General features: G+C 44.0%; 1 protein-coding gene across 1 annotated transcript; it reads right to left on the bottom strand.

The window, feature by feature from the left end:
• Positions 1-47678: 47678 nt before the first annotated feature.
• LOC103635265 (methylesterase 7) lies at positions 47679-49221 on the bottom strand. Its single transcript, XM_008657758.4, has 3 exons — positions 48634-49221; positions 48394-48507; positions 47679-48170 (listed from the first exon to the last, which is right to left on the bottom strand). The coding sequence occupies exons 1-3, from the start codon at positions 49021-49023 to the stop codon at positions 47889-47891; spliced, it is 786 nt and encodes a 261-aa protein (XP_008655980.1). The 5' UTR covers positions 49024-49221; the 3' UTR covers positions 47679-47888.
• Positions 49222-72089: the final 22868 nt, after the last annotated feature.

The following is a 72089-nucleotide window of genomic DNA, read 5'->3' as shown; positions in this document are numbered from 1 at the left end:
TTTCTTTCCTTCAAGCCGAAGGTACATTTGTAATTTATCTTTGTTTACACAAGTGATACAAATAAAAATAGATTAATAATAATGTTTATGGAAATTATATTACTTTCTGTATTTTGTTTGAATGTTCTCCATTTTTTATCATGATCATAAATGTACGCCCTTCATGACCTTCGTCCTAAATTCGTTATATCCGAAAGGAAATAATGATTTGAAGGACGAAGGGCTTTTGATATTTAACATTTTATGTTGCCTTGTTCTTGATTCATAGCATTTGAGAACAAGTCTCCAACAGCCCTCTTACAGAAGGTTGGCCGCGCGGGGGAAAGGACGGGACAGGCGCTCGCGTGAGGCCGCTCGCTCCCACCCGCGTGGACGCTTGTAACCCCCTACTGCAAGCGCACCCGACCTGGGCGCGGGACAAACACGAAGGCCGCGGGATTTCCACCTCTCACGCCCATCTCCCTCCGGCTGCCTCCCCCTTCGCGCTCCGTCTCGCGCCGACCCATCTGGGCTGGGGCACGCGGCGACAATTTACTCGTCGGTCCAGGGACCCCCCCGGTCTCGAAACGCCGACAAGTTGTGATTCGGTATGGCTTGTTGTCATATGGTGATCTCCATCTCCAATAATTTGTCCATCATGATGATCTCCATCTCCATGATATAGGTATGCTATCCTTCAGGTGATGAGTCCTCGTCACACCCGGTTTTAGAAGGTAAACCGAATGCGAACCATGTACGTGCCAGGATCATAAATTCACGCACACAGCACATACATAAATGACTCATCATAGCACAATGCTTCGAATTACAATAAAGAGTAAGTAATAATATTAAAGACTAGAATCATTTACATAATATGAATCAAAGTACACTGAATCGAAACATAGCCAACGTAAACAAACCCACCACAGGCAGTTGACTGGGGAGGTCGCTAGCCTAATCCTCAAACTCGTCGAAGTCCTAGAACTCCTGGAGATACGCCTCGACACCTTCTTCTTTACCTGAGCATAGATTGCAACAAAGGCAACCTGGTGTTTTGTGAAAGCAAGGGTGAGTACACATCAATGTACTCAGCAAATGTCCTGTTTGGCTGAAGTGGACTAGCTTTATGTGGGGTTAAGGTCAAGCAGTTGCTTTTAGTTGGTTAGGTAATTATTACTAGTAGATAGCCATGTTTTAACATTAACCCAAAAGTACTCCTTCCAAACAGAAAGAATACCTGAAATCATAATCATAATAGAAACTAACATTATCCTCATCATCACCTGTAAACAAAACATCTCTAATCAATCTGTCTCTAATCAATGGAGCTCCCTTGGCCGCTCATAACCGCGAGCACGGCTGATATATCAGTTTCATAACACTCTACAGAGGTTGCACACTTTACCCATGAGTCGTGATTTCCGTTCTGCCCGGAGATCATGACTCTCCATTGATCACTACCAAGGTGACCTAGCAGGGTCTCACTACGTGGCTTTTCCCTAGGGTCCCCACTATGTGAATGTTGGAAATGACCATCACATAGAGACCATCTGGCGTACCAAATCTACACCTCCACCCTCAGGGAAAGCCATGGGACGATGCCCGTACCAAAATCCCTGAGCGAGATTATAGGAGCCATAACAGATGCCTCTGTTCCCTAATGACCAAAACCAGCACCCAACATAAGACTTCCCTAATTACTTAGCCAAGGGCGTCCCATACCACCCTCATGGTTGCACTGTTTTCTCGGGCGGTCATCCAACGAACCAGTCCTTACGGAGAGGCACTCGAGAAACCGCTCGAGTCCCCTTAAAGTATCACCAGTCTAACATCATAATCATAATGACAACATTGTATCATAAGTGTTCACATCATGTTCATTGATTAAAGTAAAGCAATAGCATGAAGCTAACCATAGTAACCCAAAAGGTAATCAAGGACAAGGTAAATACAAAGCTAGTCAATCCTTAGGTTGATCATGGTATGCGGGTTGATGAATTATAAAGTAAATGGGACATAATAGGTCAGAGGACACTTGCCTTCACCAAACAGATGCTCAGGATCTTTAACCTCGTATTACTCGAAGAGCTTGATCTCTGGACCAGTGGTTCACCAAATCTTAATCGTCGATACCTCGAAGCTCAGGAACAGATCGTAATCTATTCGTGACGGACAACGAATACAAATAGGCACAAACAAATATATACATGCATAAGAACATTACACCATACAAGATAAAATATTATCAAAACGAGCAGTATAAAATAGAGAGCGCTTCTACGGTTACGCAGGGATAAGAAACGTGACGGTCGAAGATACGGTCGAGAAGTTATAACGTTTATGCTACACAAGTAATAGTCAGGACATTTAATTCGACATTATCAAATATAAGTTATATCTAATATTTAGTTCGATTAATATACTACACTAACCAATATCAAATAAATAACTAATATAATTAGCACGAGAGATTCTAAGCGAGGCGAGTTTACGATGCGCGAAACAGCATGACAGCGTGCGAACAACACGTGGACACGCGAGAAAAACCAAATAGGTGACGCGTTTGTACTAAACAAATATTAAATAAATAAAAAGTAGTTAACTTGATATTTGTCGTGTCAATGTTTATTATAAGAGCGCAAGTTGAATACTACACATTAAATCTAATCGGGAAATAAATATTAGTTGAGCAAACCTTAAGTTAATTATCTAAAACATGTGACCTGATGAAGTAACGTTATTAGCATGAGAGTTTATAAGCGAAAACAATTTATTATCATGCTCGGACACCGCGCGACACACGTGATCGACACGCGAGATACGCGCGTCACGCGAACCAGACGTGCGAACAACGCACGGCGATGCGCACGATCCACACAAGTGACACGTGAAGACAACGTGTGGAGACGCGCGCAAAACAACAGGCGCGATCCAGCACACCATCGTGCACGGAATAGCATGTGCGACATATAAGAAATATCTAAATAGATGACGCGCATACACTAAGCGAGTATTAATGTAAAATATTTGAGTTGGCATTAATCAAATTAACGAGTATTTGTAAAGCACAAGTTAGAACTATAAATTAGTTTTAATTGAAAAGTCGTTCTTTAATCACTATAGAATGAACAAATAATTAATTACTTAAGACCTGTGACATACCAAAATAACGTGACTAATACAAAATTGATGCTGTTACAAGTTGTGACGGGTTTACGTCGCAATTTATATTGAATAAATAGCATTTCCCGAATTTAAACTGTGTGGCGCGATTCTATTGGTCAAAGCGAAGCCACACGACGGGCCGCATTGATCTCAGCCACAACTGGTCAAAGTGAGTGGGATCAAATGTGGCTAGCATCTCCTTCCTCTGTTCTCTATGGGGCTCGTCCACGCAGGGAAGGAAAGAAGGCACAACACGGCGGCTAGGGAAACTGCCCAAGCAGCCTGCTACCGACAGGAGAGAAGGAGAGAGGGGAGAAGGAGAGAGAGGGGCTGGGTGAGGGTGTTGGGAGCCGTTGCCATGGGGCGAACCTAGGCGGTTGCGCGCTGGGCTGGCCACGAGCCGCGGGCCGCGCTGGCTGTGTGCCACGCCAGGCCGCGCGCCATGGCCTCCTGGCCGCGCTGTAGGGCCCGAGGTCGGCCGTGATTTGGGCAGCGGTGGAGCGAGGGAAGAAGAAGTCAGGGCTAGACGCGGGCTACCACGCCCTGATGCGGAGTGCACGCACCATGGACGGTGCAGGGAACCTCTTGCCGTTGGTCGAGAACAGGGGAAGGGAAGTCGCGCCTGGGGACGCTGCGCCATGGCCCGAGATCGTGCGAGGGGCTTCGGCGAGGTGAGGGCATAAGGCTACGGGGGGGATTTGGCTGGATGGATCCGTCAGTGATGGGCTTCAAGACAGGCGTCCGTGGGAGGGGATTTGTTGGGGAAAAATGGCTGCTGCACACCGCCGGAAGGAGAAGGGAGAAGAGGAGAAGGCTTACCTGCGTCGCCAGGAACCGAAGGTGCATGCTCGTCTGATCTGGGTCTCGGGAAATTGGAGGCGGATTAGCGATGGGAAACAAGAGGAGGGATGTCTGCGTACCTAGTAACCGCTGCCCTGCATGATTTGGACATGGGGAAGACATGAGGTTATGTGACTGAAAGGGAATTAGGCTTACACCTTTTTCCTAATTGATTTTAGTGGTTGAATTGCCCAACACAAATAAATGAACTAACTAGTTTGCTCCAGTCTATAAGTTCTACAGGTGCCAAAGGTTGACAACAAGCCAATAAAAAGACCAAGAAAGGGTTCAAACAAAGAGAGCAAAAGACATCCCAAAAGGCACCCTGGTCTGGCGCACCGGAGTGTCCGGTGCACCAGGGCACTCGACGCCAAACTTGCCACCTTTGGGAAATTGGGAGGCCGCTTCACTATAATTCACTGGAATGTCCGGTGAAGCACCGGGCAGTGTCCGGTGTCACACCGGACTGTCTGTTGTGCCAGCGGAGCAACGGCTACTCCCGCGCAACGGTTGACTACAACGCATTTAATGCGCGCCTGCGTGCGCAGAGGACAGAGCACGCGCAGTTGGTGCACCGGACAGTCTACAGGACCTGTCCGGTGCACCACCGGACAGCCCAGAGGCCCCACAAGTCAGAACTCCAACGGTCTGCTGACGTGGCTGGCGCACTGGACAGTGTCCGGTGGCCCACCGGACTATCCGGTGCGCCATGCGAAAGCAGTCTTCCAACGACCATATTTTGGTGGTTGGGGCTATAAATACCCCAACCACCCCACATTCAATGGCATCCAAGTTTTCCACCTTCAACACATTACAAGAGCTATAGCATTCAATTCTAGACACTCCAAAGAGATCAAATCCTCTCCCAAGTCCGGAATCACTCCAAATCAAATAGTGACTAGAGAGAGCGACATTTGTGTTCATTTGAGCTCTTGCGCTTGGATCGCTTCTTTTCTTTCTCATTCTTCTTGTGATCAAACTCAATTGTAACCAAGGCAAGAGACACCAATTGTGTGGTGGTCCTTGCGGGAACTTTGTGTTCCGTTTTATTGAGAAGAGAAGCTCACTCAGTCTAAGTGACCGTTTGAGAGAGGGAAAGGGTTGAAAGAGACCCGGTCTTTGTGACCATCTCAACGGGGAGTAGGTTTACAAGAACCGAACCTCGGTAAAACAAATCCTTGTGTCTCGCTCTTTATTTGCCCACGATTTGTTTTTCACCCTCTCTCTCGGACTCGTTCTTATTTCTAATGCTAACCAGGCTTGTAGTTGTGCTTAAGTTTATAAATTTCAGATTCGCCCTATTCACCCCCTTCTAGGCGACTTTCAATTGGTATCAGAGCACGGTGCTTCATTAGAGCCTAATCGCTCGAAGTGATGTCGGGAGCATCCGCGAAGAGGGAGTTCAGGACTGGCGAGAAGCCCGCCACAAGCTATGGGAAGGCTCCATCTGGGGAGTCCACCAACAAGGTGAAGGGATCCCCTTCACACAACAAGTCGCGTCGGAGCGGTGATAAGAAGAAGAAGATGAGGAAGGTGGTCTACTACGAGACCGACTCTTCGTCGCCATCCACCTCCGGCTCCGACACGCCGTCCGTAACATCTAAGCGCCATGAGCGCAAGAAGTTTAGTAAGATTCCCCTACGCTGCCCTCGCATTTCTAAGCGTACTCCATTACTTTTCGTCCCATTAGGCAAACCACCTATGTTTGATGGTGAAGATTATAATATGTGGAGTGATAAAATGAGGTATCATCTAACCTCACTCCACACTAGCATTTGAGATGTTGTTGAGATTGGAGTACAGGTACCATCGCCGGGGGATGAAGACTATGATTCGGACGAGGTCGCCCAAATCCGGCACTTCAACTCCCAAGCCACCACTATACTCCTCGCCTCTCTAAGTTGAGAGGAGTATAACAAGGTGCAAGGACTAAAGAGCACAAAGGAGATTTGGGACGTACTCAAGACCGCGCATGAAGGAGATGAGGTGACCAAAATCACCAAGCGGGAGACGATCGAGGGGGAGCTCGGTCGCTTCCGGCTTCGCCAAGGGGAGGAGCCACAAGACATGTACAACCGCCTGAAAACCTTGGTGAACCAAGTGCGCAACCTTGGGAGCACAAAATGGGATGACCATGAAATGGTCAAGGTTATTCTAAGATCCCTCATTTTTCTTAATCCTACGCAAGTACAATTAATTCGAGGAAATCCTAGATATACACTAATGACTCCCGAGGAAGTAATAGGGAATTTTGTGAGCTTTGAGTTGATGATCAAAGGCTCAAAGAAAATCATCGAGCTAGATGGCCCCTCCGCGCCCGAAGCGCAACCGATTGCATTCAAGGCAACGGAGGAGAAAAAGGAGGAGTCTACATCAAGTAGACAACCCATCGATGCCTCTAAGCTCGACAACGAGGAGATGGCGCTCATCATCAAGAGTTTCCGCCAAATCCTCAAGCAAAGGAGGGGGAAGGATTACAAGCCCCGCTCCAAGAAAGTGTGCTACAAATGTGGTAAGCCCGGTCATTTTATTGCAAAATGTCCACTATCTAGTGACAGTGACAGGGGCGACGACAAGAAGGGCAAGAGGAGAGAAAAGAAAAAGTACTACAAGAAGAAGGGCGGCGATGCCCATGTGTGTCGTGAATGGGACTCCGATGAGAGCTCCTCTGACTCCTCCTCTGACGAGGACGCCGCCAACATCGCCGTCACCAAGGGACTCCTCTTCCCCAACGTCGGCCACAAGTGCCTCATGGCAAAGGACGACAAAAATAAGAAGGTGAAATCTAAATCCTCCACTAAATATGCATCCTCTAGTGATGAAGATAATGCTAGTGATGAGGAGGACAATTTGCGCATCCTTTTTGCCATCCTAAACATGCAACAAAAAGAAAAATTAAATGAACTAATTAGTGCTATTCATGAGAAGGATGAACTCTTGGACTCCCAAGAGGACTTCCTAATTAAGGAAAATAAGAAGCATGTTAAGGTTAAGAATGCTTATGCTCTAGAAGTAGAAAAATGTGAACAATTATCTAGTGAGCTAAGCACGTGCCATGATATTATTGACAACCTTAGAAATGAGAATGCTAGTTTAATTGCTAAGGTTGATTCAAATATTTGTGATACTTCAATTTCCAATCTTAGAGATGATAATGTTGAATTACTTGCCAAGATTGAAATTTCCAATCTTAAATGTGAACAATAATATTTTACGTGCTAAGATTGTTGAACTCAATTCTTGCAAACCCTCTACATCTACCATTGAGCATGTTACTATTTGCACTAGATGTAGAGATATTAACATTGATGCTATTCATGATCATATGGCTTTAATTAAACAACAAAATGATCATATAGCAAAATTAGATGCTAAAATTGCCGAGCATGACATAGAAAATGAAAATTTTAAATTTGCTAGAAGCATGCTCTATAGTGGGAGACGCCCTAGCATAAAGGATGGCATTGGCTTCCAAAAAAGGGACAATGTCAAACTTAATGCCCCTCCTAAAAGATTGTCTAACTTTGTAAAGGGCAAGGCTCCCATGCCTCAGGATAACGAGGGCTACATTTTGTACCCTGCCGGTTATCCCGAGAGCAAAATTAGGAGAATTCATTCTAGGAAGTCTCACTCTGGCCCTAATCATGCTTTTATGTATAAGGGTGAGACATCTAGCTCTAGGCAATCAACCCGTGCAAAATTGCCTAAGAAGAAAACTCCTACTGCATCAAATGATCATAACATTTCATTTAAAAACTTTTGATGCATCTTATGTGCTAACCAACAAATCAGGCAAGGTAGTTGCCAAGTATGTTGGGGACAAACACAAGGGCACCAAGACTTGTGTTTGGGTACCCAAAGTTCTTATATCTAATGTCAAAGGACCCAAAACCGTTTGGGTACCTAAAACCAAGAACTAAATTTGTTTTGTAGGTTTATGCATCCGGGGGCTCAAGTTGGATCATCGATAGCGGGTGCACAAACCACATGACAGGGGAGAAGAAGATGTTCTCCTCCTATGAGAAAAACCAAGATCCCCAACGAGCTATCACATTCGGGGATGGAAATCAAGGTTTGGTCAAAGGATTGGGTAAAATTGCTATATCTCCTGACCATTCCATTTCCAATGTTTTTCTTGTAGATTCTTTAGATTACAAGTTGCTTTCAGTTTCGCAATTATGTAAAATGGGTTACAACTGTCTTTTTACAGATACAGGTGTTACTGTCTTTAGAAGAAGTGATGATTCAATAGCATTTAAGGGAGTGTTAGAGGGTCAGCTATACTTAGTAGATTTCGATAAAGCTGAACTCGACACTTGCTTAATTGCTAAGACTAACATGGGCTGGCTCTGGCATCGCCGACTAGCACATGTTGGAATGAAGAATCTTCACAAGCTTCTAAAGGGAGAACACATTTTGGGACTAACAGATGTTCATTTTGAGAAAGACAGGATTTGTAGCGCATGTCAGGCAGGGAAGCAAGTTGGTGTTCATCATCCACACAAGAACATCATGACGACCGACAGGCCACTCGAGCTCCTACACATGGACCTATTCGGCCCGATTGCTTACATAAGCATCGGCGGGAGTAAGTACTGTCTAGTTATTGTGGATGACTATTCTCACTTCACTTGGGTGTTCTTTTTGCAGGAAAAATCTCATACCCAAGAGACCCTAAAGGGATTCCTGAGACAGGCTCACAACGAGTTCGGCTTAAGGATCAAGAAAATAAGAAGCGACAACGGGACGGAGTTCAAGAATTCTCAAATTGAAGGCTTCCTTGAGGAGGAGGGCATCAAGCATGAGTTCTCTTCTCCCTACACACCACAACAAAATGGTGTAGTGGAGAGGAAGAATAGAACTCTATTGGACATGGCGAGAACCATGCTTGATGTGTACAAGACTTCGGATCGGTTTTGGGCCGAGGCAGTCAACACCGCTTGCTACGCCATCAACCGGTTATATCTACACCGAATCCTCAAGAAGACATCATACGAACTCCTAACCGGTAAAAAGCCCAATGTTTCATATTTTAAAGTCTTTGGTAGCAAATGCTTTATTCTTGTTAAAAGATGTAGAAAATCAAAATTTGCTCCTAAGGCTATAGAAGGCTTTTTACTAGGATATGATTCAAACACAAGGGCATATAGAGTCTTTAACAAGTCCTCTGGACAAGTTGAAGTTTCTTGTGACATTGTGTTTGATGAGACTAACGGCTCTCAAGTAGAGCAAGTTGATCTTGATGAGATAGGTGATGAAGAGGCTCCGTGCGACGCGCTAAGGAACATGTCCATTGGGGATGTGTGTCCTAAGGAATCCAAAGAGCCACCACATGCACAAGATCAACCGTCTTCCTCCACACAAGCATCTCCACCAACTCAAGATGAGGATAAGGCTCGAGATGATGAAGGAGAAGATCAAGAAGTTGAGCCACCTCAAGAGGAGAACAATGATCAAGGGGGAGATGCCCATGATAAAGATGAGGAAGATGAACAAGTTCCAAGGCCGCCACACCCAAGAGTCCACCAAGCAATCCAACGAGATCACCCCGTGAACACCATCCTCGGCGATATTCAAAAGGGGGTAACTACTCGATCTCGTGTTGCTTATTTTTGTGAACATTACTCTTTTGTTTCCTCTATTGAGCCACACAGGGTAGAGGAAGCACTTCAAGATTCAGATTGGGTGGTGGCGATGCAAGAGGAGCTCAACAATTTCACTAGGAATGAGGTATGGCATTTAGTTCCACGTCCTAACCAAAATGTTGTAGGAACCAAGTGGGTCTTCCGCAACAAGCAAGATGAGCATGGTGTGGTGACAAGGAACAAAGCCCGACTTGTGGCCAAGGGATATTCACAAGTCGAAGGTTTGGATTTCGGTGAAACCTATGCACCCGTAGCTAGGCTAGAATCAATTCACATTTTACTTGCCTATGCTACTTACCATGGCTTCAAGCTTTATCAAATGGACGTGAAAAGTGCCTTCCTCAACGGACCAATCAAGGAAGAGGTCTATGTTGAGCAACCTCCCGGCTTTGAAGATAGTGAGTATCCTAATCACGTATATAAACTCTCTAAGGCGCTTTATGGGCTCAAGCAAGCCCCAAGAGCATGGTATGAATGCCTAAGAGATTTTCTTATCACTAATGGCTTCAAAGTCGGAAAGGCCGATCCTACCTTATTTACTAAAACTCTTGACAATGATTTGTTTGTATGCCAAATTTATGTTGATGATATTATATTTGGGTCTACTAACGAATCTACATGTGAGGAATTTAGTAGGATCATGACACAGAAATTTGAGATGTCTATGATGGGGGAGTTGAAGTACTTCTTGGGATTTCAAGTGAAGCAACTCCAAGAGGGCACCTTCATTAGCCAAACAAAGTATATTCAAGACATTATAACCAAGTTTGGGATGAAGGATGCCAAGCCCATCAAGACACCCATGGGAACCAATGGGCATCTCGACCTCGACACAAAAGGTAAATCCGTAGATCAAAAGGTATACCGGTCGATGATAGGTTCTTTACTCTATTTATGTGCATCTCGACCGGACATTATGCTTTCCGTATGCATGTGTGCAAGATTCCAAGCCGACCCTAAGGAAGCTCACCTTACGGCCATAAAACGAATCTTGAGATATTTTGTCTATACTCCTAAGTTTAGGCTTTGGTACCCTTGGGTATCCACATTTGATTTAATTGGTTATTCGGATGCCGATTGGGCGGGGTGTAAAATTAATAGAAAGAGCACATCGGGGACTTGCCAGTTCTTGGGAAGGTCCATGGTGTCTTGGGCTTCAAAGAAGCAAAATTCCGTAGCTCTTTCTACCGCCGAAGCCGAGTATATTGTCGCAGGCCATTGTTGCACGCAATTGCTTTGGATGAGGCAAACCCTTAGGGACTATGGTTACAAATTAACCAAAGTTCCTCTTCTATGTGATAATGAGAGTGTAATCCGCATGGCGGATAATCCCGTTGAGCATAGCCGCACTAAACACATAGCCATTCGGTATCATTTCTTAAGGGATCACCAACAAAAGGGAGATATCGAGATTGCATATATTAACACTAAGGAACAATTAGCCGATATCTTTACCAAGCCACTAGATGAACAAACTTTTAACAAACTTAGGCATGAGCTAAATATCCTTGATTCAAGGAATTTCTTTTGATGTTTTGCACACATAGCTCATGAATATACCTTTGATCATGTCTCTTTTATATGCTATGACTAATGTGTTTTTCAAGTGTATTTTAAACCAAGTCATAGATTGAAAGGGAATAAGAGTCTTCGGCGAAGACAAAGGCTTCCACTCCACTCCATCGAATCACTCATCCTTCGCCGTCGCTCCGAGCCTCTCTCTCCAACTTTGGTATAATCTTCACTCATATTGTATTCACCAAAGGGGGAGAAAGTAGTCAAAGGGCTTATATTTCACTCAAGTATCCGTTTTTGGCGATTCATGCCAAAGGGGGAGAAAGTATTAGCCCAAAGCAAAAGGACCGCACCACCACCCATTTTCAAAAGGTTTTAAATTGATGAATTTTTCAATTGGTATCTTATTACATTCAAAAGGGGGAGAAAGTAGCATTTTCAAAATTCGTATCTTAAAACCCTCTTGAACATTAAGAGGAGGATTTTATTGAGGGGGATTTTTGTTTAAGTCAAAGGAAAAGCATTTGAAACAGGGAAAAAAATTCAAATCTTGAAAATGCTTCTCAAAATCTTACTCATTTACCTTTGACTATTTGCAAAAGGACTTTGAAAAGAATTTACAAAAGAATTTGCAAAAACAAAACATGTGGTGCAACCATGGTCCAAAATGGTGAAAATAAAGAAACAATCCATGCATATCTTATGAAAATATTTATTGGCTCAATTCTAAGTAACCTTTGCACTTACAATTATGCAAACTAGTTCAATTATGCACTTCTATATTTGCTTTGGTTTGTGTTGGCATCAATCACCAAAAAGGGGGAGATTGAAAGGGAATTAGGCTTACACATTTTTCCTAATTGATTTTGGAGGTTGAATTGCCCAACACAAATAAATGAACTAACTAGTTTGCTCCAGTCTATAAGTTCTACAGGTGCCAAAGGTTCACAACAAGCCAATAAAAAGACCAAGAAAGGGTTCAAACAAAGAGAGCAAAAGACATCCCAAAAGGCACCCTGGTCTGGCGCACCGGACTGTCCGGTGTGCCACCGGACTGTGTCCGGTGCACCAGGGCACTCGACGCCAAACTTGCCACCTTTGGGAAATTGGGAGGCCGCTTCGCTATAATTCACCGGACTGTCAGGTGAAGCACCGGACAGTGTCCGGTGTCATACCGGACTGTCCGGTGTGCCAGCGGAGCAACGGCTACTCGCGTGCAACGGTCGACTGCAACGCATTTAATGTGTGCCTGCGCGCGCAGAGGACAGAGCACGCGCAGTTGGCGCACCAGACAGTCTACAGGACCTATCCGGTGCACCACCGGACAGCCCGGAGGCCCCACAAGTCAGAACTCCAACGGTCGAACCCCAACGGTCTGCTGACGTGGCTGGCGCACCGGACAGTGTCCGGTGGCGCACCGGACTGTCCGGTGCGCCATGCGACAGCAGTCTTCCAACGGCCATATTTTGGTGGTTGGGGCTATAAATACCCCAACCACCCCACATTCAATGGCATCCAAGTTTTCCACCTTCAACACATTACAAGAGCTATAGCATTCAATTCTAGACACTCCAAAGAGATCAAATCCTCTCCCAAGTCCGGAATCACTCCAAATCAAATAGTGACTAGAGAGAGCGACATTTGTGTTCATTTGAGCTCTTGCGCTTGGATCGCTTCTTTTCTTTCTCATTCTTCTTGTGATCAAACTCAATTGTAACCAAGGCAAGAGACACCAATTGTGTGGTGGTCCTTGCGGGAACTTTGTGTTCCGTTTGATTGAGAAGAGAAGCTCACTCGGTCTAAGTGACCGTTTGAGAGAGGGAAAGGGTTGAAAGAGACCCGGTATTTGTGACCACCTCAACGGGGAGTAGGTTTGCAAGAACCGAACCTCGTTAAACAAATCCTTGTGTCTCACTCTTTATTTGCCCGTGATTTGTTTTTCACCCTCTCTCTCGGACTCGTTCTTATTTCTAACGCTAACCCGGCTTGTAGTTGTGCTTAAGTTTATAAATTTCAGATTCGCCTTATTCACCCCCCCTCTAGGCGACTTTCAGTGACGGCGGGGTGGATTTATATAAAAAGAGCGAGCGTGGGTGATGGTTGCCGAATTCGTCGTCAATTGCGTTGCGACCGAACGAAAGAGGCGGTTGCGAACACGATGATGATACACACGAGCAGAACGACGTTTGCGAGGAAAGACATTTTAATGATCCCATGAAAAGGACACGAGATCTAGAATGGGCTCGGCGAGAGGAACATATATATATATATATATATATATTATCGAGCTTCCACGATTTTGTTGTTTTCGCAAATACTAAATTTTAGGTATTAAATTAATATTAGAAAAACTAAAAATTCATATTTTAATACTCGAAGAAATGTTTCGAAGATTCCTGAAAGTCTTCGGAAACAAGATCAAGATAATTCGATATAGTTTGAAAAACCTTTACACTCTTAAACACTATGCAACGACTTGAATGCAACAATCAAAGCTTCTCTAGGATTTTATTTTACTACGCCAAAAACTCATATATATATATATATATGTATATATAATAAAATAACTCTCCATTATTTAGAAAAAGAGAAGAAAAGCAGGTAAAGAAGAGGGTAACACCTGAATTTGGTGGATGTTAGGAAAGAAAATTTATACCCCCAAATTCAGGGTGTTACAAATCTAACCCCCTTAACAGAATCTCGCCCCCGAGATTCAAGAAGAGGCTAGCAAGAACAACAAGGTTGGTTCATAGGTTGTCCACGGCTTTCTTGAGTTGAGTTTGACTCTGCAAGCTTAACTTGTGGACCGGTTGCCTTGACCTTGAGATGCTCGAGACCAATTGATATAATTCTTGAGGATCCCTTGGACCTACGAGTTAGGACCCACACACGCTTTCGCTGCGCCACTTTGATCTTGTTGGTTGATGTTGATCACATTATCTTCATTGGGGTTAGCGGCTAACCCCCTTAACAGGAGCATTGATACACACTTGGTGAAGATGTTGTCAACTTTGATCTTGACTGATTAAGAGAGGTTCGAGGATGCCAACCGGGCAGGTGCAGGAGGGAAGGGTATAGATAGAAAAGGTAAGCATAGAGGGATTAAAGAGAGAAAAGGGAGAGCACCCAACTACCTAACTCTATGACAATCACCTAGTAAACTAATGCCATTGCAGACCAAGGGCCACAACACATCAATACTCATTTCAAAGAAGCCAATCAGTCATAGCACAAAGACAAACATCATGGCCACACCACAATAAACATCTTGTTGCTACACGTTAATGTTAACTAGATGGTGGTCTTTCCTTTCAAAGGGGAAACTACTCTAAGGACATAGAAAGGCAAGGGGAATAATAAGACATGCAGAATAGGGGCATGAGCATAATAAAGGATGGAGCTAAAGTAAGGATTGTAACCGACAGGGAGAGAATGCAACCAAAGTCAGGGTAGGTGAACCACCATTCTCAAATCGTGATGGGAAAGATGATATTTCAAAAAGGGTAGGCATAGGATAAGCGTCATGGAAGGATCTAGATATTAGGACGGTAAGGGTGATATCAAGCAAAAGCTAAGACTTGCAACGCGACAGAGGAAGAGGGAACGAACAAGAGCGGGATGGGTAAGGCATCCCTCTTGAATTGAAACGGGAGGGTGTGACACCCCAGTGTCACCTAGGGTTTCTCTCAGTGCCAACCTAAGAATTAACATTTCATGTGAACCAAATTGAGCATGAGCATCAAATTAACTTAAGAATAAAAGATCTACTAAGTGTATATCTAAAGGATCATGTTTCAAACAAATAAGATTTTTCAAAAGAGCAAAATGTTGAAACCCTAATACCAACCCTAATTGAGCTCTTTAAGTAGAATTGAAGAAAAGGGGCAAAAGGCTATGAAAAATATAAAATCATGGTTTAGGCCAAATATAAACATTGAAGTATATTAAATAAGCAACAATTAATATTATGAAAGCTTGTCCAAAATAGTTTAATAAAAACTCTAAAACAAGCTTCTCAAGTGAGGGTTCAATGGGGGTTTCTAAAATTCAGAATTCTGAATTTCAGCCCTTGAGCTAAAGACCGAGCGTGTTCACCTTGATCCCTAGCACAAATCCTAATGACCCCATTGACAAAATTATGCCTAACAAATCCCTATGTCACATGCCAGAAGATGGCATTGGGACGCGAGCCCTAGACACGACAAAACCTAGGATTTTCCTTGGGCTCGGGCAGGGAGACAGACCAGATTTCAGGGCTCCAAATCTTTGAAACCAGTAGGCAAAATCCTATGACCCCCACACAAGATCGGTAGCTTATAGGGAGGAGAAGAGGTTTTTTGCACTGACCAAGGCAAGAGCAGGCTTGGATGAATGACCACACGCGCCAGAACTTGGGTAGAATGAATGCGCACACGTGTTTGACCCTGGTCGGCACGCCGGCGTTCGCCCAACCCCCGCACGCGCTCGCCCCAGCGTTCGATCAAGTCCGCCGCGCGCCATCGCCCTCGACCGTGCCCGCCCGCGCCTTTAAAGCCTTCCTGGGCGTGCCTCACCACACCCCGTGCTCACCTTCGCCGGCCAGACGCCCCTCCTTAGCTCCGGCGAGCTCTCTTCCGCCCGCCATTGCCACCCGAGCCTCGACCACCGTGGCCAGCCCACTCCAGTTACTTCTAAACCGCGCTAGCCGCTCGGTTAGCTTCGCCAATAGCTTGTGAAGCTTTCCCAGCCCTCGGACCCGATAGAACTTCACCGGAGAACCAAGATCGTCCTCGCTGGACTTCGGCCGCCCGCCTGCGCGCATAGACCGAGCAATCCGGTGAGCCGTTCTTCAATTCCTCGCGCACACACTCTCCTTGATTCCTGGTGAAGCTCTCTGACCCATTGGATTGGTCAATTGTGCCCTGGATAGGCCGGACTCCTCGCCGCCGACGAGCTCCCCCGCCTACGCACGTGGACCGGCCGACTCCGACCATCCCCGACGGCGACCCGCACATCGCCGTGACCCTCAGGACCTCCCTACACCCTCGGCCACCTCACCGGAGCAGTCTCACCGCCGGTAAGCCCCTCCACCCTTTCCTCCGCCGTGGGTACTGTTTGATTTGAGGGAAGGACCTTGGGTTAGGATTAGAAGAATCCATGGGGTTTTCTGAACTGTCAGCGACTCACTTGAATAGTAGCCCAAGGACTATTCTATAAGGAAACTTGAAAACACCCGCAAGGGACCCCGTTGCAAAGTAGTTTTCCATTAAATCATTTATGTTTAATCTTTTTAATGAACAGAGAACATAGGAAATTCATACCTTGAGAATTACTTAATTAAAAATTGTCAAACCAATTTTGCTGGATTCTAAATATTATGGACTACCAACTAAAAATACTGAACCCCATGCTTTCTGTTCTAAATTTTAGAGTTTAGAATTAAATACAGAAACTGACCAAACATTGTTTAATTAAAGGAAATTTGTTATGCTTCTGTGTTGAACCTAAGAAAATTTATAGATGTTCAAACCCCATTTAAACACTGTTTAAAAATAGTGGGAACCCCAGTATTGAAAATTCAAGTAGGGATATCTATTAAAAGCCATTTTTACCCAAAACTTAAGAAAATCAGAAAGGCATTAGGAATTAATGAACAGTGAGTGAAATTATTTTTCCTAGCCTAATTAAGTAACGGAGAACATAGGAAAAATAAAAAGACCATTAGTCCAGAACATAATTAAAGTGGAATGTTTTATTTAGCATTATTCCAACTAGAAAACAATTATTGGAGTTATAAAATCAGACCCAAATTTGTTAATAAAAATCCAGTGGACTTGTAACCACCAAAACCCCACTGCAAAAATGATAACACCCCATCCCATCATTTTAAGTAGGGTAAACAAATAAAACTTGATAATGAGTCATAATTTAAATAAATCATGAGTAACCCAAAAATAATGCAATAATGGGCAAATAAAATTTTGCAAGATCAATAATGAGATAGGCCACCACAGAAAAATGCAAACCCTTTTGAAAGATGCAAAATAATACCTATTGCCAATACTTCAAGAAAAAGGCCATTTAATCCAAATAATTCCTACCACCCCTCCCTTAAGCAAAAAGATGTCAAAGTTCAGAATGATTGCTCTTGCACAAAGAAGAAGCTAGGAAAAATCAGAAATCTGTTGTTTGATATTTTTCATATATATTGGTAGTAGAAAGCACCCCTCTGGCAAGAAACGTTAGAAAATCATAGTAAAATAACTAATAAGTATTAATAGCTAGAACTTTGTGCAAAGTCATGTTATAACATCTAAATGCCAGCAAAAATAAGTCTTAGAAAATTACCTACTGTTAAATGGTAGTTGTAGTTCAAACCACCCCTTCTGCCCTAACATTTTATAATTTTGTCCACAGAGAAATATTCACTTTTTAAGCCCCAAATTTTAGGACGGAGAATTATACACCAGTAATAAGCCACTGTAGTTTTTACAGAATTTTTGGAAATTTATTAAGACAACTTGTAGTTCAAACCCACCTTAAAAAGAATCTTGGCAAATTCTCTTGAAATAAAGGCTTTAAAAAGGGAAAGAAATAAAGGGAAAGAAAGGAAAGATAAACCTCGCCCCAATAAGTTCAACTTGAAATCTTGGCAAATTCTCACTAAGGCTTTAAAAAGAATTCAGTGGAACACCAAAATGAACTTACCACTTAGTTTAACTGAATGTGATAAAAAATACTAAGTATACCACCAAAAATCTTTTGTAACAAGATTTAACTCTATCTAATTTAAGTGGATCATTCACCATCAAAGTTTAATTGCTAAAGCACATATCATATCATGTGTGTACCTCACTCATTGCATTCATTAGATTGTAATCTCGCTGACGGAGAGTACGTCCTCATCCCCGAGCAAGGGACTGTCCAAGAGGAAGACCAGGAGCAAGCTCCCGAGACTGCCACTGAGGATCTCCTCGCAGCCCTAGCAATTGAAGGCAAGCCCCATTTTTTATGCATAATCGTATCTATATATGCTACTTTACTACACTTAATGTTTGTAGGATTGTAATGTGCCATTAAGTGTAGGAATTGCTTGAAACCTCTAGTTGCATGAACTTAGGATTCCTTTTGAGATGGATACTAGTATGCTAGGTCGAGTAGCTGCTTTGCTAATAAGGACCTCGGTAGAAGTCGAATGATTTTTCTAGCACTCGCGCGAGGTCAGGAATTGATTGTTTTCATCTTGATAACGGGATCTATGTTAGTCTATGGACTTGGATCCAGGGAGGATGCCTTGTCCATGAGACGGGAAAAAGAAATTAATGATTAATGTGTGGATACCTGAGTCAAGCGTTTGAATGTACTAAACACATGTCGGGAAATATGGTAACCGGTAAACCTAGTACCTGAGTGAAGCCGGGCGTGGACTTTATCCCTCACACGACCTGAGACTAGGTCTCCCATGCTAGCTATGGTGGGTACAAGTGCGGTCACTGCACGGCAGCAGCCGAGGTCAGTGGAGCATTGTATGCCAAGGCGGTGAGGCCTGGACGCGAACGGGGAATCGATGGGGATGGTTGACATGTGTAGGGTCGGAGTACCCTGACATGTCGTGTGTTTAGGTTTACCTTGCAAGGATAAAACCCCGATTCGAATCGTCTGCTTCTCGCAGCTAATGAAACTGCTTGACCCCTTGTACTACAATGAGTAAGAAGTGAAATGAGGTTACATGAGACAATTTGTTGATTGAACCAAATGCTTGTTACCATGTATGCTTAGAAGGAGCAAACTTAGTAAAGCTAATGATGCTAGAAATGGAAAAGCTAAAACTTGATTTTAGATATAGCTAGTGCTTTTGGCAAATCAAACCCCTCAGCCAAACAGCTGCATGGTCTAGAGGTAGAGGAGTAGATTCCTCACACCGGGTAAGTCTAGCTGAGTATTAGTATACTCAGCCTTGCCTGTGGCATAATTTTTGCAGGTACGCTTCAGGATATGGTTGATGGTGTGACTTGGCCTACCACCCTGCCACCGGGTTGGACGGTCGAGTGGGATGCTGCTCCGGCAGGAGAGGAGCATGAGGATTAGTGGGCTAGGCCTTGCCCATTCCCTCGCTACCGACGACATCGATTATCCGCTGCATCTTATTTTATGAACTCTTATCAGCAACTTGAAAAACTCCGATTTATGTAATAATTCAGTACTTTAATTTGAGGTTTCCTGCTTTATTGTATTTCTCCTGTGACTCACCTTCGAGTGAGATTGTGGAATTTGATCCTGGTTAAGTGGCTCCATCAGACTAGATCTAAGGGACTGACGGGTTATTCCGATTTAAGTGTGTTACGGCCCCTGAGGTGTGACTTAGGCACTTAAGCTGGAATAATTCGGGCGGTTCTGTCACAGCTGGTATCAGAGCAAATTCCACCACATAGAAGGACAATAAACCATGAATACCAATTTTCAAAACCTAAAATTTGCTTAGAAACTGCTAAGAATCGTCAGGACTAGACCGCTAGACCTAGGATGAAAGGCCTTAGGGATAGTGGGAGAAATAGGTGGCTAATTAAGTAGGCCCTGTGGGCCAGTACTTAGATTTTTAAAGGATGCCTTAAAGCACCTAATATTCTGAGAGGAGACGTTACTTTCAGCATGCATGCATTATAAAAGCTAAAAGGAATTAAAACTTGAGCTAACCCGCTTCCTTTTAAAACCATCCAGGCTCTTTTATTTTTCTTCCTTCCACCATAATCTTTACCTTTGATACCCTTCCGCAGATGAATTCACCCACCCCCGCCAGCGGAGGAGACACTCGTTTTAGCTCTGACTTCCTTTCGCACGATGGCTTTCCTTCCATCTTGTGGGAAGTGCTTAACTCCGCCGGTTACCCTACGCCCCCTTTGTACACAGTGCAGTTGTATGAGGAGCATCGTATACCTCGTTGTCGAGTCTGGCTGACTTTGGAGGCTGATCCCCTTCAGCCAGGTTGGTGTTCTCTGGACTCTGAGACGATTGGATTCAAGACGGACGACACCACTAAGACAGCAACCATGAAGACTTTGACGACTTTCTGTGGCTACCATCCCCTGGAGATGGTGATGCACCCCTTGGGACTCTTCCTTGCTGAGAAGAAGGATGACCCCATTTGGTGTAGCCGTGTGAGCCATGTGAAAGATGTGTGGACAATGTATCCTGACTTGGTTGGGAGGGTCACTGTTCAGTGCATGAGTGCGCTTTATCGCAATCAGGCCCTGCAGAGCGACGCTATGGCACATCTTGCTAACATCGCTCAAACCACCAAGCTCACCCTTGACAGCCAAGAAGATTTTGTGGTCGACTTATCCTCCGAGTTGGTGGAGAAGGATTTGCAGGTGGAAAGGCTGAGCCAGCGCATTACCACCTTGGAGCAGCAGGTGGAGATCCGAGACAACACTATTGATGTCTTGGAGAACTAGCTCCACGATGTGCAGCGGGAACTCGAAGAGGCAAATGACCACCTGGACATGCACCACTTGGAGATGGAGGCCAATGAGGCCGGAAGCGAGGGAGAAGAGGCTCCCAAGGAGTTAGGACTAGCCCCTGGTGCCAATGGGACTACCTCTGCGATGCCCCCTTCACCCGCATCCAGTGTCGCTTCCACCGCTCAGGGTTGATCAGTCACTTTGACGCTTGAGGCGAATAGAAACCTATGCGGGCTTAGTTAATGTCAGATTTTGGACAAGGCTTACGGGTACTTTCCCCTAATTGATGTAACCCTTGTGAACTTTTGAAATCTGTGGGATGTTTGTAACCATGTTATCTTCATTTCGAACCTAATATTATGATTATGGCATTTTTCCTTCCATATGAGATAATAGCTTGTCGTTCGAAATTGTGAGTTGGGATAACAATGGCGACAATCTTTGTTTTCAGATGGTAGCTGGGCAGCGTCGTGGGCATAACGAGTAGGTTCCCCCGCCACCTCCTCTAGCTCCCATAGTGCAGGAGCTGATGGCCCAGCAGAATGAGATTCTGCGACAGCTCCTGCAGCGCCAGCCCCACCCTCAGCAGCATGGTGGAGACCAGCATCAGCGACCTCCGGCAGCGGCAACCTACCAGGAGTTCTTGTGCACGCAGCCACCCTTGTTCACCAAGGTAGAGGATCCGTTGGACGCCGATGTGTGGCTCCGCGTCATTGAGTCCAAGTTTCCCCTCCTCACGGGAGACTACCCTGATGATGCCAAGGCTCGCTTCGCCACACAGCAGCTTCACGGCCCTACTCGAACTTGGTGGGACCACTTCCGTGCTATGCTCCTCACTGATCATGAAGTGTCTTGGGAGGAATTCAAGACTGCTTTCAGAGGGCACCACATTCCAGTCGGGATTCTCGATCGCAAGCTGAATGAGTTTCTGGCACTTAATCAAGGAACCCACACGGTATTGAAGTATGCTCAGGCCTTCAACGACATGTGCCAGTATGCAGGTTACCATGCTGATTCTGATGAGAAGAAGAGAGACCGCTTCCACAGGGGTCTCAACACCAAGCTGCGGGAATGTCTTAACACTGTCTGAACAGATAGCTTCAATGAGTTGGTCAACCTGGCCATCTCCCAGGAGGATTGCATTGTAGCTCACCAGGAAGAGAAGAAGAGAAAGGCACCAATGACAGCACCATCCGCTCAGGCCCAGAGGTTCAGGATTGTTTCTCACAATCAGAGCAGGGGATTTCAGCAGCAGGCAGGCAGATGGGTGATCAGGCCACCTCAGCAGCAGCAACCGGCACCCAACCGCTTTCCAGCTCCCACTCCAAGGAACAATCAGCCTCCGCAGCAGCATCAGCAGTTCCGCTAGGGCAATGGGAACAAGTGCTTTACTTGCGGCAATGTGGGCCACTATTCCAAGAATTGGCCCAGAAATCAGCAGAGCCAGAAGCCAGCACCAAATCAAGACAAGGGAAGAAAGCAGAAGGTACAAGTCAGGCAAGGGAAGCTCAACTTCACTACTCTGGAGGAAGTACCTAAGGGAGCCCCCATCATGACCGGTATCTTTTCAGTTTATAATCAACCTGCTTTAATTCTGTTTGATTCTGGTGCATCTCATAGTTTCATTAGCCGAAAGTTCAGTGCTAAATGTCAACTTCCTTTCTATCACTCAAAAGGGTCATTTATGATAGCCACACCTGGGGGTAAAATTGCAACTAATCAATTAAACCGAAGTGTGCCTATTCAACTGGGAAGCCACATTGTCAAGACCACCCTTCTTGTTTTGGGTTTGGAAAATGTGGATATTATTCTAGGAGCTAATTGGATGACCCTGCACCAAGTAGTGCTTGATGTAGCCAGCCACATCATGGAAATCAATTCCCTGTTCTGTGGGAGTTTCACCTTAATTCTGCCCAGTCAAGGTTCTACTCAGTCATGTGCTTTCTCTATGACGGAGTTACCTCTGAAGAAGATCCCAGTGGTCTGTGAGTATGCAAATGTCTTCCCTGATGAATTGCCAGGAATGCCACCAGACCGGGATATTGAATTCGCCATCGAGTTGCAACCGGGAACAGCACCAATTTCCAAGAGGCCTTACCGGATGCCACCCGCTGAGTTGGCCGAATTGAAGAAGCAATTATAGGAGTTGCTGGACAAAGGTTTTATTCACCCATGTACTTCGCCTTGGGGATGTCCAGCCCTGTTCATGAAGAAGAAAGATGAAAGCTTGAGGCTGTGTATAGATTACTGCCCTCTTAATGCGGTGACTATCAAGAACAAGTATCTTTTGCCTCGTATCGATGTTCTTTTCGACCAGTTGGTCAGGGCCAAAGTGTTTTCCAAGATAGACCTTCGCTTCGGCTACCATTAGATCAAGATACGAGCAAGCGATATTCCGAAGACGGCTTTCTCAACCAGATATGGGCTATATGAATTCTTGGTGATGTCTTTCGGGCTGACTAATGCACCAGCATATTTCATGTATCTGATGAATTCTGTTTTCATGCCTGAATTGGACAAATTCGTAGTGGTTTTTATTGATGATATCTTGGTGTACTCGAAGAACGAAGAAGAACATGCCGGGCATTTGCATGTAGAGAGCACCACCTTTATGCCAAGTTGTCAAAATGTGATTTTTGGCTAAAGGAAATCAAATTCTTGGGTCACACTATCTCTCAGGCAGGAATAGTGTTGATCCTGATAAAGTGCAAGAGGTGATGAACTGGAAGCTACCAACGACTGTCCGTCAGATTCGGAGCTTTCTGGGATTAGCAGGTTATTATCGAAGATTTATTCCAGATTTCTCTAGAATTGCGAAGCCCATAACTGAGCTGTTGAAGAAAGAAGCCAAGTTTGTTTGGGGTCAGAAGTGCGAAGATGACTTCCATGCATTGAGGCAACATCTGACCACAGCACCGGTGTTAGCGCAACCCGACAACAGCAAGCCTTTTGAGATGCCTCTGTCACTAGACTAGGTTGTGTCTTGATGCAAGACAACCGAGTCATTGCTTACGCCTCAAGAGGACTCAGGCCTCATGAGCAGAATTGTCCCACTCATGACCTTGAGTTAGCAGCAGTGGTTCATGCATTAAAAATGTGGAGGCACTATTTGATGGGAACCCACTGCAACATCTTCACTAATCATAAGAGCCTTAAGTACATCTTTACTCAGACTGATCTCAACATGAGGCAGAGAAGATGGCTAGAGCTGATCAAGGACTATGACCTGGAGGTACATTATCACCCAGGAAAAGCCAATGTGGTAGCAGATGCCTTGAGTCGGAAGTTGCAATGCAACTGTGTTCTGATGGATTCTCGCATTAACACCTTGTGTGATGAGTTGAGCAAGATGCAGATTGAAGTAATTCCTTCTCGTGCTTTGTCTCACATTTTTGTTGAGCCAGCTTTGCAAGACCAGATCATCATGGCCCAGCTCAGTGACAAGGGAGTGCAGATTATCAAGGAGAATCTCCATCAGAAGGTTGGGAAGTATAAATGTTTCCGCCAAGATGGAAAGGGTATATTATGGTTTGAAAGCAGATTGGTGGTTCCTAAAAACAAGGATCTCAAGAAGAAAATCTTGGATGAAGCCCATCTCTCCAAATTCTCTATGCATCCGAGAAGCACCAAAATGTACCATGATCTGAAGCCTTTGTATTGGTGGACCAGAATGAAGAGGGAGATAGCCCAGTATGTATCAGAATGTGACACTTGTCAGAGGATAAAGGCCAGCCACTTGAAATTAGCTGGAGCCTTGCAACCCCTGTCTATACCTTCATGGAAATGGGATGACATCAGCATGGATTTCATCATGGGTCTGCCCAACACCTCTCTTCATCATGATTCGATTTGGGTTATTGTGGACCGACTGATTAAAGTGGCACATTTTCTCCCTGTGCACACCACTGATAAGGCTCAAAAGTATGCAGAGTTGTACATTGACCAGATCGTGTGTTTGCACGGATTGCCTTGGACCATTGTTTCTGACCGAGGAGCCCAATTTGTTGCCAGATTTTGGGAACAACTGCAGGAGTCTTTGAGAACCAAGCTAATCTGAAGTTCAGCTTACCACCCACAGACTGATGGTTAGACTGAAAGGGTAAACCAAATTCTTGAAGATATGCTAAGAGCTTGTGCAATCGATTGTGGCAAGAACTGGGATAAGCACCTCTCCTTGGCAGAGTTTGCTTATAACAACAGTTATCAATCTAGCCTAAGGATGGCACCTTTCAAAGCTCTCTATGGAAGAAGGTGTAGAACACCACTCAATTGGTCTCAGCCTGGTGAAAGAGAAGTTTTCGGACCTGACTTAGTGACTGAAGCCAAAAGGAAGGTCAAAATAATCAGAAAGAATCTAGAAGCTGCTCAGGCCAGGCAGAAGAGTTACCATGATAAGAGAAGAAAACCTCTCCAGTTCGAGGTGGGAGATTTCATGTATTTGAAAGTATCACCCACCGAGTGTAGAGGTTTGGAATCAAAGGCAAGTTAGCCCCTCGTTACATTGGACCTTATGAGATCATTGAAGCATGTGGACCTGTGGCATATAAATTGAAGTTACCTCCAAAAATGTTTGCCATCCACAATGTGTTCCATGTATCTCAGCTGAAGAAGTGTGTTCGATTGCCGACCGAGATCATAGCAGAGCCAGAATTGGAGATAGAGCCAGATCTATCGTACCAAGAGTACCCTTCCAAGATTCTGGATTGCAAAGAAAGATCAACAAGGGCTAAATCGATCAATATGTACAAGGTCCAGTGGAGTAATCACTCAGAGGAAGAGGCTACATGGGAGACTGAGGAATTCTTGCGATCCAACTTCCCCGATTGCCTACCTAAGAAAATTGGTACGTAATCATACCCAACCCCTCCTCCTGCCTTTCGAATCTAAATTTCAGAAATATAACCTTAAATCAGAATGAAGTAATTATGAAACAAAACTTAATAGGACTTCCTTCTAAAGTTGCAAAGAGAATGACATTCGAAGAGCAGTTTGCCCTAATAATAGAGCACCCACTTCCTGTAAGTCTCACCCTTCGCTTCACCCCGGGAGGACTCTGACCCGAATCTCGGGACGAGAATCCTTTAAGGGGGGAAGGCTGTGACACCCTAGTGTCACCTAGGGTTTCTCTCAGTGCCAACCCAAGAATTAACATTTCATGTGAACCAAATTGAGCATGAGCATCAAATTAACTTAAGAATAAAAGATCTACTAAGTGTATATCTAAAGGATCATGTTTCAAACAAATAATATTTTTCAAAAGAGCAAAATGTTGAAACCCTAATACCAACCCTAATTGAGCTCTTTAAGTAGAATTGAAGAAAAGGGGCAAAAGGCTATGAAAAATATAAAATCATGGCTTAGGCCAAATATAAACATTGAAGTATACTAAATAAGCAACAAAAAAGATTATGAAAGCTTGTCCAAAATAGTTTAATAAAAAATCTAAAACAAGCTTCTCAAGTGAGGGTTCAATGGGGATTTCTGAAATTCAGAATTCTGAATTTCAGCCCTTGAGCTAAAGACCGAGCGTGTTCACCTTGATCCCTAGCTCAATCCTAATGACCCCATTGACAAATTGTGCCTAACTAATCCCTCTGTCACATGCCAGAAGATGACATTGGGACGCGAGCCCTAGACACGACAAAACCCAGGATTTGCCTCGGGCTAGGGCAGGGAGACAGACCAGATTTCAGGGCTCTAAATCTTTGAAACCAGTAGGCAAAATCCTATGACCCCCACACAAGATCGGTATCTTATAGGGAGGAGAAGAGGTTTTGTGCACTGACCAAGGCAAGAGCAGGCTCGGATGAATGACCACACGTGCCAGAACTTGGGCAGAATGAACGCGCACACGTGTTCGACCCTGGTCGGCACGCCGGCGTTCGCCCAACCCTCGCACGTGCTCGCCCCAGCGTTCGGTCAAGTCCGCCTCGCGCCCTCACCCTCGGCCGTGCCCACCCGTGCCTTTAAAGCCTTCCCGGGCGTGCCTCACCTCACCTCGTGCTCACCTTCACTGGCCAGACGCCCCTCCTTAGCTCCGGCGAGCTCTCTTCCGCCCGCCATTGCCAACCGAGCCTCAGCCACCGTGGCCAGCCCACTCCGGTTACTTCCAAACCACGCCAGCCGCTCGGTTAGCTTCGCCAATAGCTTGTGAAGCTTTCCTAGCCCTCGAACCCGACAGAACTTCACCGGAGAACCAAGATCGTCCTCGCCGGACTTCAGCCGCCCGCCTGCGCGCGTAGACCGAGCAATCCGGTGAGCCGTTCTTCAATTCCTCACGCACACACCTTCCTTGATCCCTGGTGAAGCTCTCTAACCCATTGCATTGGTCAATTCTGCCCTGGTTAGGCCGGACTTCTCGCCACCGACGAGCTCCCCCCACCTGCGCACGTGGACCGGCCGACTCCGACCATCCCCGACGGTGACCCGCACATCGCCGTGACCCTCAGGACCTCCCCTACACCCTCGGCCACCTCACCGGAGCAGCCTTGCCGCGGGTAAGCCCCTCCGCCCTTTCCTCCGCCGCGGGTACTGTTTGATTTGGGGGAATGACCTCGAGTTAGGATTAGAAGAATCCATGGGGTTTTCTGAACTGTCAGCGACTCACTTGAATAGTAGCCCAAGGACTAGTCTGTAAGGAAACTTGAAAACACCCGCCAGGGACCCCGTTGCAAAGTACTTTTCCATTTAATCATTTCTGTTTAATCTTTTTAATGAACAGAGAACTTAGGAAATTCATAACTTGAGAATTACTTAACCAAAAATTGTCAAACTAATTTTGCTGGATTCTAAATATTATGGACTACCAACTAAAAATACTGAACCCCATGCTTTTTGTTCTAAATTTTAGAGTTTAGAATTAAATACAGAAACTGACCAAACCTTGTTTAATTAAAGGAAATTTGTTATGCTTCTGTGCTGAACCTAAGAAAATTTTAGATGTTCAAACCCCATTTAAACACTGTTTAAAAATAGTGGGAACCCTAGTATTGAAAATTCAAGTAGGGATATCTATTAAAAGCCATTTTTATCCAAAACTTAAGAAAATCAGAAAGCCATTAGGAATTAATGAACAGTGAGTGAAATTATTTTTCCTAGCCTACTTAAGTAATAGAGAACATAGAAAAAATAAAAAGACCACTAGTCTAGAACAAATTAAAGTGAAATGTTTTATTTAGCATTATTCCAACTAAAAAACAATTATTGGAGTTATAAAACCAGATCCAAATTTGTTAATAAAAATCCAGTGGATTTGTAACCACCAAAACCCCACTGCAAAAATGATAGACACCCCAGCCCATCATTTTAAGTAGGGTAAACAAATAAAACTTGATAATGAGTCATATTTCAAATAAATCATGAGTAACCCAAAAATAATGCAATAACGGGCAAATAAAATTTTGCAAGATCAATAATGAGATAGGCCATCAGAGAAAAATGCAAACCCTTTTGAAAGGTGCAAAATAATACCTATTGCCAATACTTCATGAAAATGGTCATTTAATCCAAATAATTCCTACCACCCCTCCCTTAAGCAAAAAGATGCCAAACTTCAGAATGATTGCTCTTGCACAATGAAGAAGCTAGAAAAAATTAGAAATCTGTTGTTTGATATTTTTCAAATATAGTGGTAGTAGAAATCACCCCTCTGGCTTGAAACTTTAGAAAATCATAGTAAAATAACTAATAAGTATTAATGGCTAGAACTTTGTTCAAAGTCATGTTATAACATTTAAATGCCAGCAAAAATAAGTCTTAGAAAATTACCTACTGTTAAATGGTAGTTGTAGTTCAAACCACCCCTTCTGCCCTAACATTTTATAATTTTGTCTAGAGAGAACTATTCACTTTTAAGCCCCAAATTTTAGGACAGAGAATTATACACCAGTAATAAGCCACTGTAATTTTTACATAAGTTTTGGAAATTTATTAAGACAACTTTTAGTTCAAACCCACCTTAAAAACATAAAAGAAATAAAGGGAAAGAAAGGAAAGATAAACCTCGCCCCAATAAGTTCAACTTGAAATCTTGGTAAATTCTCACTAAGGCTTTAAAAAGAATTCAGTGGAACACCAAAATGAACTTACCACTTAGTTTAACTGAGTGTGATCTAAAATACTAAGTATACCACCAAAAATCTTTTGTAACAAGATTTAACTCTATCTAATTTAAGTGGATCATTCACCATCAAAGTTTAATTGCTAACGCACATATCATATCATGCATGTATCTCACTCATTGCATTCATTAGATTGTAATCTCGCTGACGGAGAGTACGTGCTCATCCCCGAGCAAGGGACTGTCCAAGAGGAAGACCAGGAGCAAGCTCCCGAGACTGCCATTGAGGATCTCCCCGCAGCCCCAGCAGTTGAAGGCAAGCCCCGATTTTTATGCATAACCGTATCTATATATGCTACTTTACTACACTTAATGTTTGTAGGATTGTAATGTGCACTTAAGTGTAGGAATTGCTTGAAACCTCTAGTTGCATGAACTTAGGATTCCTTTTGAGATGGATACTAGTATGCTAGGTCGAGTAGCTGCTTTGCTAATCAGGACCTCGGTAGAAGTCGAGTGATTTTTCTAGCACTCGCGCGAGGTCAGGAATTGATTGTATTCATCTTGATAACGGGATCTATGTTAGTCTATGGACTTGGATCCAGGGAGGATGCCTTGTCCATGAGACGGGAAAAAGAAATTAAGGATTAATGTGTGGATACCTGAGTCAAGCGTTTGAATGTACTAAACACATGTCGGGAAATATGGTAACCGGTAAACCTAGTACCTGAGTGAAGCCGGGCGCGGACTTTATCCCTCACGCGACCTGAGACTGGGTCTCCCATTCTAGCTATGGTGGGTACAAGTGCGGTCACTGCACGTCGGCAGCCGGGGTCAGTGGAGCATTGTATGCCAAGGCGGTGAGGCCTGGACGCGAACGGGGAATCGATGGGGACGGTTGACATGTGTGGGGTCGGAGTACCCATACATGTCGTGTGTTTAGGTTTACCTTGCAAGGATAAAAATTCTATTCGAATCGTCTGCTTCTCGCAGCTAATGAGACTGCTTGACCCCTTGTACTACATTGAGTAAGAAGTGTAATGAGGTTACATGAGACAATTTGTTGATTGAACTAAATGCTTGTTACCATGTATGCTTAGAAGGAGCAAACTTAGTAAAGCTAATGATGCTAGAAATGGAAAAGCTAAAACTTGATTTTAGATACAGCTAGTGCTTTTGGCAAATCAAACCCCTCAGCCAAACAGCTGCATGGTCTAGAGGTAGAGGAGTAGATTACTCACACCGAGTAAGTCTAGCTGAGTATTAGTATACTCAGCGTTGCTTGTGGCATAATTTTTGCAGGTACGCTTCAGGATATGGTTGATGGTGTGACTTGGCCTACCACCCTGCCACCGGGTTGGACGGTCGAGTGGGATGCTGCTCCGGCAGGAGAGGAGCACGAGGAGTAGTGGGCTAGGCCTTGCCCATTCCCTCGCTACCGACGACATCGATTATCCGCTGCATCTTATTTTATGAACTCTTATCAGCAACCTGAAAAACTCTGATTTATGTAATAATTCAGTACTTTAATTTGAGGTTTCCTGCTTTATTGTATTTCTCCTGTGACTCACCTTGGAGTGAGATTATGGAATTTGATCCTGGTTACATGGCTCCATCAGACTAGATCTGAGGGACTGACGGGTTATTCCGATTTAAGTGTGTTACGGCCCCTGAGGCGTGACTTAGGCACTTAAGCTGGAATAATTCGGATGGTTCTGCCACAGAGGGGAGGCATTATAATGCAAGTACATGATAAGCATCAAGGTAAAGATTAAGGGATGAGAAGGGTTAAGGTGATAAAAGACAAACACACATCAAGGGGTGTATTTTAGAAAAAATTGCAAGGCGTCAAAGAAGGGGAAGTAATCAATGGTGAAGTAGGTGAGGCATTATCCGCGAACAGGGATGGAAAAGAGGAGGCTTTAAAGGGTAGGTTCAAAGTAAGCATGAAGATGAGGGTATAGATATTACAAGGGTTAAATGTGATAACAGACAAGAATGTAAGAGAGGAGGTAAATGGGCATAAGAACAAAGGATATAAGTACTACAAAGGATGGAGTTAAGACAGGACCTACACGTGGAAAAGGAGAAGATACGTGCAAGGGCCAAATAGGTAAATTGCCACTCTCAAATTGAGGTGGAAGAGAGGAGATTTTTGAAGAGCAGGAATAAAGATGAGTATCAAGGCAAGGTCAATGGATGACAAGGTGATGGTGATAGCAAATAAAACACAGCGAAGGATGGAATTATAACAAAACTTGTAAGGCGACAAGAAGTGAAAAGAAATCAAGGGAGAGATAGGTAACTCGCAACTCTCAAACTTGGTTGAAAGAAAGGGGAGGCTTTTAAAGGATAAGTTCAAGGTGGGCATTTAGATAGAAGACATAAATATCGCAAGGGTCAAAGGCGATAACAGTCACGTGTATAAGATAAAAGATGAAGGCATAGAAGAGCCAGTGGTATAAGTACAACAAAGAATGGAGTTGCACCTAAGCTTAGACGCGGTAAAGAAGATGATATAGCCAAGAGTGAGGTAAGTAAAATACCGCTCTCACATTGAGATAGGAGACTGGAGATTTTAGATAACAGACATAATGTAATCACAAGGTAGGATAGAGTGATGAGAAGGGTAAAGGAAATAACAAACAAAAACACAACAAAGGATAGAATTAAAAACTCGCAGGTGACAAAGAAGAGAATACAACCAAGGGAAAAGTAGGTAAAGTACAACACTCAGATAGAGATGGAAAAGAGGAGACTTTAAAGGGCAGGTATAATATAAACCTCAATGTAAGATATAGAGGTGATAAGGATAAAGGTGGTATTGATGAAAAGCATAATCCACAGACAAAGTTAAGGTAAGACTCGCGAAATGGCAAGGTGGAGAAAACAATCAAGGGTAAGATAGGTAGGGTTCCAACACGAGAGTTGAAATAAAGATTCATTACCGAAGGAAGTTATAAGGAATTAACAAGATCACCAAGGATGTGCAAAATAAAATGACCGCTCATGGATCATTAAGAAACAAGGGTGGTCAAGGGCATGTTAGCTGAGATGTCTTAAACAGATATTGAGATATAAAGGTAAGCATATATAAAAATAAGAGTATGCAAGATTCCAATGGTACGAACATACCAAGACCAAGAGAGTACGAATTGCCAAAAGATAGCGACTTAACAACGGAATAGGAAGGGGTCTCAGAAGACAAGGAGTTCATGGACATATAAACTAAAATGTTTAAGTAGGCAGTAGAAATTCAGGTGTAAGTATTTGAAACAAGAGTATTAAAGAATTCAGGGATACGAGTGTGCCAATAACAAAGGAATAAGGTTTGCCAAATGGTAGAAATTTAATGATGGAAGAGGAATAAATCCCAAAAGGCAAGAAGGTTATGGTCAGGGGCATCTACAAGGATGTTGCAAGCACAAGAGCGAGATCAGATCTAGTAGATTTAGAAAAGTATAGACCATACTAGACAAAAATACTTTTGGCAAGGGGGCATATAGGAGCACAACATAGAATTAGTCAAGGTGACTAATATTTTTAAACAACATCAAGGATGATGTGAAATAATAATCAATAAGTCCTTAAAACGGTCAGTGCTACTCTAGGTTAGCGGTCCTACAGTCAGCAAGGCTTTGATACCACTTATGTCACACCCGGTTTTAGAAGGTAAACGAATGCGAACCATGTACGTGATAGGATCAGAAATTCACGTACACAGCGATTACATAAATGACTCATCATAGCACAATGCTTCGAATTACAATAAAGAGTAAGTAATAATACTGAAGACTAGAGTCATTTACATAATATGAATCAAAGTACACAAAATCGAAATGTAGCCAACGTAAACAAACCCACCACAAGCAGCTGACTGGGGGAGGTCGCTTGCCTAATCCTCGAACTCGTCGAAGTCCTAGAACTCCCGGAGATCCACCTCGACACCTTCTTCTTTACCCGATCATAGATTGCACCAAAGACAACCTGGTGTTTTGTGAAAGCAATGGTGAGTACACATCAACGTACTCATCAAATGTCCCGTTTGGTTAAAGTGGACTAGCTTTATGTGGGGTTAGGGTCAAGCAGTTGCTTTTAGTTGGTCGGGTAATTATTACTAGTAGAGAGCCAGGTTTTAACATTAACCCAAGTTGTTAACCCAAAAGTACTTCCAAACAGAAAGAATACCTGAAATCATAATCATAATCATAATAGAAACCAACATTATCCTCATCATCACCTGTAAACAAAACATATCTGATCAATGTGTCTCTAATCAATGGAGCTCCCTTGGCCGCTCATAACAGTGAGCACGGCTGATATATCAGTTTCATAACACTCTGCAGAGGTTGCACACTTTACCCATGAGCCGTGATTCCCGTTCTGCCCGGAGATCATGACTCTCCATTGATCACTACCAAGGTGACCTAGCAGGGTCTCACTACGTGGCTTTTCCCTAGGGTCCCCACTATGTGAATGTTGGAAATGAATATCGCATAGAGACCATCTGGCGTACCAAACCTACACCTCCGCCCTTCGGGAAAGTCGTGGGACGATGCCCGTACCAAAATCCCTGAGCGAGATTATAGGAGCCATAATAGATGCCTCTGTTCCCCAATGACCAAAACCAGCACCCAACATAAGACTTCCCTAATTGCTTAGCCAAGGGCGTCCCATACCACCCTCATGGTTGCACTGTTTTACCGGGCGGTCATCCAACAAACCAGTCCTTACGGAGAGGCACTCGAGAAACTGCTCGAGTCCCCTTAAAGTATCACCAGTCCAACATCATAGTCATAATGACAACATCGTATCATAAGTGTTCACATCATGTTTATTGATTAAAGTAAAGCAATAGCATGAAGCTAACCATAGTAACCCAAAAGGTAATCAAGGACAAGGTAAATACAAAGCTATTCAATCCTTAGGTTGATCATGGTATGCGGGTTGATGAATTATAAAGTAAATGGGATATAATAGGTCAGAGGACACTTACCTTCACCAAACAGATGCTCAGGATCTTCAGCCTCGTAAAACACGAAGAGCTTGATCTCAGGACCAGTGGTTCACCAAATCTTGATCGTCGATTCCTCGAAGCTCAGGAACAGATCGTAATCTATTCGTGACGCGCAACGAATACAAACAGGCATAAACAAACATATACTTGCATAAGAACATTACACCATACAAGATAAAATATTATCAAAACGAGTAGTATAAAATAGAGAGCGCTTTTACAGTTACGCGGGGATAAGAAACGCGACGGTCGAAGCTACGGTCGAGAAGTTATAACGTTTACGCTACGCAAGTAATAGCCAGGACATTTAATTCGACATTGTCAAATATAAATTATATCTAATATTTAGTTCGATTAATCTGGTACACTAACAAATGTCAAATAAATAACTAATATAATTAGCACGAGAGATTCTATGCGAGGCGAGTTTACGATGCGCGAAACATCATGACAGCGTGCGAACGACACGCGGACACGCGCGACAGGCGAGAAAAACTAAATAGGTGACGCGTTTGTACTAAACAAATATTAAATAAATAAAAAGTAGTTAACTTGATATTTGTCGTGCCAATGTTTATTATAAGAGCGCAAGTTGAATACTACACATTTAATCTAATCGGGAAATAAATATTAGTTGAGCAAACCTTAAGTTAATTATCTAAAACATGTGACCTGACGAATTAACGTTATTAACATGAGTGTTTATAAGCGAAAGCAATTTATTATCATGCGCAGACGTCGCGCGACACACGTGGTCGACACGCGAACCAGACGCGTGGACAACGCTCGGCGATGCGCACGATCCGCACGTGTGACACGCGAAGACAACGTGTGGAGACGCGCGCAAAACAACACGCGCGATCCAGCACGCCGTCGCGCGCGGAATAGCACGCGCGACATATAAGAAATATCTAAATAGATGACGCGCATATTCTAAGCGAGTATTAATGTAAAATATTTGAGTTGGCATTAATCAAATTAACCAGTATTTGTAAAGCGCAAGTTAGAACTATAAATTAGTTTTAATTGAAAAGTCGTTCTTTAACCACTATCGAATGAACAAATAATTAATTACTTAAGACATGCGACATACCAAAATAACGTGACTAATACAAAATTGATGTTGTTACGAAGTTAACGTGACTGGAACGAGTCGTGACGGTTTACGATGCAATTTATATTGAATAAATAACATTTCTCGAATTTAAACTACGTGGCGCGATTATATTGCTCAAAGCAAAGCCACACGAGGGGCCACATGGATCTCAGCCACAACTGGTCAAAGTGAGTGGGATCAAATGTGGCTAGCATCTCCTTCCTCTGTTCTATGTTAGGCTCGTCCACGCAGGGGAGGAAAGAAGGCACGACATGGTGGCCAGGGAAACTGCCCAAGCAGCCTGCTACTGATAGGAGAGAAGGAGCGAGAGAGGCGCTGGGAGCCGCAGCCAGGGGGCGAACCAGGGCGGTTGCGCGCCGCGCTGGCCGCACTGGCCACGAGCCGCGGGCCGCTGGCTGTGTGCTGTGCCAGGACGCGCGCCATGGCCTCCTGGCCGTGCTGTAGGCCCCGAGGTCGGCCGCGATTTGGGCAACGGCGGAGCGAGGGAAGAGGGAGTCGGGGCTAGGCGCGGGCTGCCACGCGCTGATGCGGAGTGCACGCACCATGGACGCGCAGGGAACCTCTCGCCGTCGGTCGAGAACAAGGGAAGGGAAGTCGCGCCTAGCGACGCCACGCCATGGCCTAAGATCGTGCGAAGGGCTTCAGCGAGGTGAGGGCATGAGGCTACGGGGGGATTTGGCTGGGCGGATCCGTCGGTGATGGGCTTCAAGACAGGCGTCCGTGGGAGAGGATTTATTGGGGAAAAAATGGCTGCTGCACACCGTCGGGAGGAGAAGGGAGGAGAGGAGAAGGCTTACCTGCGTCGCCAGGAACCGAAGGAGCATGCTCGTGTGATCTGGGTCTCAAGAAATTGGAGGCGGATTGGCGATGGGAAACAAGAGGAGGGATGTCTGCGTACCTAGTAATCGCTGCCCTGCATGATTTGGACCTGGGGGAAGACCGGAGGTTATGTGACGGCGGGGTGGATTTATATAAAAAGAGCGAGCGCGGGAGATGGTTGCCGAATTCGTCGTCAATTGCGTTGTGACCGAGCGAAAGAGGCAGTTGCGAACACGACGATGATACACACGAGCAGCACGACGTTTGCGAGGAAATACATTTTAATGATCCCGCGAAAAGGACACGAGATCTAGAACGGGCTCGGCGAGAGGAACATATATATATTATCGAGCTTCCAAGATTTTGTTGTTTTCACAAATACTAAATTTTAGGTATTAAATTAATATTAGAAAAACTAAAAATTCATATTTTAATACTCGAAGAAACGTTTCAAAGGTTTCTGAAAGTCTCCGGAAACAAGATCAAGATAATTCGATATAGTTTGAAAAACCTTTACACTCATAATCACTATGCAACGACTTGAATGCAGCAATCAAAGCTTCTCCAGGATTTTATTTTACTACGCCAAAAACTCATATAATATATATATGTATATATAATAAAATAACTCTCCTTTTTTTAAAAAAAGAGAAGAAAAGCAGGTAAAGAAGAGGGTAACACTTGAATTTGGTGGATATTAGGAAAGAAATTTTATACCCCAACTTCAGGGTGTTACAGTCCTTCAAGATCTATCTAACGTATGAGTAACCAAATTACATATAAGCTTTGGATCATCACATGTTGACACGCAGGTCATTACATAAAATTTGGATAATACATATGGCTCCAGCCTTATTGCCCTGGTCATGACACGAAGGTCATGAATAATTCATTAATATGCATCATATACACACAACAGCCATACCGATCACAAGATGTCCTACAAAAACAGGTTAGACAAACACATTTCTATATGTTCGCCACTACAGCAGATAGCCACAGCGGTGGGTCGAGGGGGTAGCCGCCCCCGCGGGTCTTAGGGCACTGCCCTGAAAACCTCATAGAATTCCATGCACCGTATGTTTGGAAATTCCACTGAAAATCTCATGCGATTGATCAAATCATGTAATACTCAAAATTGTATACAAAGAATAATAGAGAGATCTCCTCAATTTTATGTGCCTCATTTGCATCATAAAAAGAGCATACTCAAAATTTAAAGATTAATGTAGCACAAGTTTGACTTCAAAATTCAAATTCAAATTTAAACCTAAAAAGGAAGAAAAGAGAAAAGATATAAAAATAATATATATAAATATATCTCCAAAGCAGTACTGTTTTTGGCGCAATATCATCTGGGGATAAATTGGTCACAAGTTTAAATTTAAACTAGAATTCAAACTTTAATTGGAAAGGGAGAAAAGGAAGTGGAAAAAAATAATAAAAAGAAAAAGGCAAACCCAGCTTGGGCCGCGCTTTCCCTCCTTTCGGCCCATACTCCCGCTATCACACCGAGCGCGCCAGCCCAGCTCCCTCACGTACACACGATCTTTGGCTGTGTGGGCCCGCCCTGTCATTCACGGGCGCGGTCTTCTTCCTCGCCGAGTCGGGCGCGCACCACAACAGAATAGCCGTCTTCCACGCGCCGCGAAGCGAACTCCGTGATACGCGGTGCCGCGGAGTAATCGGGTCACCGTTGCGGGATTCTTCGGATCGACCTCCTGGGGTCTATATAGTTGATCCTCGGGACCATAGCCTCTCCTAGTATCTCGCAAGCCACCGTTGACCGAGCGATTGAGGGTGACCGGGCGCCGCCGCGTGGAGGGAAGCCTTCGATTCGCTGTCCACCGTGCTAGCTTTCCAGCCTAGTGTGCCGCTCGGGGTTGTCGCCGGGGGCTGCTGTGACGTCGTCGGGCAGGGGGAGCTCCCTGCTCCGCCTAAGTTGGTTGCCGTCGTGCCGTCCCCGCCATCGAGCCGCCTGGGCGCGTGGACAGAGTCGTCGCCGCATCAAACCAAGGTAATGCGCCCACTAACTGATTCGCCTTGACCTCCTCTACGCGTAGCTCGATCTAATTTAGGTTTGGCGCTCGGGATCGGGCGATTGGCGGCCTCGCCGGCGTGCTCCGCCGAGCGAGCGCGGCGCCGCCGCCTGGGTGCGTGAGGTTGGGGATGGGTCCCGGTGACCGTAGGATCCGATTTGAACAGCGGCGATTAGAAGTTAGGAACGATGGTCGCTGGCCGTTGATCTCCCTTTGATCGGCTTAGATTAGAGGTCCGATACCGGTTTGGCCTGGTGCGATCTGAACCGTTAACCTGATGAGATGCGGCTCTGATCAAAATGGGTCGATGGAGCCGTGTGGGCCGCTGATCGGTGATCTGATGGCCGTTAAGGCGTAACCCTTCGCGATCTAATCTGGTCCCTGGAACCAGGATCGGACGGCTCAGGTTTGATCATACCCCTTCGCCTTGACATTTATTCTAAAGACCCCCTTGACTTTTCTCAAATCAACCCGCCACCCGAGTCAGTGTTAAGATCATTACAGAGAAGACCTCGGATTTACAAAATGAACCCTGAACTCCTGTAAAATTGTGCCTGCAGTACACTTATTCGCTGGAATTAATAAAAATAGACCTAGAAAATGATTTCTTGTGTAAAGGAAATACTAAATGCTTACAAAATTCATAACTTCTACATTTTAACTCCGATTTGACCCGTTCAAGTTGCGTTAGCTTCGTAATAGAATTATCTACACCTTGTTAACCTTATTTTATCATGAAACATGTTTGTAAATAATTAATTTGTTTACCCTATGCCCATTGGATTAACTTACTTAATTTAAAGTAGTATTTTCACTTCCTAGTTGTAATTTGATTAAAATACGTTCTCTAATCAAGTTATAACTTGGATTAAAATTAAATTAATGATTTCTTAGGAATATCTTTCTCATAGGATTTATAGTAATTAACCTAGAATCTAGTTTTCCTATTTAATCACATCAACCTTTGGAAAATCGTAACTCGATAACCGTAACTCCGAATTTAATGATTCTTATTCCTACGATCTCGTAGCAGCGCATAGATTATTATTACACAGTTTATTCTTATGTTTGGTGTGATGTTAATTTTTGCCTATACCATGTTTGTTTGTATTACTACGACTAGCAGTGAGGTCGCGAGTAACCTGAGGATCATCCTGGTACCTGGAATCTCAAGTCCCAGGCAAGTTGTGCCCTTGATCACTTCTTTTACCTACTCATGTTCTGATTAATCATAATGATCTGCATAGGTTAATTTTGATGGGACCCAATAGGTCACCCTAGTTTGTTCATCCTGAATACCTTGTTTACCCCTGAATCACTTGGGTAGTTCTGCTACTGCTTTATATGGTTTTGGGTTAATATTTCATTACATCTATGTTCCAATTATGTTGTTATTCTATTTATGTTCATGACAAGATCATTAAAATGTTAATTGGAACATAGAGCTTAACTTGAGAACCACGTGCCACCACAAGGGTTTAATGGGACGCCCTTGGCTGACTAATTAGGAAAGCTAGTGGAGGACTACCTTACCCGAAAGGGGCAAGGGCAGTAGGGGAGTGGTCAGTGTAGGGAGGCCCTCGGGAGGATTTTGCTGCGATGGCGGTCCTGCAAGGGATTCCTGCATTGGAGCTTCCCATAAACTGTAGCGGGTTTTCTGAAGCTAGTGGAACTTTGTAAAGGCCTCGTAGTGTTACCCTGCCTCGCCTCCTCGGTAGAGGTGTATGGGAAGTCGCGATCTCTTGGCAGATGGGTAACATGACTTGTGGGTAAAGGGTACCACCTCTGCAGAGTGTAAAACTGGTATACTAGCCGAGCTCACGGTCATGAGCAGCTCAGGACCCTCACATGATTAATTTATGGAACTAAATTCAATTTGTCATATGCATTGCATCGCAGGTGATGTTGTTACTTTTGATCTACTTAATTGGGTTGGTATTTACTTATACTTAGTAATTGCTAATAAAATTTTGACCAACTTTAAAAGCAATGCTCAGCTTCACCCATTCTCTTTGGTAAGCCTTACACTTCACGTGAGCTCCCACCTTTGGCGAGTTCATGCACATTATTCCCCACAACTTGTTGAGCGATGAACGTATGTGAGCTCACTCTTGCTGTCTCACACCCCCCCACAGGTCAAGAACAGGTACCGCAGGATGAAGCGCATGGAGGATGTTGCGATGTGTTCGTGAGAGGTCTAGGTCGTCGTCTCCCAGTCAACTTTGGGTTGCTGGACCGCTGTCTCCTTATAATGTAATTATTTATTTTGTACAGAACTCCTGTTATGTAGTAAAGATGTGACATTCGATCCTGTGTCATGAATCATCATATGTGTGAGACTTGGTCCCAGCACACCTGGTGATTATGTTCGCGCCCGGGCTTTGGTACCCCGAAACCCGGGTGTGACAGAAGTGGTATCAGAGGAATGTTGACTGTAGGACGAAACCTAGATAGAACTGGACAACCATTATCTACTTACCTTTGCTACTCTGATTCTTTTCTAAACTTCTCTTAATCTTTCTCACCTATTTCCGCTTCACTCTGATTATTCTTACCTTTTCTTTCTAAAGATAAATGTGGATTTCACACTTTAAAATCATGTGCCTAAAGTGACCTTCAGGAATAGGAGACCTATTCATAGGAACCACAATAAAACTATTTTTTTTAATAAATATTTGTATGCTTGAATGTTTGTTCTTATGATACTTGTCTGATTTGGATCTTTGATTGAGTGTGATGAGTTGTGGAGTAATGTCCACAATTACATCTGCATATATATATAGGAAAAAATGCTTATAAAAGTAACTAGACAAATTAGATTATCCCTCATTAAAAAAATGTATATAGCTTGATAGATTCATCCCATCTTAAAAGATTCTATCCTACACTCATAGATCTATCTTATCGTAAAAGATTCTATATTACCCTTATATCTTATCCTAACCACTTTGCTTACCTTATCCTAGAGTAACAACCACGATCTAACTCAAATTAATTAGATCTTAACTAATCTAATCTAGTCATATCCAGTCTAATCTAGATCCTATCTAATCTTATATGATCTAATCTAGAGTGAGTTACTTAATGCTGGTATAAAGGATAAGTCCATATTCCAAATTCACTTAAGCCTAAATTAGGTGACCTAAATCAATTCAGCCATACCCAACAAAATAGATCTATTTTGGCCTCTTGTCCCACACCGGATGGAGACACCAAAGAGCAAGAAGGAGGAGATCAACCTCGACATGGAAGAATAGGAGTTAAAGCAGATCTCGAGATGATTCAAGATTTACCACTTTGGATGGAGTCTTCCCTTACCAAGTTCTTCTTACCATCAGCTAACCTCACTCTGACCATCTCTCCTATTACCTAACTGTGTGTCTAAACATAGAAGATACCCATGCATTTCTAATTACTTGCTAAATAGTATTAAAAAGAGAGAGAGAGACTCTTAAAAAAAAATTTAGAAACTACAATCTCAATTACAAACCAATCTTGGTATAATCCCTTTCTTACTAATCTCGAGGACGAGATTATTTTTAAGGGGGGTAGGATTTGTAATACTCAAAATTGTATACAAAGAATAATAGAGAGATCTCCTCAATTTTATGTGCCTCATTTGCATCATAAAAAGAGCATACTCAAAATTTAAAGATTAATGTAGCACAAGTTTGACTTCAAAATTCAAATTCAAATTTAAACCTAAAAAGGAAGAAAAGAGAAAAGATATAAAAATAATATATATAAATATATCTCCAAAGCAGTACTGTTTTTGGCGCAATATCATCTGGGAATAAATTGGTCACAAGTTTAAATTTAAACTAGAATTCAAACTTGAATTGGAAAGGGAGAAAAGGAAGTGGAAAAAAAATAATAAAAAGAAAAAGGCAAACCCAGCTTGGGCCGCGCTTTCCCTCCTTTCGGCCCATACTCCCGCTATCACACCGAGCGCGCCAGCCCAGCTCCCTCACGTACACACGATCTTTGGCTGTGTGGGCCCGCCCTGTCATTCACGGGCGCGGTCTTCTTCCTCGCCGAGTCGGGCGCGCACCACAACAGAATAGCCGTCTTCCACGCACCGCGAAGCGAACTCCGTGATACGCGGTGCCGCGGAGTAATCGGGTCACCGTTGCGGGATTCTTCGGATCGACCTCCTGGGGTCTATATAGTTGATCCTCGAGACCATAGCCTCTCCTAGTATCTCGCAAGCCACCGTTGACCGAGCGATTGAGGGTGACCGGGCGCCGCCGCGTGGAGGGAAGCCTTCGATTCGCTGTCCACCGTGCTAGCTTTCCAGCCTAGTGTGCCGCTCGGGGTTGTCGCCGGGGGCTGCTGTGACGTCGTCGGGCAGGGGGAGCTCCCTGCTCCGCCTAAGTTGGTTGCCGTCGTGCCGTCCCCGCCATCGAGCCGCCTGGGCGCGTGGACAGAGTCGTCGCCGCATCAAACCAAGGTAATGCGCCCACTAACTGATTCGCCTTGACCTCCTCTACGCGTAGCTCGATCTAATTTAGGTTTGGCGCTCGGGATCGGGCGATTGGCGGCCTCGCCGGCGTGCTCCGCCGAGCGAGCGCGGCGCCGCCGCCTGGGTGCGTGAGGTTGGGGATGGGTCCCGGTGACCGTAGGATCCGATTTGAACAGCGGCGATTAGAAGTTAGGAACGATGGTCGCTGGCCGTTGATCTCCCTTTGATCGGCTTAGATTAGAGGTCCGATACCGGTTTGGCCTGGTGCGATCTGAACCGTTAACCTGATGAGATGCGGCTCTGATCAAAATGGGTCGATGGAGCCGTGTGGGCCGCTGATCGGTGATCTGATGGCCGTTAAGGCGTAACCCTTCGCGATCTAATCTGGTCCCTGGAACCAGGATCGGACGGCTCAGGTTTGATCATACCCCTTCGCCTTGACATTTATTCTAAAGACCCCCTTGACTTTTCTCAAATCAACCCGCCACCCGAGTCAGTGTTAAGATCATTACAGAGAAGACCTCGGATTTACAAAATGAACCCTGAACTCCTGTAAAATTGTGCCTGCAGTACACTTATTCGCTGGAATTAATAAAAATAGACCTAGAAAATGATTTCTTGTGTAAAGGAAATACTAAATGCTTACAAAATTCATAACTTCTACGTTTTAACTCCGATTTGACCCGTTCAAGTTGCGTTAGCTTCGTAATAGAATTATCTACACCTTGTTAACCTTATTTTATCATGAAACATGTTTGTAAATAATTAATTTGTTTACCCTATGCCCATTGGATTAACTTACTTAATTTAAAGTAGTATTTTCACTTCCTAGTTGTAATTTGATTAAAATACGTTCTCTAATCAAGTTATAACTTGGATTAAAATTAAATTAATGATTTCTTAGGAATATCTTTCTCACAGGATTTATAGTAATTAACCTAGAATCTAGTTTTCCTATTTAATCACATCAACCTTTGGAAAATCGTAACTCGATAACGGTAACTCCGAATTTAATGATTCTTATTCCTACGATCTCGTAGCAGCGCATAGATTATTATTACACAGTTTATTCTTATGTTTGGTGTGATGTTAATTTTGCCTATACCATGTTTGTTTGTATTACTACGACTAGCAGTGAGGTCGCGAGTAACCTGAGGATCATCCTGGTACCTGGAATCTCAAGTCCCAGGCAAGTTGTGCCCTTGATCACTTCTTTTACCTACTCATGTTCTGATTAATCATAATGATCTGCATAGGTTAATTTTGATGGGACCCAATAGGTCACCCTAGTTTGTTCATCCTGAATACCTTGTTTACCCCTGAATCACTTGGGTAGTTCTGCTACTGCTTTATATGGTTTTGGGTTAATATTTCATTACATCTATGTTCCAATTATGTTGTTATTCTATTTATGTTCATGACAAGATCATTAAAATGTTAATTGGAACATAGAGCTTAACTTGAGAACCACGTGCCACCACAAGGGTTTAATGGGACGCCCTTGGCTGACTAATTAGGAAAGCTAGTGGAGGACTACCTTACCCGAAAGGGGCAAGGGCAGTAGGGGAGTGGTCAGTGTAGGGAGGCCCTCGGGAGGATTTTGCTGCGATGGCGGTCCTGCAAGGGATTCCTGCATTGGAGCTTCCCATAAACTGTAGCGGGTTTTCTGAAGCTAGTGGAACTTTGTAAAGGCCTCGTAGTGTTACCCTGCCTTGCCTCCTCGGTAGAGGTGTATGGGAAGTCGCGATCTCTTGGCAGATGGGTAACATGACTTGTGGGTAAAGGGTACCACCTCTGCAGAGTGTAAAACTGGTATACTAGCCGAGCTCACGGTCATGAGCAGCTCAGGACCCTCACATGATTAATTTATGGAACTAAATTCAATTTGTCATATGCATTGCATCGCAGGTGATGTTGTTACTTTTGATCTACTTAATTGGGTTGGTATTTACTTATACTTAGTAATTGCTAATAAAATTTTGACCAACTTTAAAAGCAATGCTCAGCTTCACCCATTCTCTTTGGTAAGCCTTACACTTCACGTGAGCTCCCACCTTTGGCGAGTTCATGCACATTATTCCCCACAACTTGTTGAGCGATGAACGTATGTGAGCTCACTCTTGCTGTCTCACACCCCCCCACAGGTCAAGAACAGGTACCGCAGGATGAAGCGCATGGAGGATGCTGCGATGTGTTCGTGAGAGGTCTAGGTCGTCGTCTCCCAGTCAACTTTGGGTTGCTGGACCGCTGTCTCCTTATAATGTAATTATTTATTTTGTACAGAACTCCTGTTATGTAGTAAAGATGTGACATTCGATCCTGTGCCATGAATCATCATATGTGTGAGACTTGGTCCCAGCACACCTGGTGATTATGTTCGCGCCCGGGCTTTGGTACCCCGAAACCCGGGTGTGACAAATCAACCCAAATCCGAGACTTTCGATCCAAAGAAGATTACACTCATGACGTTGATCTGTTACGTCAATCTACTGGTTGTGCATGCAGTTAGCCCCGATGGTGAATCCAGCCGGTAGGGGCAAGTCGCGCACATAACATAGAAGGACAAACTGATCTCTTCGGTCATATCCGAGGCAATCTACTTCAAACCCTTATAACCAATTGATCTAATCAAACTGTGCAACAAGTAGATCCATCTCATGAACCTAGATCCAGATCTAAAACTACGCAGAACCTGCCTCTGATACCACTGAAGGATTATGGGGAGGCTACACTAGCGTAAAACAAAATTTTCGACCCCATAAAACCAGAAACTACTGCAGCTATAGATCATAGAATTACCACTAGATGCGTAGGGCAGCGAAAGACGTCTCGATGTAGATGAACGCGTCAAGCAGTGCTGTGCAGTCGCCGGCAACCTTCACATCCTCGTGCGGTTCGTCCTGGTGCTCCAGATGCAGCACCTCCAAGGTATCCACACGTACAGGGAGGAAGCGTCGTGTTTCGAACTTCTAGGTTCGCGACGGAGGGTAGGCGAGGGCAAGGGGTGGGCGACTGCTCGTTTACTGGTGGTGAATTAGGGTTACCTTAACCGTGCCCCTGCCTCTCATTATATAGACGTTCTGGTGGGCTTCTAACTCCAAGGCCTATCAGAAACCCTAAAGCCTTGTCTAATTTCGGATCTAATCTGAGTTAGGTTTCCTTCCCCTTAAGTGTGTAATCCTATAGGTTCACGTACGTATAGACATGGCCCAAGTACTATTACTTGGCCCAATAATTGACAGCGGCCTCTAGCAGGACATGTCAACTCCTATGTGCATGTAAAGATCATATTAGACGAACCATTGCAACACTACGTACATGTTGTTCCCTTTGTCTCACGATATTTAGTCTGGCTCGAAGCTGACCTCTCTTTCTCGATACTGTGAATTGGAATCCTTTCATTTATTAACACTTAACCCTAGCACAACTATGCATTTCTTGATCCAATCATTCGAGGAGCCCAGAGATATCTCTCTCAAGAAGAGAGAGACATATTCATCTTGACTGACCATGCCTCATAGCATGCTTCCTGACAAACCCAAAACTACCTTTATAACTACCTGATACGGAGTAGCGTTTGATAGTCCCTAAGTAAGTCAATTCACATCTTGAGAACATGCGACAATCTCAAGTCTAAGGATACAATATACTTGTTGCAAAAATAGAACTATATTATAATATCTCACGTTGGGTCGGTCCAGCCTAATGTCATACATGCGCCCACATTTTTAGTTTAATATCACCATGTCCATGACTTGTGAAATATAGTCATCAACTAATACATGTGCTAGTCATCGACTCTGACTAGGGACATCATTTAGAATAACAATACAAGTAAACAATCTCACAAACAATTCACATAATTGCTAATCAAAACGAGGTGCCTTTCATGGATATTCAATTAAGCAATATATATATATATATATATCATGGATACAAAGAAATATGCTCATCTCTATGATTATCTCTAGTGCATATTTATAACAGAAGGTTCCTCTGATAACGTTGCTCTCCTGGTTGTTCAAATTGTTGTGGTATGTTACACATTTTCTCTTATGCTTCGTCAATTGGCTTCTGCAGTTGAGAAACCTGAAACATTTGCTCTTTGCGCTTCTCAACTTGCTGCTGAATAGCTTCGAGATTCTAAATCTTCTGGTCAAGATCGTCCAGATCAATCCGTGGTGGGGAGTCGATTGCCTTTCTCTTCTGGCATCTAGCTTCACGAAGAATTGTATCGTCAACTTGGTTCTGGTCTATAGGAGCAAGAACATAACCAACAACTCTAGACTTGTTCGGAAGCATATTGAAGGTGCTCTTGATGTTGTGGATTTTGCCGGAGGTGGGTGCCAATGTTGGCCACTTGTTTCTGATACCTAATGGATATCAGAAACAAGGCAACACAAATGAATCAATCTTCTATTCCACCATTTAATTAACTCTTCTCAGAGAGATTAATTAAAGGGAGAAGGTAAAAGGGTTAAATAAAAGGTGACAAGCATGAAGTACAAAAGACATGAAGGTAAAGCAAGCAACTCATATTGATTGAACATTACTTTACTCAATTTTCTATTATATGGCAAATGATTACAATGTTACCTTCGGCCTTTACAAGCTGTGATACGAAGGTAAGAAGAGAAAAACAGTTTCGTAGGCGGAGCAAATCAGTTATCTCTAGTAAAAAACGTACCTCATGCATGACATTTTCTCTCTGTTTATAGTCGAGAGGTACAACTTCTTAAAAATTATAATCATGCCCTCAAGCCTATACATATGAGCTACAAAAGGTGATCAAAGACATTGTTGTCTTTTTCCTTGGTAGTCTTGCAGAACAAGTTGAGGGTCCCATCCCGCTCTTGCCAGCTCCTTCGTCACACATGTATGATGTGGATCTCAAGCGTGTAGCTTCGTTGATTGTTGGTCATTATCTCCGAATGAACATGTCCTTGGGTATTTTACCATATAAGAGCAACTCCAAGAGAACCTGCAAAACAACCCGTAAAATGTTTTTTTGGGAAAAAGCTCAATTTAAGCACTCCAACAAACACCCTTTCTTGTCCCCATTAACTTAGCGTCCCGCATAATCGGCCTTGGCTCCCGCAAATTTCCGTGTCGTGTAACTCGTTGCCAATCCTGGCAGCGCTGCGTCCCGCATTTTTTTGCCTCGCGAGCGCATTGGGTTCAAGGACAAACAATGGCAGAGCAATCATTATGCGCATGGAGGAGAAAAGGCAAAACAAAAACGATACTGACGTGCTTCGGTCGTTCCTACTAAGGGATGAAAGTGTTTTTTTTCTTTAGCTCCTGGACGGATGCTCCATGTGGCAGCGCTGTTGGTAGTGTGTCAATCCTTGGCCGGCCCAACAGCAAGTGAATCCGTGGCCCAATTTGATGGTTCAAATATTTTAGGGTTTACATTTTAATGGTCTGATGTGCGTTCACATTTTTTTAGCATCATTTGTTTTTCAACAACCCCCAATATCAGATTTTGGGGAATATTTTTTTCATGATCTCTTGGAGTTGCTCTAATACCTGAAATAGACTTGAAAATAACTGATAAATTAATATTTTGAAGATCTTCGGCTAAGAGAGCTCCCAACACATAATTTTAGGGTGTCATATGACTACTGTGAAACCATAGAAAGTAGCATTTTATATAGTAGACTTAATATTACATTTCCATTCTTGGCAGCTCGCAACAATATTTTAAAAACGGCCTGTGAAGTACAGTATTAACGGAGTATTTTCCATTTTCGCCAGGGGAGACGTTTCTTACAAAACATTGGTACTGGTATCAAGCGTACGTGTTGGCGATGTGGGCGAGGTGGCCAGCGAGCTCAGCCGGCGCGGAGAACATGGCCATGTGGTCGGCGTCGGCGATCTCCCTCACCTCCGCCACGGGGCAGGCGGCGATCATCGTGTGCTGGTACGCCTCGGTCATGGCCTGATCCTGCTTGCAGACCACGTACACCTTGCTCACCGCGCCGTACCTGGCCTCGCTGAACGGCGTCTGGCTCTGCAGGTCGGGCACGTAGTAGGAGCTCACCCGGGCCAGGCTCTGGGACAGCGTGTAGTCCTACACGAGATCCATGGTTACACAAGCAATCGATTACAAGACGTCTTCTGATTCATGAGACAAATCAATCATCCTCTGCCTGCTGCTGTGCAATTACTATTGTTATTAGGCACGCAACCGTGACAGCATCACCAAGGTGGAGATAGCAACATGATACTAATTAAAACGAGATTCCAATTCAGGAGAACCAAACGGCCTAGAATAGATCGAAATTGATACATACCTCCGGTGGGCTCAGCTGGTAGAGCTTGTGGCGCAGAAATTCAGGCCCCAGGAACACCGAGGCTGGAACGTGCTCTGCATCCGTGACGGTGTCCATCCAGTCTGACACGGTAACCTTCGACGGTAGTGACGGCCGGCCGGCCGGCCGGAACAGGGGAGACCATTCATGTCGGCATCAGGGTCAGCTCTTCCGTTAGCTAAACTGAAAGACCAACAGCAACAAGCGTACACGTGCTACTACCTTCTCGATGACCTGCGAGCGCGGGTTGGTGCAGTCCGGCAGGAACGCGGTGACAAACACGGCGGCCGCCACCTTCTCCGGGAACGTCTCCGCGGCGAGCGCGATGCTCATGCCGCCGAAGCTGTGGCCCACCAGGACCGCCCTCTCTCCCGGCGGGAGCGCCCGGAGTGCGTCGAGCAGCGGCCGCGTGTAGTCCTCGAAGGTGGGCACGTCGCGGAGCTGCCGCGAGTCGATGCCCGACGCCGCGAGGTCCGGCGCGTCCACGCGGTGTCCCGCGGCGCGGAGCAGCGTGGCGACCCGGTACCAGCACCACCCGCCGTGGCCCGTGCCGTGCACCAGGATGATGCGCGTCGCTCCCTCGGCAGCAGTCGCAAGCGCGGGAGTCGACATGGTGTTGAGCTGCTCGCTTTCAACGGCTGCCGCGACCTCCCCCTCCCCTTTGTTAAGCGGCCACGGTACGACGCTATCTCATGCAACGGTGAGCCCTAAAGCAGCTACAGTGGTAGCGTAGGCTACAGTGGCTCGCCAGATCTGGCGGGGAGCGAGTCGCCCCCTACCCTCGAACAACGTGCGCAACAGTGTGTTTTCAGTACAAAATATATTGATAAGGGTGATGTATAAGTAGGTAAAATAATATTTTATGGTGGTAGTAGGGTATAGGGGGAGTATTTAGGGGGAATCGCTGCGGGAGATGAAAAAATAGGGGGTCAAATGTTGATGATGTGACGTAAAAAAGTGATTTAGGGGGGAAAATTTAGGGGGAACCGCTGAACCCAGTCTTATTGGTTGGGTCTTCGGTCTTCTCTATTAATGGTAAGGTAGATAAGGCGGCCTCCCCCTCCGCTTGCATGCAGGCTACAGACAAGCTCCTGCGCGCGCAGCGCTTTCCCTGAAAGCCTCTCTACGCAAGAGAAAGGAACAGGAGCACGCTGCAGATAGCGTGAGTCCGTGACGCCCCCTCCCACTATTTGTTTGTTGGGTGACTTTTTAATAGGTGAAGAAAAAATGATAATAAATGATGAGTAGGTTTGGATAGTGATATTTTATAATTGTAGTGTGATATAAGGGGAGAATATAGAGGGAACCGCTATGGGAGATGAAAAAGTAGGGGATAAAATGTTGATGATGTGATGCAAAAAAAGTGATATATAGAGAAAAATTTAGAGGTAACCGTTGTAGATAGTCTAAGATATATATGATGATGGCATCGTCACGGCTGATGTCAGGGGCGGCATAGGATGCCCAGTTCCGCGTGGCGAGGGCGTCGAATAGGATTGTTGAACGTTGACGAGCTGCTTTGTTTTCTCCTGGATGTCGTAAAGTGGGCACATGACAACCAACCTTTGCAGTGGCGAGACTGATCGATAATATAATCCCATGTATTGTAGTCGAATAGTTGTACATCAGCAAGACAACGCATGAGGTTGTACAGCATCTGTCACATATAAGAAACAACTATGAAGGCTAGTTTGGGAACCTCATTTTTAAATGAATTTTTATTTTACCAAAGAAATTAGTTCATTTTCTATTGTTAAATAAAAAATTCTCGAGAAAATAGAGTTCCAAAACTAGATCTAAAGGAGGTATTTGATTCTGTTGAGCACATAAAATGGCGTGCGGACAGTCCGGCTTGAGGCCGGACAGCCCGCGGTAGCGGCGCGGACGGTCCACGCATGCGAACAATCAATTAGGGGTTCGAATCTTTGCGGGATTTGTTAGCTAACCTGTGGGATTAACTCGAGAACCAACTTGTAAAAGGTCCAGACCCCCTTTATATAGATGAAGGGCTACGACCGATTGAAACCACACAATCGATCCAATCAAATCTACTTATCGTTTTATCTTATGCATTCGTCTACCTCGAATCTTCACCTTCTCTTTGGCTCTATACCACCGAACAACACAGTGCAGAAGGGAATCTGCGCGCGCCCAGCCGGTGCACCGGACAGTGCACAGTGCAGTGTCCGGTGCACACCGGACTTTCCGGTGAGCCCAGACAGAGCGAATTTTGAAATTTTCTATATAATTTTGAACCAAACCAAATCCCAACTTATAAGCACACAAAAGAACACATGTTGGGACAGATATTGGTACCCTCACATATTCTCTCATATTTTTCAAAATATTTTGCTATAGGCTAGATAGTTTTTAGAGAAAATAGTCAAATGGTGAGATTTGCATTGCGACTTTGCACTAGGGTTTTCACGAACGATTTGAGTTTTGAATACTCCACCTAAGTGCAGTGCCACATGCATATCTCAAGAACCAATAATTGCATAGTAAATGAAGTTTTAAGTACTAGAAAGCTTAAAAATTATGACTTGTCAAATTTGAGCCCGAGTTAAGCTTTTTCACTCGCTTTGTTGGCGGTTATCTTAACTAGGTTAGACAAGCCCTATATGCAATACAAGAAATTTAAATATGCAATGCAGGCTTGACAACACCATTTTTAGATTTAAATGAAATTTCTGAGATCAAGAATATTTAACTCATTTCTCAACATACAAAAGCGGGTTTTATCTAGTGGCTTTGTGAAAATGTCCGCTAATTGATCTTCCGATCTCACTCCTTCTAAAATAATGTCTCTTTTAGCAATATGATCTCTAAGGAAGTGATGACGGATATTAATGTGCTTGGTGCGAGAGTGTTGTACAGGATTATTAGCAATTTTAATAGCACTCTCATTGTCACACAACAAAGGTACCTTTTCTAGAACTACACCATAGTCTAGAAGAGTTTGTTTCATATATAAAATCTGTGTGCAACAAGCACCCGCGGCAATGTATTCCGCTTCGGCGGTTGACAAGGCAACACTATTTTGCTTATTAGAAGTCCATGAAACTAATGATCTCCCAAGCAAATGGCATCCCCGGATGTACTTTTTCTATCAATTTTGCAACCGGCATAATCTAAATCGGAATAGCCAATTAAATCAAAAGTAGCTCCTTTGGGATACTAAAGGCCAACGCTTGGGGTGTGTTTAAGATATCTAAGAATTCTTTTAACAGCGCGAAGGTGAGCTTTCTTAGGATTTGATTGAAATCTAGCACACATATAGACACTAAACATGATATCGGGCCTAGATGCGGTAAGATACAATAAACTACCAATCATGGAGCAGTAGTGTTGGTCACTTGTTCTCAAATGCTATAGATCAAGAACAAGACAACACAATTGTTAATGGTTAAAGACCTTTGTCCTTCGAAACATGATCTCCTCTCGGATATAATGATCTTCAGACGAAGGTCATGAGAGACGTACCTTCATCATTTTAGCATATAAATATAAGTAATAAAGCAATGGAACACAAAGAAATGAGGACAATAATTATATATCAATGATATATTTGTATTTGTATTGTATGAATATGAATAAACATCAATAATATACATATTACATTGATACCTTCGGCTTGCTAGAAGGTGAGGATGCGAGAATGACATGAGAGTGATTACATTCCAGCGTGAACAATACGGTGTTACTGTTCATCTATTTATAGGCACGGGACGCAGCTCGGATAAAAGTACATTTATATCCCTAGTAACTGCCTATAGTCCTAACATGAATTATTGAGGACTATAAGGTCTTTAGCCCCTTTCAGTCATCATCATGCCTTGAGCTTCGTCAATGCGTTAGGCCGAAGGTCCTTGGCTTTTAGCTTCGTCGCCCACTCTTTGTCTCCCGTCATAAAAGTTCTTCATCCCAAAGCCGAAGCTTCCTGTAACTATTCATAATCATATTGAAAACATATGGTTAGACACATTTTTGAGGACCTTCGGAAGAGGAAGGCCCCCAACAGTAGCCCCTCGTAGTATTAATTTGTTTCCTTATAAAAAATTTAGACTGCAACGTGGACGAAGGCCCTTAGCCGAAGGTCCGAAAAAACACCTTCCCTTCGCTGGAATAGCGAACGTCAATGACATGCCGGACCCACCAAGACGTGGGGCGCTATGCATATAAATATGAGCTCGTATTGAAAGCATTTCTTGTGCTATTTCAGTTGCTTATAGTGTGCTCGCCATTTTAAACACTCTTGTTTTGTCTCGAGTTTGAGCTTCGGTATTTCAACAAGTTTTGATTTGATGGCTGGTGAGAAGAAGATTGTCGACCCAGTGTTGTCTGAGTTTTACGAGGCTATGGATAGGACCAACGCAGAAAAGATTGCGCATGAGACATTTGCTAGGATATCTTAGGGTTCCAGCGACAGTGAAGACTTTGATGCGAAAAGTGAGAATGAGGGTGCCGAAGATCGGCCCTGGAGGCCAAGTCACGTTGTCTTCGGGAAATTGACAATCAAATAAGGAAAGATTGATGCCATGAGGGGGAGGTATTTTCGTGACATTTCTATTGTGTGGGCTGGAGGGGAGAGTAATGTCCCTTTGCCCGAAGCTGATGAGGTGGTTGTCTATAGAAGTTTCATGAAGGCGGGGCTTCTGTTTCCTTTGGATAGTACACTGGTTGAAGTGCTGAAAACCTTCGAAGTCTACCTTCATCAGCTTACCCCCGAAGCCATTATCAAGATAGGGATTTTCATTTGGGCCATGAGGAGCCAAGGACAAGAACCAAATGCGGAAAGCTTCTGTAATACGCATGAAATGTCTTATGAGATGAAGGCCACTGGAAAAGAACAATATTACAATAACTTTGGTTGCTATGGCTTCGTAACCCGCTCTGAAGTGAGCAATCCAGTTCCAACATTCCGCAAGAGATGGCCGGGAGCCTGGATGCAAGAATGGTTCTATGTAAAGAATGATCTGGTTGAGAGGGAAGACATCAGGGGGATTATCCAACGTCCTATATGGTCTCACTTCGGCATTAGGAGACCATCCCTTGCCCTTGGGAACAACATAGAGACGTGCCAAGCTGCTTATAACACAGTGTGCACTTACATAGGCACCAGGGACTTAGTCTAGGAACACATTGCCTTCAAGGTATGGCCACTCGGGAGTGGGTGGGAGATGCCGAAGGAGACTGTTGCTGGGTCTAACCAAGGTGGCTTGATTTACTTGAAGTACACATTCAAATATAGAAGCCAATTTGATGAGCCAAACGACGACTGGCTAGATGCCATTGACGCAACCAACGATGAGTTGCTTGGCGCCTACTCAAGGGTCGAAGATGATGCTATGACTGCAGCCTTCAGAGGCTGGGGCAAGAAAATGCTAAATAGGGTTTTTGATGTTATTGGTTTTGTATACCCAGACTACTGCTACCCTTCACGAAAGCAGGGGAAGCAAAGAAGAGCTGCTGCTTTGGCGATTTCTACTGCGCTGAAGACAAAAAGGGTTAAAGTTTTGACACATCATCCCAGACACATTGAAACGGCCGAAGTGTCGAAGCTTGCTGAAGGGCCTTCTTCTGCCTTGGAGTTAAGTTACCCCGCTCCTGCCGAAGCTAAGACGGAATCAGTCGAAGAACCAAAATTGAAGATAGCAGTGGAGCAAGTGAAAGCTTTGAGTCCATTGCAAGAAACGGAATAGTCGAAGATACAAAAAGTGGTTTCAGTAACCCCAAAGAGAAGAAGGATGGCCAGCGAACTAGACGCTGTTATGGAATCCACAAAGGCGCTAACTCCTACCTCTGCAGAAGAACCTAGCGTGGAAGTTAAGAATACAAAGGAATCTGCCGAAGCCGACATGACGTAGGTCGAAGCTTAAGCTGGGCCCTCAACTCCCGCCGAAGCAAGGTCTGCGGAGATTGTTGAAAAGAATACTGAATCTAGACCTTCGGATGCCGCGAAAGTACCGTCACCGTTAGAAAAAGAGAAGGCTAACAAAGAATCTGAATTCCCTGCTCCTGAAGCATCTATTGAGGAATTAGAATTTATGGTGTGTCACGCTGCAGGAAAAAAACTAACGGAGGTGCAAATTGCCAAAGCTAGGCAATATTCCAAGGATCTGAAGTATCCCCCAGGATCCTTGGTATACAGCGGCACTGACGAAGATGACTTTCTATATTACCTGCCGGACAACAAGGAGATATCTGTTTGTCAAGAAATGGCAAAGAATATGGGATTTCCGAAGCTAGAGCTTGGCTTATCTGCAATGTCGAAGGATGAACATGCAGATTGCCTTGCTTATAATAGCTTGAAGGTATATATACTTTTGCTCGTAAAATAAGTTATGTTTGTTGGTTTTTGTACTGTTTTTATGTTCTCACACATATATTTTTGTTATTAGGGCTTAATTCCTAGTAAAGCTTTAAGGGCTCAAAAAGAAGCCGATGACGAAAGCTGTCAAATAGCACTTGGGAACCTTCGGTCAGAGGTCATCACACTTAGGAATGAAGCCCTTGAAAAAAGATAAGATTCTGCTCTCCTTAGTGGATAGACTAAAATTTAGCGAAGCCAGTCTTAATGCCCAAGCCAAAACTAACAAAGCCGAAGTTGAGGATTTAAAGAAGAAGCTTACCATCATGAATGAAAATTTTGAAGTTGCGAAGGCAAAGCAAGAAATAAGTGAGTGGACAAGTTCAAGGCTACAAAAGAATGTTGAAGAGCTTCATGATTCCAGGGAGAGGTGCTATGAAAGATCCTTGGATTGCGCGAAGAAGCTAAAAGATAGCTTTGCGAAGGTGGGGGCGTGTTCCTCAGAACAAAAATTTATTCGCGGCGACCCCGAAGGAGTTATCCAATGGATAGGTGAAGAAGCTGAAGCTTTCGATGAGACCCTTAGCGATCGCGGAGATTTTTGTGCTTTTTTCGATGCCCAAGGGGTTGCGGCAATTCTAGAAAAGGCTGGGTGTGAACATGTCAAGGTCGTGGCTCAGCTAGAATTTATTCTCTCAGTTGACAATACTAAGGAGTCTTCAGTTGAGGCTTCTACACTGGGCGGCAAATTCTACTCAGATGTGTGGATGAAGGGTGGTCATGAGATGGCTGACGAAGCCACTAAAAAGCATGAGAAAGAATCTCACGACGCCCGTGAGGAAGCTAATCAAGCTGAGGAAGCTGCCGAATGCGCCATGATTATAGGTACTTTTATTTGAAACTTTCTGCCTTGTTGCTCGTTTTTACCTTCAAAATTCACCATCAAATATTTCTTACAGCCGACCTCTCTCCCCCACCAGAGCGATACAACCCCGAAGCTGATCTGGTAATGAAAGAAGCTTTAGATGTTATGCAAATTGCTAACGAAGTTGTTGACGAAGTCGTCGACAAACTTTTACGTGAAGCCACAGAAAGAATTCGGAAGGAAGACTAGATTCTTGTATAATAGGAAATGTAATATTTGTGTATGGGTCAAACATCAAATATTTTTATGTATATTAATGTAATATGTACCTAACTCTATACCGAATGTTCGCAAGTCCTTGACACTCAAAATACGAAGACCTTCATTTTTTGATTCGTCGTTTCAGCCCTCGCTTCAAGTTCTCATTTCGGGGATTGTTTTCAACGTCGTAGTACTACTTCCTGTATGCGACCTAACTTACCATTGTCTCTGCAAAACACACGTTAGTCACATATAATATTATGTTGTCATTAATCACTAAAACCAACTAGGGGCCTAGATGCTTTCAGTATGGACAGAGGAAGCACATGTGGCTTTTGAGAAATTGAAACATGCTATGACTCATACACCTGTTCTGGACCTACCCCAGTTTGATGTGGCATTTGTAGTAGAGACTGATGCTTGTGATGAAGGTATTGGTGTTGTTCTGATGCATGAAGACAAACTAGTGGCCTTCCTCAGTAGAGCACTAGGCCTGAGGAATAGACATCCGTCCATTTATGAGAAGGAGTTTTTGGCCTTGATAATGGCAGTGGATTGATGGAGACCATATTTGCAAAGGTCATCTTTCACTATCAGGACAAACCATCAGTCTCTGTCTTTTTTGGGAGAACAACAACTACAGTCTGAACTGCAAAGAAAGGCTATGGCCAAACTCATGGGTCTTCATTTTAGAATAGTATACAAGAAGGGTAAGGATAATGTGGTGGCTGATGCTTTGTCGAGGGTGGGGCAACTATGACAGTGGCATTGATATCTTAAGTCAAACCATTATGGCTTCAAGAAATCTTGAATTCTTACTGTAACACCCTAAAAATTAAACCATGTTTATAATCCAAATATGGTGTGTCCTATGGATGATCGGATGTCGTAGATGTATAGATCTCGTCGAGATGATTTCGATCGATTACTAGTTTGCCTTGTTTGGAGTCCTGATGAGTCTTTTCGAGTGTCGGTTGATCTGAACCATTGGATATTAGGATTGTGGAAGTTTTCTTCTATTTATACCTCCCTAACCCTAGCAGCCACGTCCTCGCACCCCAAGTAGCCATCACCCTTTTGTGCCTTGCCCCAAGAGGAGAGGAAGAACAAGGGAGAGAAGAGAGGGGAGATGAGGGCATACCGTCGCCCATCGTCATTGTTCCTCTGCAAGAATTGTTTGGATTTCCTTTCTCTCTTTTATCCACATGATGAATGTTTCCCTTGTTTTGTATGAGTTTTAGGCCCTGCAATTAGCCTTTCTTGGTTGGATTAGATGGGGGGTTAGATTTTGATCTCGAAATTAGTCTCTATAGAGTGGCAGATTCGATAGTTTCTGTTCATGCTAGTTTTCCGTGGTCTTAGTTGCTTCAAAAAAATAAAAAGTCTATCTATGAGTCGTAGATAATTTGTAGATCTTTCCATTGTCGCAAAGAACACCTCAACCGCATATTAGATCATAGAGTAATTGAAGTTTGATTAGAACAATTTTTCAGTTTCACAATTCTGTGCAGAATTTGTTCTCCTAAGATTTAGGCACTTCTATCAACAGAATTAAACTTTGATTTAGTGAGAAAAGTTGTAGATAATTTCATAATATTTCCATATTGATAAAGAGTGTATTCATATGAATTTTGAAACTCCAGTTATGTTTGTTTTACCGTGGCTGTACCTGTTTGCCTGGCAAACCGAATAGGTCTGTTCACTGGTGGGTTTTATCTAGTAAATGACCAAATTGGCTCTTCCAACTATGGAGACCATTGTAAAGGGATAAAATTCCTTGCTGCCAGCAAAGTTTCATAATTTTTGGTTGAGTAGTTTGGGAGATATCAAACTTTGAAGTTAATTATGCTGCTACCTGAAACAGATTCGGTCGGTTATCTTGTCGAATGTTTTAGAACTTATAGATGGCCAAATTTAATTATCCATCGAATACCAAAGTTGTAGAGTATTTTATGTAGATGCTTCCAGATATTTTGTTTGATAGCACTGCTGTAATAATTTTAAAGATACAAAATTAACAAGCAGCTGTTGCTGTTGGTGGGTGGTAGGGAGCAGTGGTTGTTCACATCAGTGTTGGGGTTGTGCGTAGGAGCAGTGTTGATTATTAACAAATGCTATGTGAATGTTTGTGCTAATTTGATTGCCCACAACAGGTGGTGGGGCTCCGGATCATACCTAGTGTCATTCTGAATTCCCGGCGAAGGCAAGTAAAATGCAGTGGTGGTTTGCTATCGCTTGACTCGTATCTTATTCCCTGTCATTGAGTATTCATAAGTATTGCATGTGTTAAACATAGAATTCTACGATGAGGTTTTATTTGATCGAAAGTATTAATAGTATATGTTTATAATGTTTATGAAGATGATTTTAGAATGATATATGTGGTTGACTCACGTCTTTGAGGAAGTTGAAGTTTCTATTATGAAGCATGTTATATGTAGTGAAGTGTTGTTGGCATATCATGCACATTGCATCATCTATCTTGCATTTTGAAGTTATGTCATGATCTTATGATCCGACCGTACCGGTACATCTAGCATCGTACGTTGCCCGAGGAGGGGTACGATGCGGCTTCATATCCTTAGAGGTATTGTTGGGGGCCTTCCTCTTTTGAAGGTACTAAAAAACGTGACTGACCATATGTTTTCAGTATGACGTGGATTATTACAGGAGGTTTCGGCTTCGGAATGAAGGTCTTCTCTCGTGACAAAGGTAAAGGTGTAACCCAAAGGTGATGAAAATGGACGACGAAGCTATAGCCAAAGAGCTTCGGCTTGAAGTGATGAGGAAGACCAAGTATGATGATGACCGAAAAGAGACAAAGACTATTTGATCCTTAATAATCCGTGTTATGATTATAGATGAATGTTAAGGGCATAAATGTACTTTCACTCGGGCTGCGCCCCGTGCCTATAAATAGATGAACAGTAGCACCGTACTGTTCACGCTGAATTGTAATCACTCTTTCGCGTCTTCACCCTCGAGCAAGCCGAAGGTATCAATATAATATTAATACTATTAATATTCATACATGTTTTATAAAATGCAAATATGTATGAATTAATGGAATGCAGTTACTGTCTTCATCTCTTTGCATTTTCGTTTGCATAATAAATGATGAAGGTATGTCTTCCTTGACCTTCGTCTGATGAGCATTATACCCATTTGGAGATAATGCTTCGGAAGACGAAGGTCCTTAATACTTAACAATTGTGTTGCATTGTCCTTGATTCACATCATTTGAGAATAAGTGACCAACATTGGCGCCCTCCTCTCGTGAACTAAAACGACCACCTTCGGTAAACATTCACCTTTGTCATGCTGCCGAAGAAGACAACAGCGCCAAGGGCTGCCCTGTAGCCACTGGACACGAATTAGGAGACACTCTCCCTACGAGAAGCTAGGAGCCAGAAGAGAAAGGCTACCAGGCCAACACCTCAGGACGAGGAGTTGGATCAGGAGATCAGGGATTTAGAAGCCATTCATCAGCAAGTACAAAGGAAGAAGGAAAAGATGCTTCGGCTAGCCGACCTTCAGAGGAAGATCGATGAAGCAGCCAAGGAAATGTGTCACCTCACTCGGGATGACTAAGACCGAAGGCCCCAACACAGGGAGATTTGTCATGAGAGGCCAATCAATTATGATGAATGGTACAACGATTTTCACCATGGTAACTTTGGTTTCGATGATGCTTCTCCTTTTGCAGCAGAGTTGCAAGCTACCCTGTGGCCACCATCTTACAAGCCACCTCAGCTCCCCATGTATGATGGGCACTCAGATCCAAAGTAGTTCTTGATGAGCTACGAGGCTACCATATCCTCGTATGGGGGCAATACTGTTGTCATGGCGAAGTCCTTCGTCATGGTAGTCAGAAGTGTGGCTCAAACATGGTATTCTTCTCTTTGGTCGAGGACAATTACGTCGTGGCAGAAGTTAAAGGATATGCTAGTCACCAGCTTCTAGGGCTTCCAGACGAAGCCAGTCACTGCCCAAGCCCTCTTCTAGTGCACGTAGGACCACGAGGAGTACCTGCAGGCGTACGTCCGAAGGTTCTTGCGACTGAGAGCTCAGGTGCCTACAGTGCCCAATGAGATTGTCATCGAAGCCATGATCAAGGGGCTTGGACCAGGACCCACAACACAATATTTTGCAAGGAATCCACCACAGACCTTGGAGAAGCTCCTCCAGAAAATGGATGAATACATCCGAGTTGACAACGATTTTCGCCAAAGAAGGAAAGAAGTGTACAGGTATTATGAGATGACTAGGGGCTTCGGAGGAAGACTCCACCCCAGGCATGTCAGAACAATCCACAATCCCAACACAAATGATGACAGGGCAAATCATACTCAGATTAGCCAACACAACTCATAGTCTTCGGGAATGCAACAAACTTCCTACAGGCCATAAGCCCCGAGAGGCAGAGGGGGAGAAACTTTGGAGGAAGGTATGGTAATCAGCCCAGGAAACTGTTCTACCTATTCTGTGGCAAAGACAAGGGACACACCACAAGGACGTGTCAAGTTACGATCTAGAAGCAGAAAGAGATAGCTGAAGCCAAAGCAAGGCAGAATCAGCCGAAGCAGGTCCTGCATACCGCTTCGTGCTATTCCCCATACATTCCTGAGTATGTGGGCAACCAATAGCCCACATCATCAGTTGCTTCGGCAAGCCACTCTCAAGCTGCATGGGTCTCGCTACCACCACCATCACCTATGGCACCAGCCTTGACCCACAATTAGCAGCTAGAAGGCCACCGTCAAACACAGCAACAACGTGACGTGTGTGAAGAATCCGAAGCTCGCACAGTCAACAACACTGTGCCCGAGTCGAGGCACATTTACTAAAGTCACATAGGGGCTCTATGACAAAATTTTCATATTTAATGTACTCTTTACCTTTCTGTCCTTATGTTGCTTCCCCCCAAAGACAATATAAGAAGGTTTAACCTTCGACCTGTTGTAAAAACTATGTGGTTACACCATCGAGTGTAACAAGAAGAGTGATGAAGCTCCAAAGTCGTTCCTAAGGGAATGCTGAGCTAAGATACTACCTAAGTAAAAGGTAAAGAAGCTCCAAAGTCGTTCCTAAGGGGATGCAGAACTTAAATGCCACCTAAGTAAAAGGTGAAGAAGCTCCAAAGTCGTTCCTAAGGGGATTCAGAGCTTAGCTCCAAAGTCGTTCATAAGGGAATGCAGAGCTGAAATACCACCTAAGTAAAAGGTGAAGAGACTCCATAGTCGTTCCCAAGGGGATGCAGAGTTTGGGTGTGTATTCGTGTGAGTTCTTACCTTCGGCATAAACATCATTTTGCATCATACCATCATATCATATCGCATAGCATCGCATCATATATCATTTTGCATCAGCAAAAAGCCATGGAGAAACAAGGAAAAGTTGCTTCTTCGAAAATATTTGTCGGATCATGAAAGAACATGCTGTAGCACAAGATATGCCTTCGGCAGATATATTTTTACACAGGAGGAGATTCTTCGTCAGCAGTATTACTACACAACAACCGTGGCATAATACCCAATATTGAATCAACAGAAGGGGAATCTTTTTCTTTCTGAAGCATGAAAAGAAGGGAAGGTGTTTTTTGCCAACGGCTCAAAAACGGTATGTACGAAGGGTTCATGCATCACAAAGAAATATATTACATTAACACACATACAAATACTTGATGCTTGGTTCTTACAAAAGATGAAAGCCATGTACAAACATTAAACTCTCAAATATACAAAGTTTTAATCTTCTTTCAACACTTTCTCGGCGGCTTCATTTAGCAGTCTGTTGACAGCTTCGTCAACAACTTCATTAGCAATTTTAATCATATCTAGCGCTTTCTTCAAGGTCGGGTCAGCTTCAGGGTTGTATGGCTCCGATGGGGGTGAAAGTTAAGCTACATCATAAAAAATGTTTGTTAATTCCGAAGCTAAAAACGAATTACGAAGCTAAACCTTAATAAAGGTACCTATTCGCCTTGCAAGCTCAGCAGCTTTTTCAACTCTTTTGGCTTCTTCTTGAGCGTCATGAGATTCTTTTTCATTCTTTCTAGTAGCTTCATCAGCTATCTCACGGCCACCCTTCATCCATACCTCGAAATAAAATTTTCCGCCTAATGCAGAAGCTTCGGTTGAAGGATCTTTAATACCGTTGACTTAGAAAGCGAATTATGGCTGAATTACAGCCTTAGCATGTTCGCAGCCAGCCTTCTCCAAGATGGACGTGGCCCCCCACGCACCAGCGAAGGCGCAGAAATCTCCTCGGTCACTCAGAATTTCATCAAAAGCTTCGGCTTCCCGGTTGATCCACTGAACAACCCCATCAGGGTCACCGCGGATGAATCTCTGTTCAGAAGAATATGCCCAAACCCTAGCAAAGTTGTCTTTTAATTTCCTAGCGCATTCCAAGGATATTTCATAACACCTTTCATTGGAAGCACGAAGCTCATCGGCGTTCTTTTGTGCTCTTGACCTTTCGATCTCGCAAATCTCATGCTTCACTACCTCAACTTCAAATTTTTTTGGTTGCTTCAGCAACCTTCCATTTCAGTTCTTCCACTTCGGCTTTATGAGCTTCGGCTTGTGTAGCAAGACTAGACTCGCTATATTTCAGCTTATCCACTAAGGAAAGTAATATCCTATCCTTTTCAAGAGCTTCGTTTCTCAATGTTATAACTTTTGAACGAAGGTTCCCAAGAGCTATTTGACAGCTCTCATCCTCTGCGTCTTTTTAGGCCTTTAAAGCCTTGCTTAGAATCAAGCCTTGAAAATGAAGAATGAGCATGTAATGAAGGTAAGAAAACCATAGAAATAGTTAATTGTAGAATAACAAATCAAAATATGCACACCTTCAGGCTATTGTAAGCAAGACTATTTGCAAGTTGATCTTTCGACATTGCAGATAGGCCAAGTTCAAGCTTTGGATATCCCATATTGTCCATCATTCCTTGGCAAACATGTATTCCTTTACTGTCTCGTAGACAATAAAGGAAATCATCTTCGTCATTTCCACCATATACCAAGGACCCTCGGGGGTATTTTAGGTCCTTGGCAGAGTGTTGTACCTCGGCAATCTGCTCTTCTCATAACTGCTTTCCCGAAGCATGATGGATGATATAGTCCAGGTCACCCTGGGAAGGTGCTCCGGGAGCAGGTGATGAAGGTTCCTCTAGAAGGCTCTCTTCCGTGGGTTTTCTAGTACGATTTCTGAAGAGCCCGCTTCGGCGTGGGTAGAGGCACTGGCAGTAATTATCTTTGGAGCTTCTTCAATTTTAGTCCTAGAAGCCTCAACAGAAGAAGAAGGTGGTGTCCTCGCAGATACTAAAACAACCTCCAAAACGCTCACCATCCTCCTTTTCTTCAGAGTGCTTGTGGCACTTGACACCTTCAGCAATATTGCTGATTTCATCTTCGGCTGCTCCGATATTTTTTCCTTTGCTGGCTCTGGCTCTCTCGTCAGGTCAGGAGTAGCTCCAGTAGGCACAGCAGGAATAGCCAAGAGGGTTATTTCCACCACTTCACTTAGCTTCGGCACATCGGTCGTCTCAATGCGCCTAGGTCGGCGCATCAAAACTTTAACCTTCTTCGACCTCGACGCACTAGAAGATGCCGAGGTAGCAGCTTTCCTTTTTTTCCCTTGCTTCCGTGTAGGATAGCAGTAGTCTGGGTGTTGGCGACTTGTTCTCAAATGCTATGAGTTAAGAACAAGCCAACACAAAAAATGTTTCTTAAACTTTCTAAGCTTCGGTTCTAAGGACACATTTTTGCCATTTCCGAAGAAAAGATGTCTCAAGACAAAAAAGTTGCTGCTGAGACAAAGCTGAGCGAGGAGAAGCTCCTTGAGGAGAAGACTGCTGGATTTATTGAGTCAATTGCAAAAACAAACACAGAGAAGATAACTAAAGAGATATTAGAAAGCTTGTCTGAAGATACTGATGATAGCGACAGCTATGATGTGGAGAGTGGAGGCGAAGACTCTGAAGATCGTCCTTGGCGACCAAGTCATGCAGTCTTCGGGAAATCAACTATCAAACAGAGTCATCTTGATAATATGAGAGGAAGGTATTTTCGAGATATGTCTATTGTGAGGGCTGACGTGGACAGAGCCGTTCCTGCTCCCGAAGAAGACGAAGTTGTAATCTACCGAAGTTTCTTCAAAGCTGGACTTCGGTTCCCATTAAGCAGATTTGTGGTTTAAGTTTAAAGATATATCAGATTTTCCTTCACCAGATCACTCCCGAAGCAATTATCAGAATGGGGATCTTCGTCTAGGCTGTGAGGAGTCAAGGTCTAGAGCCAAGTGCAAGATGTTTTTGCAGTATGCACGAGCTTTTGTATGAGACGAAGCCTTGGGGTAAGGAACAATATCATAACAATTTTGGGTGCTACAGCTTTGTTGCTCGCTCTGGTGCAAGCTACCCAGTGCCAACGTTTCGTAAGAGGTGGCCCGGGGCCTGGATGGAAGAATGGTTTTTCATGAAAAATGATTTGAAGGCAAGAGAAGATAATAAAGAAATCATTATGGGGGCGTTTGGTTACCTGCATACATCGACACCATGCTCCACGGATGCAACTATTGAGCGTTTGGTTGCTTGGATGGAGGTTGGGGCCTGTCCCACGCGGTGCAGGATTTCCTCATGAGCCAGGCTCTACTCATGCGACAAAAATCTTCGTTTCTACGTGGCCAGGCTCGCGCGAGCGCAACAAACGCGTGGATCGGACATGTAAGTGGCTCTGTGAGTGTAAGAAGATGCCTGTATGAAGCTAACCAAACGAAATCTCCGAGCAACCAGGTTTTGTGCATACGATAACCAAACATCGCCCGTGTGCATGCGCTCAACCTGGCTACTTGGAGCTTGGCTGTCCAAATACAGCTTGGCTCATATAAGAAGGGAACCAAACAGACCCTATGCGACCCATCTGGTCCCGCTTCGGCCTCCGAAAGCCGAAGGTAGAAATTGATGAGGCGGCCGAAGCATGCCGAAGGGCTTTCTGCACAGTTTGCTCTTTTATTGGGACAAGAGACTTAGTTCAAGAACATGTATCCTATAGGATATGGCCATTGATAGACAGCTGGGAAATGCCAACGGAGAGCATCACTAAGCCTAGCGAAGGTGGTTTAGTTCGATTGAAATATACCTTCAGGTTTGGAGACCAGTTTATCGAACCAGATGATGACTGGCTGAAATGTGTTGAAAATACTAGTGATGAACTACTTGGAGCATACTCCAAGTCTGAAGATAATGCACTATCTGCGGCCTTCGGGAGCCGAAAAAAGAAAAGACTAAATAGGGTTTTTGATGCTATTGGATTTGTGTACCCTGACTATCGCTACCCACCGCGGGGTCAGAAAAGAAAGGGTGCAACTTCTGGAAAGGCTACTGCTTCGGCTGCTTCAAGCGAGCCTGCACCGAAGAGGAAAAAGTTGAAGGTCCTTACCCACCGACCGCGCTACATTGAACCGGCCATAGTACCTGAATTTGGCGGTGTAACTTCTTCAGCTATTGAAGCAAGAGGACCTGCTCCTACGCAGAGGATTGAAGAGCCGGCTACAATGCCGAAGACTGAGAAAATTGAGGAACCAAGAATCGAAGGGACGAAAACATTAGAAGTTCTAAGCCCTTCGGCAGGAGTGACGGTGCCGAAGGCACAAAAAGGTCTAGCAGCGACCCCTAAGAGAAAAAGGATGGCCAGTGTACTCGATGTGCTGGAGACGATAAAAGCTTCAAGCTCTACTCCAGGGAAAATTGCTAAGACTTCGAAAGTGCAAATTGAAACCAAAACAAAACTGACCGAAGTCGAAGCTACAATGAGCCAGGCCAGCGCCGAAGCTGGGCCTTCAGAGCCCGCCAAGGAGAAATCCTCGGAAATTGGAGAAAAGGTAGCGGAAGAAGAAGCTATATAACAGATTTTGCCTAAAAAAGCTGCCGCTCCTACTCCCGAAGCGCCTTCCGAAGTCCTTGATTATATTATTCGACACGCTTCGTGAAAAAGATTATCTGAAGAAGAAATTTTTGAAGCTAAACACTATGCCCGAGAACTGAAGTACCCGAAAGGGGCCTTAGTGTTTAATGGCACAGATGAAGATGACTTCTTGTATTGCCTCCCAGACAACAAAGAATTATCCGTCTGCCGAGAAATGGCCAGAAGTATGGGGTTCCCGAAGCTTGAAGCTGGCCTCTGCGCCATGACGAAGGACGATCTTGCGGATAGCCTTGCATACAACAGTCTGAATGTACAAAAATTGTGTATTTGGAAGTTTATGAATTTTGAATTAGTATTTTGTTCTTATGTTAACCCATTCATTGTTTTCGTATAGGGCTTAATACTTAGCAACGCCTTAAGGGCGCAAAAGAATGCCGAAGACGAGAGCTGCACTATTGCTCCCAATAACCTTCGAACAGAGGTTATCAGGCTGAGAAACGAAGCTTTGGAAAAAGACAAAATCCTACTTACATTGGTGGACAAAGTAAAGGGAGATGAAGCTAACTTCAAGGCTCAATCTGAAATCCAAAAGAATGAGATTGAAAACATTCAAAAGCAACTGGCTAAAGCCAAATTAAAATGCGCTGTTGTCGAAGCTGAACGAGATGTCAGTGATTACTGGAAAAATTATTGTGAAAAAACAGTTGCAGAACTTCGCGCATCAAAAGAGAGATGTTTTGAAAAATCTGTGGAGTGCGTAAAAAAGATAAAGACTAGCTTCGCCAACGTGGGCGCGTACTCGAGCGAAGACAACTTCATAAGAGGCGATCATGAGGGCGTAATTGAGTGGATCAGCAACGAAGCCAAAGCTTTTGAAGAAATTTTGAGCGACCGCGGGGACGTCTGCGCGTTCTCTTGCGCGAGGGGAGTTGTAGCTATTTTGGAGAAGGCGGGGTGCGAACATGTTAAAACTTTGGCCCAGGCCGAAACTGCCTTCTCTATTGATGATATGAAGGATCCCTCGGCCTAAGCAAGCTCAATAGGCGGAAAATTTTTCACTGATATCTAGGAAAATGGTGGTCGAGAGATGGCCCATGAAATAATGAAAAGAGCGAAAAAGATATTCATGACACCCGAGAAGCAGCGAAAGCAGCTGAAAAAGCTGCAGAACTTGAAAGACGGATAGGTATTAATTGATGTCTTTTAACTTTATTGTTATTTATTTTTGTGACTTCGAACTAACTCATGTCTTCTACCGCAACTGAACTATCTCCTCCCCCAGAGCCATTCGACCCACTGGCCGATCCAGAGACAGAGAAAACAATAGAAATTATTAATATGGTTGAAGCTATCGTGGATGAAGTCGTTACCAAATTGCTGACCGAAGCTGCAGATAAAGTTTTGAAGGAAGAAGAATAACTGTTGTAAAATCATTTTTTTATGATATTAATGTAATATTTACTGAACTAAGTCTGTAATACTTGATGTTTGTATCTTTGAATGTAACGTGTAAATTGTTTGTAATTCAGTTCTTTACGATGCATGAAACTTTACATACATACCGTTTTTTGAGCCTTCGGCAAAAAAACACCTTCCCTTCTTTTCATGCTTCGTGAAGAAATTCATACTTCGTAGAGAACATCCAAGCGTCATAAAAATATTAATACTTCGTGAACAATAGATTTCTCCCTCCACATCAGAGCTGATGAAGCTATACCTCTTCAAAACTTATTTTGTGCCTTAGCGTAATTTCACTTTTCCGAAGCATTCTCCGAAGATCAATATTGTATCCCCTTTTTGTGCCATTGATGCGATATGGTGTACGATGTCATGTTATGCGAAATGATGTGATGATGTTATGTTATGCAAAATGATGTTTATGCCGAAGACGCACACTCACACCCCCATAGTGGAATACACAACCTCTTTGCCGCTTATTTTTCGGCTTCACCGTTTATTTTTTGGTGTATCAGCGCTGACTTTTCGCTGTAAGTTCTGCATTCTCTTAGGAACGTCTTTTGAACTTCTTCGCCTTCTATTTCAGCGGTATTCGCGTTGACTTTTCGCGCTTCGCCTTATATTTCGGCGGTATTTGGCTCTGCATTCCCTTTGGAACAACTTTTGAGTAGAAAACTTACACTGCGCTCCCTTAGGAACTACTTCTTGTAGCTTCGGCAAACTTAAGCTGCGTTCCTTAGAACGACTTTTTGTAGCTTCGATGATACTTGTAATGTGATTTTTTAGCCCCGCGTTCCCTTAGGAACGACTTTTGCGCTTCAGCGACTTTTTGGACTTCGTGAGTCTGTGGAGAAGATATATTTCACTGTGGCAAGAACGAAGTTATTACAAGAAATTGAAAATGGCAATAAAACTAGGTTTACAATAATTGTTCCTTATTAAAAAAAGAAAATGGCAATGGATATGAAATCTGTTTCAGGGTAGGATATCTCTCAATAGATATGTTTTGATTCTGGCATAGTACTATTGACTGTGCAAGCTTCGGACTCCTCCCTGAAATCTCGCTGGTGATGGGTCTGTTGGCTCCCTTCTGGCTGCTAGCCTCGTGAATATGCAGGTTGTAGTGGTGGCAGAGGTGGGGACTGTGGCCAAGATGCCTGTGGCTGACTAGCCAAAGCAACAGAAGCTGAAGGATGGTTACCCACATACTCTGGTATGTAGGGTGAGTGATACGAAGCAGTATGCATGACCTGCTTCGGCTGGTTCGGCTGAGCTGCGGCTTCTGCTATTTCCTTTTGTTTCTGAATGGTGACATGACACATCCTTGTAGTATGGCCCTTGTCCTCACCATAGAATAAGCAATAAATTTTCCTAGGCTGATCCCCAAACCTTCCTCCGAAGCCCCTGGCGCCTCTGCCTCTTGGAGCTGGCGGCCGGAAAGAGCTTTGTTGCTGCCCCGAAGCTTGCGAGGAATACTGTGACCTCTGTTGTCACTCTAGGTGGAGTGAATTGACCTGACATGCCTTGGGTGGATTCTTCCTCCGAAGCCCCTGGTCATCTCAGAGAACCTGTAGGCTTCCTCCCTTCTTTGGCGAAAGTCATTGTCAGCTTGGATGTATTCATCCATCTTTTGAAGCAGCTTCTCCAAAGTCTGTGGAGGCTTTCTAGCAAAATATTGGGCAGTAGGTCCTGGACGAAGCCCCTTAATCATGGCCTCAATGACAATTTCATTGGGCACTGTAGGCGCTTGTGCTCTCAGGCGCAAGAACCTTCGGACGTATGGTTGGAGGTAATCCTCGTGATCTTGCGTGCATTGAAACAGAGCCTGAGCTGTGACTGGCTTCGTCTGAAAGCCCTGGAAACTTGTCACCAGCATATCCTTGAGCTTCTGCCATGAAGTAATAGTTCCTGGCCGAAGAGAAGAATACCACATTTGGGCCACATTCTTAACTGCCATGACGAAGGACTTGGCCATGACAGCTGCATTGCCTCCGTATGAAGATATAGTTGCTTCATAACTCATCAAAAACTGCTTCGGATCTGAATGTCCATCATACATGGGGAGCTGAGGTGGCTTGTATGATGGAGGCCATGGGATAGCCTGCAGTTCTGCTGCCAAGGGAGAAGCATCGTCAAAGGTAAAGGTACCATGATTAAAATCATCATACCATCCATCCTCGTTGAAGAAGCCTTCTTGGTGAAGTTCCCTATGTTGGGGCCTTCGCTCTTGTTTGTCTTGGGCAAGATGGTGTACTTCTTCAGTGGCTTCGTCAATCTGCCTTTGAAGATCGGCTAGTCGGGCCATCTTCTCCTTCTTCCTTTGTACTTGTTGATGAAGCATCTCCATTTTCTGATTTCTTGGTCCAACTCCTCCTCCTGGAGTGCTGTACTAGTGGCCTTCCTCTTCTGGCTTCGAGCCTCTCGAAGAGAAAGGGTCTCCTGGTTTGGGTCCAGTGGCTGTAGAGCGGCAACCCCTGTCGCTGAAGCTTTCTTCGGTGGCATGCCGAAGGTCAGTGCTTGCCGAAGGTGGTCGAAAAGGATTCACTGGAGGTGGGCGCCAATGTTGGCGACTTGTTCTGAAATGCTATGAGTTAAGATCAAGGCAACACAAAAAATCTTAAATGTTAATGCCCTTCGTCCTCCGAGACATTATTTCCCTTAGGATATAATGATCTTCAGACGAAGGTCACGAAGGACATACCTTCATCATTGCAGTATACGATAATAAAAGGAGAATCATATGGAATGTAAGAGATAACATGAACAATTATGTAACATTATCAGCTCATTTCTATTTTATTATCATGGAAAAATAGAAATGATATCAAATTACAAATGTACCTTCAGCTTGATAGAAGGTAAAAGTACAAGTGTGATGCGCGAGCAAATGCAAGTCAGCGTGAACATTACGGGGGTACTGTTCATCTATTTATAGGCATGGGACGCAGCCCATGTGAAATTACATCCATGCCCTTTACATTTGCTAATGACTATAAGGTAATTCATCGAGGTCCAAATAGCCTTTTCCCCTTTAAGTCGGTTCCCTTTTCCTGCTGTCATGCCGAAGCTCCCTTGTAGCTTCGGCGCTGCATCAATCTTCGTATTGTTCGTGCTTCTCCCACTTTGGTTCTGATCCGAGTCCGAAGGTACCTGTTCATGTATTACAACTCCAGAAACATTGTTAAATCATGTTTTTGAGGACCTTCGGAAGACGAAGGCCCCCAACACTGGGTATACAAACCTGATAACATCAAACACCCTATTCAATATCTTCTTGCTTTGAGCACCGAAGGCAGTTGTCTTAGCTTCGTCTTCGGCCTTCGAGTATGCTCCAAGCAGCTCATCGCTAGTAGCCTCTATAGCATCTAGCTAGTCATCATTCGGTTCATCAAACTGGCTTTTGTATCAAAAGGTATACTTCAGATAGAGCAAACCATTTTGACTGGAGCCAGCAGCAGCCTCCTTTGGCATTTCCCATCCATTTGCAAGTGGCCACACTCTGTAAGCAATATACTCTTGTTGGGGGCCTTCGTCCTCCGAAGGTCCTCAAAAACATGATTTGACAATATCTTCCAAGTGAAATGTATGAACAGATATCTTCGGACCCAGATTATGAACATGAAGTACGATCAGGACGAAGCTTAAGCTAGACGAAGGAGGATTGAGATGAAGGACGGGCTGATCACCAAGCCGTACGAGGGATGGTGCATAGCCGAAGCTATGCGCAGGGGAGCTTCGGCATAGTGGCAGAAAGGGGAACCGACTTAAAGATGAAAAGACTACTTAGGCTTTGACAGATCCTCATAAGTCATTAGCAAATGTAGTGGACATGAATGTAATTTTACATGGGCTGCGTCCCACGTCTATAAATAGATGAACAGTACTCCCGTACTGTTCAGGCTGACTTGGCATTTGCTTTTGCGTCACACTTGTATTTTCATCTCCTTCCAGGCCGAAGGTACATTTATAATTCGATATTGTCTCTATTTTTCTATGATGATATAATAAAGTTAAATGGATGATGTTATATGATTATTCATGCTATCTTTTATGTTTCATATGCTTCGTCTTTCATTAATGTATATTGTGACGATGAAGGTTCGTCTTTCATGACCTTCGTCCGAAGATCGTTATGTCCTAAGGGAAATAATGTTTCAAAGGACGAAGGACTTTATCGTTTAACATTCTCTGTGTTGCCTTGTTCTTAACTCATAGCACTTGAGAACAAGTTCCCAACATTGGCGCCCACCTCCGGTGAACTCACTTCCACTTCGAGTTTTTTGAACACCTTCGGAAGCCATAGACCCTCGCTATGGGACCGAAGAAAGCTTCAGCGACTGGGGCTGCAGCTCTGCAACCGCTGGACCCTAACCAGGAAACTGTCTCTCTTCGGGAGGCCCGAAGCCAGAAGAGGAAGGCCGTTAGCCCGACGCTTCAGGAGGATGAGCTAGACCAAGAAATCAGGGATATGGAGATGCTACATCAACAGGTGCAAAGGAAGAAGGAGAAGATGGCCCGACTAGCTGAGTTGCAAAGACAGATAGACGAAGCCTCTGAGGAAGTTCGCCATCTTTCTCACGATGAGCAGACCCAAAGGCCTCAGCAGAAAGACCTTCATCAGGAGGGCTTCGTCAACGAAGATGACTGGTATGACAATTTCCATCAGGGAAATTTTGTTTTCGATGATGCTTCTCCTCTGTCCGCTGAACTGCAGGCTACACCTTGGCCCCCGTCCTATAAGCCACCCCAACTTCCCATCTTCGACGGCCATTCAGACCCGAAGCAGTTCTTGATGAGCTACGAAGCAACAGTGTCTTCGTATGGTGGCAATGCTGCAGTCATGGCAAAATCTTTT

Source organism: Zea mays, chromosome 8, assembly GCF_902167145.1.
Source record: "Zea mays cultivar B73 chromosome 8, Zm-B73-REFERENCE-NAM-5.0, whole genome shotgun sequence".
Taxonomy (NCBI): domain Eukaryota; kingdom Viridiplantae; phylum Streptophyta; class Magnoliopsida; order Poales; family Poaceae; genus Zea; species Zea mays.
Note: the sequence above shows the minus strand (reverse complement) of the source record. Positions and strands in the feature narration are given on the sequence as shown.

Excerpts from the sequence above, each read along its gene's own strand:
- LOC103635265 (XM_008657758.4), bottom strand. The coding sequence starts at position 49,023 with ATGTCGACTCCCGCGCTTGCGACTGCTGCCGAGGGAGCGACGCGCATC. Across the intron at positions 48,508-48,633 it reads GCTCGCAGGTCATCGAGAAG|GTTACCGTGTCAGACTGGAT; the intron begins GTAGTAGCACGT and ends CTACCGTCGAAG. Across the intron at positions 48,171-48,393 it reads ACCAGCTGAGCCCACCGGAG|GACTACACGCTGTCCCAGAG; the intron begins GTATGTATCAAT and ends GATCTCGTGTAG.